The 67,538-nt window shown below is 52.8% G+C and overlaps 5 protein-coding genes across 5 annotated transcripts; 2 read left to right on the top strand and 3 right to left on the bottom strand.

Moving 5' to 3' along the window:
* Window positions 1-10,400: 10,400 nt before the first annotated feature.
* RHCG (Rh family C glycoprotein) lies at window positions 10,401-18,965 on the bottom strand. The gene is made up of 10 exons (XM_059824044.1): window positions 18,755-18,965; window positions 15,190-15,376; window positions 14,558-14,708; window positions 13,655-13,802; window positions 13,082-13,248; window positions 12,244-12,381; window positions 11,751-11,887; window positions 11,089-11,213; window positions 10,645-10,718; window positions 10,401-10,466 (listed from the first exon to the last, which is right to left on the bottom strand). The coding sequence occupies exons 1-10, from the start codon at window positions 18,963-18,965 to the stop codon at window positions 10,401-10,403; spliced, it is 1,404 nt and encodes a 467-aa protein (XP_059680027.1).
* A 6,483-nt stretch (window positions 18,966-25,448) lies between these two features.
* TICRR (TOPBP1 interacting checkpoint and replication regulator) lies at window positions 25,449-43,125 on the top strand. Its single transcript, XM_059823992.1, has 22 exons — window positions 25,449-26,105; window positions 26,661-26,946; window positions 27,538-27,779; window positions 28,026-28,269; window positions 28,793-28,928; window positions 29,678-29,820; window positions 30,544-30,756; window positions 31,349-31,497; window positions 32,256-32,350; window positions 32,709-32,802; window positions 32,973-33,052; window positions 33,377-33,619; window positions 34,214-34,310; window positions 34,564-34,636; window positions 35,346-35,486; window positions 36,004-36,094; window positions 36,617-36,678; window positions 37,515-37,670; window positions 38,412-38,569; window positions 38,768-41,063; window positions 42,324-42,437; window positions 42,787-43,125. The coding sequence occupies exons 1-22, from the start codon at window positions 25,449-25,451 to the stop codon at window positions 42,903-42,905; spliced, it is 5,889 nt and encodes a 1,962-aa protein (XP_059679975.1). The 3' UTR covers window positions 42,906-43,125.
* A 1,189-nt stretch (window positions 43,126-44,314) lies between these two features.
* KIF7 (kinesin family member 7) lies at window positions 44,315-54,939 on the bottom strand. Its single transcript, XM_059823841.1, has 18 exons — window positions 54,636-54,939; window positions 53,192-53,392; window positions 52,518-52,929; window positions 51,230-51,761; window positions 50,777-50,914; window positions 50,404-50,631; window positions 49,782-49,984; window positions 49,413-49,495; window positions 48,950-49,105; window positions 48,401-48,603; window positions 48,088-48,285; window positions 47,709-47,834; window positions 47,051-47,227; window positions 46,531-46,746; window positions 46,105-46,311; window positions 45,519-45,717; window positions 45,277-45,426; window positions 44,315-45,082 (listed from the first exon to the last, which is right to left on the bottom strand). Exons 1-18 carry the CDS (start codon window positions 54,937-54,939, stop codon window positions 44,697-44,699), a joined length of 4,119 nt encoding a protein of 1,372 aa, XP_059679824.1. The 3' UTR covers window positions 44,315-44,696.
* An 886-nt stretch (window positions 54,940-55,825) lies between these two features.
* On the top strand, window positions 55,826-58,869 carry LOC104260137 (ras-related and estrogen-regulated growth inhibitor-like protein). Its single transcript, XM_009815741.2, has 4 exons — window positions 55,826-55,979; window positions 56,413-56,466; window positions 56,915-56,991; window positions 57,562-58,869. Exons 1-4 carry the CDS (start codon window positions 55,841-55,843, stop codon window positions 57,985-57,987), a joined length of 696 nt encoding a protein of 231 aa, XP_009814043.2. The 5' UTR covers window positions 55,826-55,840; the 3' UTR covers window positions 57,988-58,869.
* A 1,050-nt stretch (window positions 58,870-59,919) lies between these two features.
* PLIN1 (perilipin 1) lies at window positions 59,920-65,300 on the bottom strand. The gene is made up of 8 exons (XM_059824072.1): window positions 65,241-65,300; window positions 63,659-63,857; window positions 63,428-63,510; window positions 62,815-63,067; window positions 62,424-62,623; window positions 61,724-61,876; window positions 60,791-61,024; window positions 59,920-60,291 (listed from the first exon to the last, which is right to left on the bottom strand). Exons 1-8 carry the CDS (start codon window positions 65,283-65,285, stop codon window positions 59,920-59,922), a joined length of 1,539 nt encoding a protein of 512 aa, XP_059680055.1. The 5' UTR covers window positions 65,286-65,300.
* Window positions 65,301-67,538: the final 2,238 nt, after the last annotated feature.

The following is a 67,538-nucleotide window of genomic DNA, read 5'->3' as shown; positions in this document are numbered from 1 at the left end:
ATTGGGCTGGCGCGGCGCTGAGCACTGGGGCAGAGCACAGGAAGGATGCTCCACGGGTTGAGGGAGCAAGGAATGAGCCTCCTCCATATTACAAGTAAGACACTGTTAGCCCTCAACACCAGCACTGTTTCCACTCTGATTTTCAGGCTTATTCCTATATTCTGGGTTGCAATGTCTAGCTGTGACATGGCTGTAGGATAGGACATGATTCTCCTCACCAGGTACTAACCTCAGCCTGCCAGAGCATCCCAGGATGTAAGGCAATATTGCTGATGAGGCCAAGGGGAGTTCCAGCCCTCCACCCTCATCCTCTTGACATGGATGTATCTGAGAGGGAAGAAGGTTCCTGGGTACCTTGTCGCTGCTGAAGAGTGCTTTGGTCTTCATGGTCACCAGGATGGCTTTTAATGGTGTGGACAACACTAACCTGGGACTTCATTCCCCCGCCCAGCTAGAGCTCAGAGGCCTTCTTCCCATGGCAAAAGGGAGACAATATCAACAAGCCACCTAACAAGTGATGGGGGACCACACAGAGCATGAGCTGCCCTCCTAAAGGGATGACTTATTGTAGTCCCCATGTTGCTCTGACACCCTCTCTTATATAGTATGGATTCTCCAAAACATCCAGTGATCCTCCAGGATTTTAAGGCATTAAATGCCCGGTTTAATGGTGTTTTGACTTTGGCCTTGCTGGGAAAACCTAAGCAATCAGGTGTGGAAAGGCCATGCTCCTGGCTCATACGGCTAGAAGCACTGCAAGGGTTAACCAGTGGGAAGTGGAGGTGAGTACAGAGGAGTCCTGATGGGTCCAGATTCCCAGAGCACCGGGAGGAAAGTCAGCAAATCCCACCAAGCTCTCTATTTATGGATCCCTGCTCCTCTGCATAGCCCCTTTCTTCCTCCTCTTTGCTTCCCTCTTTCTACTCCCCGCCCGGAGTTGCAAGGCACAGGATTCGGGCCTGTTCCCGAGCCCCCTCCATGCCGTCATTTGCATTTTCACCAGCCTTGATTAATGCCAGAGCCTGTTTATAGCGTTACAATCTCCAAATTAGGTTGCCGAAGGCATCCCGGGCCAGCCCTGGAAAAATCTCGGTGGCTGAAAGGAGCCATAACTAAGCCTCAAGCAGACGTCTTTATTCAGCTGTAATTGACGTTTAACAGACGTCTGTAACTTCGTCTGGACTTATAAAAAAACCCGAAAAAAAGTTCTCCCCTCTCTTTATGTTCCCCCCTTTTATCCAGCAGTCAAAAGTGTAAGAGCCCACCACACCGGCCCCACTCGGTCAGTGTGCAGCAGGGGCTGTGACAATAGTGGGGCTGAGACAAAGCCGCAGCCCACGCTGCACACACTGGCGCCTTGTATGTCTATTTACCTCCTAGAGTGGTTTATGCTAATTTATTGGCGAGCAGCGACAACTTCTGCATACTGATGTGCCGCCACTTCTTTCTGAGCGGGGGCCCTCGTCTGCAGGGAGGCCCATGGGGGGACCCCCTTCCCCGCCAGCAGCACCCCAGAAAAGGATGCTGCAATGTTCAAGGCTCCTCATGTGCCCCCCAACGCATCCAAGTTGCTGGTTTGATCGCATGATGCCTCTTTATTTTGGTCCCCTTTGGACACAGGGTGCTGATACCGTCCCTTTGCACAGGAATATTCCAGTCACTGGAACCAAACCAAAGAAACCAAACCCATAGCCATAGGATGGAGCTAAGGGCACAGAAAGAAACGCTATAGATAGCTTTGGAGACAGCCGGATTTTCATATAAATATATCTCTGCTGTGTTCTGCTGACATGTGTGAGTATGGGAGGGTGCTCACAAGTCAGGAAGACACTAGAAATCAGGATAAAATTATTTTCTTCTTTCCTGAGTGCTTACATTGTGTACTATTCTTTGCTGCACAATGGTTTATTTCAGCACTGGGACATGAATTCTCAGATCAGGTTTTACTGACTAGTCCTTGAAGGCAAATTTTCCTTTCTTCCCAAGAAGACATGGTGCCAACCAGCCCCTGACCAGGGAAGAGCCCCTGTGCTCTCCTGCAGATGATCAGACTATCAGGAGGACAGTCAGGTCTCTCTCTGCAGACCACATCCTTCCCAGAGGAGGGTTTTATAGAGCATTTTCAATGTAGAGACTACCCAGAGTTAAAGAGTAAAATGGTTTTAGTGGTTCAGGATTCTCCAGAGAAAAGTGAAGCCAAACGGGATGCTGCTGCTCTCACCCACAAAGCACCTTCCAGCACCTGCCAAGCACAAGCCAAGGTGAAGCCACGGCTTGGAAGCAAAGCCAGGAGAAACAACCAAGGCAAAAGGAATAAAGTCAGGAGCAATTTGTTTTGACGCTGTGGACTTGCTTTTTGTAGCACATGGAGCTCCTACAAACGTGGTCAGTGCCATGGTGATGTGAAGGTTGGGGACAGTCAAACATGGGTCTTCTTGCCCATCATATTGCAGATGAGAAAGTGAATGAGTTGGGCAGTTTATCCAAGAAGAACAGAGGACATTTGCAGGTTTAACCAAGCAGTGGGCCAGGAAGCTTTAAGATGTATGTCAAAAGCCCTTCAGCCTCCCCAGGAGAGGATGAAAGGTGTGCTCCAGCCCCCTAGGTCTCTCACTGCTCCTCTGCACAGGCCATTTCTGCCTGCAGAGCAGGGCAGGAGACCTGTCTGTGCAGTGGAGGATGTGCCTCATGGCTGGCAGAGCCACCCAAAGAGTAAGAAATCTGGACTGAAGTACCAGAGCAGTGGTGAGCTCCCAAAGCCCGGAGCTTGCCCCTACCGGGGTGGCCAACAGCCGGGGAAAAAAGGGCGACAGAGAGTTAGTTGGACAGGTGGGACAGTGAGAGATGTCTCAGAGGTCAGCAGACCTCACCTGTGCTTTGCTAGCTCAAGCCTAGAGAGACTTGAACGTGCCCTTGAGAAGCTGCTGGCTAGGAGGGGTTTATTTGGGGCGGGTGCCCACTGCCAAGCATGGCAAGCAGCCTGTGAAGTCGCTGCTATCCATGGCGAGCACAAACTGCTGCAGCACCTGCACCGTAACACCACCTTCCCCCAGGTGCCAGACGTAGGTACTTCTATTCGAGGGAAGACTGGAGAAAGACATCATGCCTCTGATGTGACTTAGGACAAGCTCGGGGCACTGGGAATCCTGTCCTGCTGCCCATGGCGCTGGAGATAGCTGTGACATTGGCACCAGTGCTGCCCCTTCAGCCACTGAGGGACCCCCCCTCCAAACTGGAGGAGAGCTCAGCTTGCCAGAGAAGCCAGTTTTTCAGCTGCTTTATGCTGCTAAAGCTACAGAAAGGGGCTGTATCACAGCTATGGATCCGGCCTTTTGTGTTTCAAACCCAAAGGCTCTGGGTTTCTTTCCTTTTTGTGCTGCTCAAAGCAGCAGTAACTTTTGCAGCCCTTCTGGCATCTTTCCCTGGGGCTTTTTGCACCAGCTGGGTGCGGGGCATCGCCGTGGGGAGGGAGCAGCTTGCGGTGCCGTGCTGGAGTGGTTCCCCCTTCCCATGGAAAGGGAAGGAGCCTCCCCGCAGGCCTCTTCCACAGTCCTCCTGCATGTCAGTGCAATGAGCCCTGGTTACCTCTGCCTGTCTTGAGATCAAGGGCTCGCAGGAGTCTGAGGTCAAGAAAGTCTTCTGAGGCCGAGGTAGGGACGAGGGGGTTTCTCCAGGCTTCCTACAGCCGTGGAGAGGGAGGATTTTCTACATAGGGCTGAGCACAAAGAGCCTGAGCTGCTGTGCATCGGCAATACCCAGGGGTGCTTTCGTTTGGACCAGCAAGGGAGGTTCAGCAGCAGCACTACAGAGTCACTGGAGGGTTACATGCACGAAGGAGAGCCTCCTTCCTCCCTCTGCAGCACCCTGCCTGCAAGGGAGGGCAGGCAGGGCAGGCAGGGCTCTGGGAAGGTGCCAGCCCGGGGCCTGGCAGCCTGCAGCCCTGCCTGCACCGCTGCCTTACAGGAGAGGAGGGAGATGTGAGCACCATGTCTTAGGCGAGGGCACCTCATGCTGGCAGCTCCAGAAATAGCCTGGAAAGCCTTTGTTTTAGTGATTTCCCTTCTTTCTCGCAGGGCGGTTGGCCCCAGCTGGGCCTGGTGGGGGGAGAGGGTGCTCCAGAGCAGTGTGAGGCTGTGGGCACAAAAAAGCTGGCCCAAGCCTGGAGATCATCCTCCCGTTTCCTCTGCCACATGTCCCCCTGCAAGCCCAAGCCCAGAGCCACCCCTGTATGAAGCCACGTCAGGCTTTTCTTTAGCTACCAGCACTGAGCATCCTCCAAGGCCATGTCCCCAAGGTCCCGCTGCATCCCAACTCCCTGGGACACTGGGGCTGAGGGTATGGGGGAGGGCTGCCGTTCTGCAGCCTGGCTGGGGGCACCCCCACATGTGGCATCAAACCCCAGACATTTAGGGCTGAGCCCCTGACCCCAACGCCCCAAGCCCCCCTCCTCCCTTCTGTATCTTCCCTTTCCTCCCAGGGTGAGCCGCCTCGGCAGGGGCATCCCTGGGCCTCGCCAGCGAGCTGTTATCTGCCAGTCAAAGGCGGGTGAGAAAAGAAACACCCCCCCTTAAAAACAAGATGTCTGGTGTGAATCTCCTGATCCTGGTAACCCAAGGGCTCCGCTGGAGTCGGCCGCGTGCAAGCGGTGGCCTTGGGTCTCACTTAGCAACAGGGCACGGAGCAGCCTGCGGCTGGCGGGAGAAAAAAGGGTCTTTTCTTGCTGGTGAAAGATTCATCGTTGGGCTGAAAGTGGCCCCTCCCCTCTTTCAAATACTTGTCAGCGGGGAGAATACAGCTTAGATACTGGGCTGATCAGATCATGGCTAATCTGTTATTCCTGGCCGCGAAAACTGCCGGAAGACTTTCAAACAACTTCACTGGGAGCGTGTGCGGCGGGAGGGAGCAGGCAGGGGACACCGAGCAACTGGCAGCCCCGTGCCGGCATCCCCAGGGAATCTCCTGCTCACGGGGTGTGTGAGGTGGGCAGCACCGGTCCTCCACCCCGTGCCAGCGTGAGCTGGCGGCATCCTCTGTGCCATGGGCAGGGGCGGCGGAGGGGAAGGGGTGGGTGCTGAGTGGTGGGAACAGAGGAGATGGGCTGGCCAGCATCCCCTGCGGTGAAAGCTGGGCCCTCCTGGTTGCACGGCTTTTTCTCCCAAACCAGGTGGTTTGGAGAAGTTTGTCACTGTGGAAGGATGCTTGCCAGCTGTGTCTGGGAGCCTCGGCGCTGCAGAGAGTACCAATGAAAAGGTGGCCAGCTCGGAGAAAGGTGCTTTACTGGCTACTCCCTCCCTCTGGGCTGAGTTGTTTGCAAAGGAAAAAATAGACCAGACAAATGAAACAATTCATACTCAATGGTTTGCAGGAATTTCACGTGGTGGCCCAGATTCTGCTCCTGTACATGGGGGTACATCAAAGAGATGCTGTTAGCAGAGGAGATAGGAGCACTTTCACAAATATCTCCTACACGTCCTGCTATGCCCAGCACTGGGGCCAGTGTGGGCAGACAGTCCAGGGGACAGTGGAAATGCACCCTTATGGCCAGGAGCCCACCTCCCCCTACAAAACCAGGGTAGATGGAGCTGCTTTAAACGTTGCCACTGCACACACAGGTAAGACCTGATCCCCAGGCCTGGCATACGCTGCTCTGCCTCTCCCCAAATGCTCTGCATGCCCATGCATCTTGCCCATACACCTTGCCCTGCTCCCTTGCTTTTACTGCCTCTGCCTTGTCCTGCTGTATACTGCTGCCAGCCTGGCTTTAGCCCTAAATCTACCTCTTCTGGGCTCAGCACTAATCATGGTTATTGCGCAGGACCTGCCATGGAGATAGACCCTTGGTGGGACAGCTCTGCCTGTGATGGAACGGAAAACTACCTGGAAGTGGCCCAAGCTGATGGGAGCCTGTGGGAGGGGGACGGATGCCCAGCGAGCCTGGGGACTGGCCCGCACCCCGGCAGGCTCCTCTTAGTCAGGAATAATTAATTACCTTCTCGAGGATCTTAGCTTCAGCCCTTCCCTGCTCATGCCCCAGCCCAAGAGAGGAGGGAGGGAGGACACGGCAGCGAAGAGGGTAGAGAATTAATTGGACATTGTGTTGGGAATCGCCTCCTGGTTGCTGTCAATCTTGGGAGTGAACAGCCTCTTGTCTCACTCAATAGGAACTTTATATGCTCCTTTAATCCTTCAGTCCGTATTGTCAGAGCTTCCCCCCTCCTCCTGTCTCTCCTTCCCACCGCAGGACTTTTGATGACCCCAGCTGTCTGAGGCAATACAAAGAAGCCCCTTAACTAACACCCTGTGATCTACACAGGCAATAAAGAGCTCCCCTTGACAAGGATTTGCAGGCAGAATCTATGCAAATGCTGGGAGGTGTGCGGGTGGGGAGGTGTGCCGAAAAAGCTGCCGCGCGCGCGCACGGCAGGGCATGGCTCCCAGTCCTGGGGACGCGTTGGCCCAAGCGGGGATACGGTGCAGGTGAGGGATGGCTGGAGAAAACCAGGGCTGGCCAGGGCTGACGGGCCATTGCACACCCCGCTACGGGCTAAAGCAAACAAGAGCACCCTGTTCATCTGGGCTGCACAGCCAAGGCATCCATGGGCACATAGACTGGGGGTTCCCGGCCCGTGCCCCCCTGTGCTTTGCTCCTCGCTGGCCACCTCCAGAAGTCAGGAGGCCATGCTCCTTCCCACATTAGCACATGAATGGGGTTAGGGGTGGGGGGAAGGTGGAAGGGGGGCAAGCCCCCACTGTCCACTCAAGCAAACAATTTGGCTAGCAAATTGACATAATTACAAGGGACAGAGAGAAAAGAAAGGCGAGCCCCCTCCCCTGCGCTCCAGAGGGCCCGACCCCTGCCGAGTTACTTAGATCCTTTGTGCGACTCAATGCTAGGTACTGATGAGGGGACGTATGCCCTTTTCAAGGGCCCTAAGCGACTGGCTGCCCTAATCTGATTACAATTTACAGCACTCCTTCAGAAGGGGCCGGAGCCGTGCTCACGCAGGCGTGGACACGCCGGGTCCGACACGCACTTACTTGCACCAGTGCAAAGGTAAACAGACGTGCACAGCAAAGGTAGATGGACGTGCATAGTGGTGCAGTGGCTGGCAGGCTGGCAGGTATGTGTGAGGGCATGCCGACACCACTGGCAACGTGGAGAACGGGGTTTTCAGCGTGCCATTTGCATGTGGTTATGAAGGCTGAAGGCATGTGCGTGGACACTCCACCAGTGGGAAACCTGCCATGGCTGGCACCTCACGACGCAACAAGCCCGTTTCAGCCTAAATTTGGGGCTTGCACCATGTACCTGCACTCACACCCATGCACACCAACAGAGGCATGGCACAGACATAAGCATGCAACCCCCTTTCTTCCAGGCAGGCCCGCAGATGGGGACCCTCTGCAGAGGCATGGGGGTCCCCGCCAGGAGTAGGGGACAGTGGGGGCAAGCAAAGGCCTTCCCCCGAAATCTCTGCAGCAGCTCACAGGAGCGGGTTTACAAGCAAAGCCCACCACCTGCCTATTAAAAGTGGGATTAAACGATGCTCTTCCCTGCCCCCCGGCTCCCTTCCCGCTCTCTCTAACATCATACGTTTGAGGAAACCCCCACCTTTACATGAGACTTTCCTTTTTTTTTTTTTTTAACCTCTTTTCTGCCCCATAGATCTCAGGGGATTAGCAGCCAGGCTGGGCCTTCCAGCCTCCTTGAAGGCGGGTTGCTTCAGCCAGCCCCCCCATGGGAACCTGCCCCAGGACAACTTTGGTCAATGCCTCCGGTGCTTCCCAGCCAATTTGTACCACCTAATCCCCGCGGGTATCAACAGCCCCTTTCTCACACGTCCTCCCGCCTGCCAGAGCAGCCCAATCCTCTGCTCTCCGTGCTCCCCCGTTGAGAAGCCCTCTGTCCACCGCTGGGGCCGCGACCGCACTTCAAACGCGCCAGCCCGACCCCGGCATTGTTTGCCAGGGAATTAAAACTGCAAGGCCAACCCCAGAGAGTGATTTAGGTACTGAGACCAGACTGAGCCCCGCAAGAGCATGGGCAATAAAACGCTTGGCTGCCCAGCAGCCTGGGCAATTTAGGTGTCTTCCCACGAGGAGGAGGCAGAGCCTGGAGGGACAGGGAGCAGGGTCGGGGCTCCTTCTGCCGGCACGTGCACACAGGGCAGGACCATCTCCCAGTGCTCACAGACCTGCCCCACCAGAGATGCGGGCTGGCCACCTTGCTAAAGCAAGGAGGGTTGCTCAGTCTTTGCAGTTACCGATCCCCGCGGCCCCTTGCAAGTCGCTGGGAGGAAAGACCAGAGGCCACTGGCGCTGGACACAGTATCCCCACTGTGGGACACTGCCTCTCCGGGGACTGGCACGGCTGGATGCTGGCTTGTCTGGGATGTGGCCAGCAGCTCAAATCAGCTGGGACAGAAGGGCACTGGTCTGCTGAGGCAGTAGGAAATGCAGTGCCCAAGAAGTCTGCTTCTGCTTTCAGGTGGTTTTGAAGACTTGGGGCAAAAAGTTTAGGACTCCACTTTTGAAATGAGATTGTCTACCGCGCCTGTCAGCAAACGTCCCCGTGATGGTTTCTGACGGGCTCTGTGGATGAAGCTGTGAACAGAAAATGGCTGTTACATCCTTTCCCCAGTGCCAAGAGGCTGGAAGGAGATTTCCTTCCTTCAGCAGATCCCAGCACAGGGAAATCAGGAACTGCCCCCCATTTTCCCATCCCTGCTCTGGGGAAAGGGTGCAGCTCAATGTACACTCAGCTCCTGCAGGGATAATTCTCTGGAGACCACTTCTAAGCCCTGTCAGACATTTCCTTTGCCATCATAAAAGAATATACAATATACCACTAGCTGGCCAGAGGGCTAGAGCTCCTGACAGCCCAGGTACGGTATTTCTGAATTTCCTCTTAGCCAACAACCCCTTTGCCTGCATCCCATGCTGCTGCCATGCTCAAGACCTTGCCTGTGGAGGATTTTAGGTCTTTTCTTATTTTGTTACTCTTCTTTTTTCAATGGTGAGGTTGTCTCAGGCCAAACTGAGGCAATGCCAGTTCAGAAGAGAGCATCTCCTGCGCCTGGCTGTCCCCGTCCCCATGCCATGGCGGGGGAAAACAGTGTTTCGGCGCCTCCTCCTCTGTCACAATGTTTTTCAGCTCCGCCAAGCAAAGTGTCCAATTAGAGCAGAGCCTCTTGCTTCCATCTTTGCCGACATTTAATTAACATGCTGCTGCTGGCAGCCGCTGACAAATTCCAGAAACATGTTGTAAAGGGTTTTTGTCTTTACCCAGCATGGAAAATGAGGGTGTCATATCCCAAGGGGATGTGAATAGCTACTTTTGACTCCCCGCCTCAGGTGTGAGAATTACAGCTAGACGCAGTGAAGAGACCTATCAGCCCTCCTACCTCCTTTCCCCCCCCTTTTCCTCTCCTGCTCCTCATATCATATCATCCTGGAAAACATGCAGCTTTTAGGCCTTATTTTTGTTCCTGTCTCCTCCAACTGTGGCTGAAGCCTGATGGTCCGGTTAAGAGCCGGGGGCTGTGCTCTGGCTTTGGGCTCTTCCCATCAGGATAGCACCGGTAAGTGGAAGGAGTAGTCTGATGACACTGGAAGAAATGGCTGAAACCAAAGAAGAGGAAAGGGTCTTTCCAGCCTGCATCATATATGCAAACAAGGCTCTCAAGGGGCTGATGGAGGCCTCAGTAGAGCAGCTGAGAAGGTGATGGTGGAGACGTATAGAAGTGTAGCCAGACTCAAAGCTGGCCCTTACCCAGGCCTTGGATGGCTGCCTGAGCACAGGGGCAGCCACTGCACCCCAGCACTATCCCCTGCAAAAAGCACCAGCCCGGCCTGAGCTTCCCACCCAGGCTCAGCCCCCGCCGTGGACAAGTCTGGCTGCTGCCTCCAGCCGCTGTATTTTAAGGTGCCAGGTCCTAAGCCGAGTGCCTCCACAGCCTGCGCTATCCCTGCATTGCCATCGCTCGTGCGTCCGCTTGGGCCGCCGGGCAGCGGGAGTGTCCCAGTGCCTTTGCTTTACCCCGGCAGCCAAGAGCTCTCCTAGCAGGTGCTCTGTGCCGCTGGCAGGAGACAGGGGCTGGGCGACATCCCATCCTGCGCCACTACTCACACAAGGGAGCACAGGCCTGGAAAGAAGAACACGTTTTTGTTTTATTCACAACAGCTCGTTACAAAAGCGGGAGAGAAGGGCCAGGCCGGGTGCCTCGTCGTCATGGGGAGAAAACGAGCTTCGCCCCCCCCAGGAGCGGGGCCCGGGGTCCTGCGGTGGGGGAAGAGGTGGTGGGGGCAGCCCCGCGGGTGGGAAGATGGCGGACGGCCCCGTCGCCCCCGCCCGATGAGGCAGCGCCCTCGGCGCGGGCGGCTGAGAGCTTGGGGACGGCTCAGGGCGAGGCGGGCTTGTCGGGGTTGTGCATGTGGTACACGTCGCTCTCCTCGTCCTCCGGCACCTGCGGCGCGGCAGAGCCCGCTCAGCGCCGCGCCACGGCGGCCCCTCAGGCCGCGGGGCGAGAGCGCCATCTTGTGCCTCCCGCCCCCTTCCGCCCGCTCCCGCCGCCGGCCTCGACCCCACATCCCGCCCCAGCGCCTCGGCCCGCGGCCGGGCCGGCCCGCCCGCCTCCGCCTCACCTCCCAGTAAATGTCGTCCTCAAAGCAGTTCTCGGCGGCGGCGTCGCCCCAGATGGGCAGCTTCAGGATGGCCCCTGGAAGCAGCCGGGCAGGGCGGTGGGCAGGGGGCCGTAACGCATGTGGGGTGCAGGCAGGGTGCGGATGGCCGGGGTCCACCCGTCACGGCAGCAAAGGGGGCACACGCAGCCCTGGCATGGTGCGCGGTGCTGATCCCCCCTTTTCTCCAAACCCCTTTGAGCTTGCTCCCCCCTTGTTTCCCCTGCTCCTGGAGGCTTTGGGGGGGTCCCGCCACAGGGCTTCCAAACGTGAGCAAGGCAGGGCCTGCACCCCTTGCAGTGCGAGTGGGAAGGACGCATCCAGCTACAGGCGGGAGTACGTGGACGCCTCCATTTCAGCCACGTGCTGGACTCAACCCTCCCCTCTCCACGCTCCCCTCCTGCTTACCCACAAGGGCCCCCCCGGCGAAAGCCATCAGCAGAGACACCACAATGCCGGCCGCCTGGAACCCTCCTTGGACACTGGGTGTCCGCGTCTGGTACGTGCCAGTGAAGTCAAACGCCTTGATAAACCTGCCGAGGGCAGAAACGGCAAGGATAGCCCCTGGCAGGAGATCTTCCCTTGCTCTGGAGGAGCCGTGTTGCCCTGCTCCCTCTGGGACTCCCCCCAACCCCATCCCTCTTCTGCAACGGACCAGGAGAGTGTCGCAATGATACAAAACACGGCACACTTCCTTCTCCTCTGGCCCCTGGCAAAGCTTTACCTGGGAGGAGCCCAAAATATAAACATTTCTATTTCAGACCTTCAGCCTTACCTGACTCCCTAAAACAATGCAGGGATGGAGGGAGGAGCACTTCCCCGCCTACCGTGCCCCAGAATAATGCCAAAGAGCGGGGTTATGGCTCACTCTTTGAGGCCACCAGAAGTCAGCTGCAAGAGATGAGTCTTTTACGCTTCAGTAAGCCTGACACAGTCAGTGCACCCCATGTTTTTGAGGGGGAAAGGCGCAACTCTGGACAATTAACAAGGGCTGTTAATTGCTCCTTGCTCCCAGCCCAAGGAGCCCCAGGTAAAATGTATTCTCCGAGAAGATTTTCAAGCTGTCTTACCCTTCCTTTCCATATACATCCTCTGTGGCTGCAGCTGCAGTGATGGCTCCCACAATGCCCCCAATAAGGCCTGGCATGGCGTGGAGGTTGTGGATGCCACATGTGTCCTGGATGTGCAACCTGGACTCCAAAAAAGGCTGAGGGGAAGGGAGGTAGAGAGAGATCACGGACATGAGCGCAGCCCTGGAAAGGATTAGTTCCTTCCATTGAGAACTGGGATAAGCAGAGAAGGAAGAGTCATATTGTGTCCCATTTAAGAACTAAGGGCTTGTAGACAAAGATGTAAGACAAGCTTAAGATAATATAACAACATATCCTCCAAACACTCTCCTGTTGGGAGATTGAACCTTCCTGAACATTTTTGGGCAGTAAATGGAGTCAGAAGTGCATCTGCGTAAGGGATGGTGGAAAGCAGGAACCCTCAAAGGGAAGTGAATCCATTCCTGGTCTCCTTAGCAGGATCAGGGCTGGTGACCCCTAGAGCAGCACTCACCGTGAGGTAGACATACCCCACTGTGGACACAATGCCACAGATGAACCCGACAATGAGGGAGCCATATGGAGTCAGCATCATCTCCGCGCTGGTGCCCACGGCCACGCCGCCTGCCAGTGTTGCGTTCTGGATGTGGACCTGCAGAAGTAACCGCCCTGTCTTGGCATCTCGGGGAGACTGTAATTGCTCAGGGATGGTGCAAATGGTGAAGCGGGAGAATCAGCTCTGAAAATGCTTCTAGAGTAAATATCAGGGCCCATTTTCCTGCTTGGTGGTGAAAAACAAGAAGAGAAGAACAGGCAGCCTCTGTCTGTAGCACAGGCACACATAGACTCCCACTCCCTGTACCACACACATTCTTTGCATCCACAAATCTGGGTTGGGAGTTGTGATGAGATGGAAATTGTCTCACCCATGTGTCACACAAGCTCTGCTGTCACAGAGACATGTCACCCACACACATAACACGTACAAGTCAGCCCCCCGATTGCTCATGAGCTGCCGCGCAGGCCCTGCTCGGCTTGCTGGAGAGTGCTGCCAAACGTGGCTCTGCAACATGCCCATCAGTAGCTCTCTGGGCAGAGCAAGTCCAGTCCCTGCTGTGACTTAGGTCCACCACGTGCAGGGCATCACCCTGCACCTCAAGAACTGCAGGACTCACTTTCTACCTGTTTATTCAATAAAGCCTCTGGGTTTCTGCCTGGATGCTGGTTGCACCATCACGCCCTGAAACCTAGTATCTGTTCAGCAAAGAACAAGTGCCAGTTGTTTCCTAGACCCTCGATCAACCTCGTTATAAGTCCCCTGGGCAGCGCAGGACTCTCCACTTCCATCTTACCATGTCAAGCTTGCCTTTCTTCTGCAGCATGCTGGAGAAGGCTACTGTGGTGAGGACACAAGCAGCCAGTGAGCAGTACGTGTTAATGGCAGCCCGGTGCTGGGCATCCCCGTGCTCAGAAATTGCCGAGTTAAAACTGGGCCAGTACATCCATAGGTACAGGGTACCTGGTGGCATGGGGAGGAGGGGACGAAGAAAAGAAAGGGAAAAGAGAGAATACAGGGATTGAAAAAAACCTGTAAAGAAGATCTTTCTGCACAAGGGGAAGTTAAATCCCGTAGTCCTGCTGCCCCCGAGCTGCACCCCCCATGATGGGACCAGCATCAGGAGGGGCACCCCCCATGCTGCAGAGAGGGGGAACCAAAATGCATCCTTGTCTTCCCAGGCACCATCTCAGCCCAGCCACTGATGAAGGGAGCTAAGTAGCTCTGAGAGGTGGAAGACTGGGATACAGAGCTTCTCGGCCCCAGATCCTGGTTTCGGTTTGGTTCTCCCAGAGACACAGGAGGGACCAGCCCTCCGTGACTGAGTGGTTGCCATGTACCAGTGCCCCTGAGGCAGGGACTGACTCACCGATCATAGCGAAGAGGTCCGAGTGGTACACAGAGCCCTGCTTGTCCTTACTCTGCTCCAGGTTGGGTCTGTACAGGATGCGTGTCACTGTGAGGCCAAAGTAAGCTCCAAAGGTGTGAATGGTCATGGAGCCACCCGCATCCTTAACCTGCAGCCATAGGAAAACAGAGGTTCGCTTCCGCAGTCGCCACTTGTTTTGGAGCTGAGGTCTGGTTTGCATCATGCCCAGCTTGTCTGCCCACCCACCCATCCAGCCTGCATTCAGTCATGGGAAAAGGGAGACAAAAATGTTCTGGTCCTGCTATCTATCCCACTCACTTGGTCCTGTGCATGGCCATGGCATTCCTCTTATATTCCCCTTGGAAGGCATTGAAGCAGAGGGGAGTTTCCCAATGGCAAGCAGGTTGCAGCAATAGCCACGCTGGCTCCCATGTGCACTCAGGTCTTCTGGGAGCTTATTTGCTTCCCAGCCCTCCAAGCCCTCTCTCGGAGGGCAGAAGCCCTGCCTCCATCAGCAGACATCTCGTCCTCTTTGTCACTTGATTTCCTTCTGCAATGCCCATATTCCAGCAGGAAAAACAGATGAGAGGGAAATCTCAGGCACAAAGAGAATGGCCGGCCCTTTGTGCTGAGACTCCCTGTCTGCCTCGGAAGCTGCAGTGAAGGGACACAGTGCTCTTGAATTGCCAGGCTTGTGTGTAAAACTCCAGGAGATCTCCCTTCTCAGGGAAGTACCACCCACTGACCCCCTCTTTTCTAATCTCTCTACTTTTTCTGCCTGAATTCTTGCATTTCAAATGCTTATGAAGGCAGTGGCTTGGTGGAGCCATAGCAAAGGGAGACAATTTGGAGAGATGCAGAGAGGAAGGAGCAGAACCAAGAGGGTGCTGCCTAAAGCCTTACATGAAGCAGGTTGAGGAGGATGTACTCGTTCACTGCGAAGAGCGTGACTTGAAACAAAGTCATGACGAGGAGTTGTATGGGGCTGGTTTTGCCCAGGATGGCCCCAAAGGCAATGCACACAGAGCCCACACAGAAATCAGCATTGATCAGGCTGGAAAAGGGGAAGGATAATTGTGGTTTAATGAGGAAATACTCTTCTGTAACTCACCCTCACCCACTCCCAGGTCTAGAGATCCCACCTGAAGGAAGACAAATAGGTGATTAGGAGCCAGCCCTGGATTTCCCACTGACCTTCCTCCCATTCTGACATACTGTCCAGGAAAGGTGCTTTCCCCAAAATTATTTAAATAATGTGGATTATGTATGTTCTTAGCACTGATGTGCATGGTGCTTGGCTTGGGACTAAGGAGTGATGCTCGTCTCACATTTCCCTTTGAGCAGTACCACCATAATGGCAAGTACCTTTAGGCGCAAAGGTGGAAAGCAAGTGGAGGTATGTGGAGGGAAGACAACATTTTAGAGACTTGTTTGCATGTAACAGAGGGACAGGCGCTGCTGGCTGCTTGGCTCCTGTCCCAGCTCTTCCACTGGTCAGTCAAGAGGTGGCATCCCAAAGCCCATCTCCTCCTTACTTCTCCACTCCAACGAGGATCTTCCCGCTCTTGAAAGAGTGGAACCAGCCTTGCATCAGGAGAGCCCACTGGATCCCAAAGGCAGCAAGGAGGAAATTGAAACCCACGGCGCCGAATCCATAACGCTTGAGGAATGTCATGAGGAAGCCAAAGCCCACAAAGATCATCACATGGACGTCCTGGAAAGCTGTGCAGAGGAAAGGGACCGTCAGCTCTGTAGGGAAGGCAGGGCTGCGAGTGCCATTTGAAGTTGGCAGTGAAAGGAAACTAACCACATCAGTGGCAGTAGGGAGGAAATTGAAGAGAAAATGTGTGTTTGTCCCATGTCCTCACATTTCTAAGTCTGAAAATGGCTCAGCTTTCGGAAACTGGCTTTTGGTTAAAAGGCTCAGTCTTGAAAGTACAAAATGTTTATTAAAAGCTGCATGCAAGAGAAGACCAGAGGCTAATGGAGCATACAAAGGAAAACATTTTTCTATTCAGATTGTTTTTTCCCCTTTTGTAAAAAACTCCGAAAATGTCATGTAAAATGAACAGTGAAGTTTTGTTAAAAGCACATGAATGGTCATTTTGGGTAGGTCCATCCAATGCAGGATACTGGTGATGGCTCAGAGCAAGAAGAGAACAAGAACAAGGGAAGTTTACAAATAAATTTTTAAATGCTGCTGAAATCAGTAGCAAAATACCCTTGAGCCCAGGATCCCATATTGTGAGATTCTGAGTGCTTAAACCAGAGAGACCCAGTTCTTCCCACAAGTGCTCAGACCTGCTAACTCAAGCCCCTCAGATGCCCTTCCCCGGGGGAAACCAAACCTGCATGAGCCTCTTGAAAGAACTTCTCGGTGCAGTAAAACTGCTGTACTTTTTAATGCTGTACATTTCTATCAGATAAGCATCGCTTTGCAATTAAGTGAGCTGAAATGCTGCATACTTACAAATTGAACCATGCAAACCCCCACACTGGAGGCCATTCTGCCCATGAAAAGAGCAGGAGACCCAGGGCTGGGTTCCCCTGGCAGAACACTCCCACCAGCAAACCCACACTGTAGAACAGGTAAACACAGCATCGATGGAGCTACACCAGCAAGTTCTTCATTATGCAGCACACAAACCATTATAGCCACTATAACCAGCAATGTCTGTGCACCTCAGAGAAGGCATGAGCTCAGGGCAAAGGAAATTCAGTGACTGAGAATCTGCTGTAGCCCGAACCTGTGCTGAAATCCAGCAGCCCCAGATCCACTCCTGCAGGGACAGTGGGGTTGTATCTGCTGCTTCCACTAAGGGCTGGGTGAGGATTTGGGTGAGGTGTAGCTCTGCAGAAGCCTTGGCTTTTGTACTTTGGTGCTTTACAAGATCTTGCAACTTGTATAAGGATGAGCATTTGAACAGGCTCCAGCAATGTAGTGCCATGTTGCAAAGACAGGTTAATCTGTTTGTTTTTTTTTTTTAAATGCCCCCCATGCCTATGAGATCACTCATAAAAAAAGGAAGGAGACAAGATCTGCCACTGGCACTGTTCAGTGGAGGTCACTTCAAATGCACTTATCTGCATGTCCTAAGAACCAGTCTTCCTAACTCTGGTTTTACCATGCAATCCCACAGACTTGCCCTCTGCAGCTGTATTTATTCTCCCCACCTCTCTTCTCCAGTGTAAGCAGCACAATACACAGCTAGAATTACCTGCTGCCATTTGCATTATATATTCCCACTTTCATCCTAAAAGCAGAAATACACAGGTCAGAGTTAAAGCTGCGGACTGTGCGCCCTTTGAAAACACATAGGATCCCCACCGTGTTGGGATCCTCTGTACAAACTCAGGAGGAAGAGCAGGTCTTTCTTCAGACTGCACTCAGTCTAAAGCCTTTTTCTAACCCTTGCGTTTGTTTTCCCTTGGGAAGAATAACGCTGGCATCACTCAGAGGCAGCCTGGGCGCTGCCATGCCCTAAAGGTTTTGTGACTGCTTTTGTGGAAGGACAATTGCTGTCACTATTGAGAGGAAGTGTTTGGGCTTTGGGAATGCTACCTGTGCTGAAGAATCTCATTTATTTTCCCTAGAGAGCAGAGAAGTCACCCATTAGGGAATATCCATGTGCGATTCAAAATGAGAAGGAATTGTCACACTGACTGGACCTGGCAATGGGCACCACTGACACAACTGTGCATAGGCTTCCCTCTGCCTGCCTTCCCAATCATCTCTGGGCTTGGAGGACCTGTCAGTTTGTCACTCCTATCCCAGTGCCATTGCAGACAGGTCCTATGGACAGCAGCGGTCACAGACATGTTAATACAAATGATCCTCGGGTGTTCAACCATCGCATTGTCTTCTGAGCAGCGCTGGATGGACACAGGGATCAAAATGCCAAGACTCTGTTGCCTTGCCATGTTTGTCCGTCTTTGCAGAGAGAGAATATTTCTGATTAGATAATGGAGGAAAATCATCTGTGCTTTTGGGCATGTGAGCCCGTCCTCAGGTCTGAAACAGAAATGTAATTCAAACCTAAACTGAACTAAGCAGTTGCTCTTAGATTGATTTAGTTGTCTGAATCCATGCAGTCATTTGAGGGGGAATATTTGGTGCTGCGGAGCAGGGGTGGGGTACGAGGACAGAAGAAATGTCACGTCCTTAGCTCCTACAAGCTCTTTCTTGGACCCCTGATATCATCCCAGCACACTGGTGACAAGAGCAGCCCTCCGGCACTGCTGCTGGTTCACGTCAACCTGTGTGGGGTTTGTCCGAAGGGCATGTCTCGACGGAGAGCCCAGGGCAGTCATGGCCGTAGACTAACCCAGAGGCCGGCTGAGCCGCGGGTTTCTGTAAGCAAATCCTTTTCTGAACTAGATAATCCTCAGCAGCTACAGGTTTCTATAGCTCCTTTGATTTAGCAGGTGTTTTTAATGGAAATGTTCTAAATAGATGCATGACTCAGGCCTGTTGCTTCCTTGGAAACAATTGCCTACAGAAGCAGCCTGTTCTGAATGGCTCACAAAGATGACCAGCCCTGGAGATCAAAGCCGGCCAAAGGCACCACTTGCCCAGAAGGGCTTTAACCACCTGAATAATCCTTGTGTCAGTACGATGCAGCAACCCAAGAGCCCTGAGAACCTGGCAGGTTAGGAGGACTCTGGCATGGAAATGCTAGTAGCTAAAGGGTAATTTACTAATGAGGGGGAGGACGTAGGAAGGGGAGGAAGATGTCACAGGATCTCGACAGCCATTCCTCCATATGCACAGAAAAGCTTGCTCTGATCCAGAGCCGAGGGAGGGGGCAGCAAGCCGAAACTTGCAGGGTGCTGGGAACACGTCAGCCCTATTCCTGGAAAAAAGACGTCATGTACTGGTGTCATGGCACCCTGCTGACAAAGCCCCAAGAGCACTGGAGGGCCGTGAGGCATTTCTCTTGCTCCTTGGTGTGCCCCAAACCAGCCTTAAGGCAGGAGCCCGACTTCCCAGCAATCGGTGGAGGCATTGCCTCTGACAGGCTCTACCATGGGATGGGATGCAATGGGTTGGGATGGGATGGGGACCAGCCAGCACCAGGACTAAGCTTCCCAAATACTCACACGGGTATCGGAAGTAGAAATCATTCTCTATGTCGCTGGTCAGGTTCATCTCTCGCTTCTCTTCCTCCCAGTGCGCATCAGCTTCAGGGCTGAAGCGTACGAAGACCCCGAAGAGGACGATCATGGCCACCTCCCAGAGGAGGCAGACGAGCGGGAGCCGCCAGCGCATGTACGTGTTCTTCGCCATCCCCTGGTGCCTCGGCCGATCCATCCACAGGGATCCCCGGGGGCCCGGCAGACCGTATGAGCCCGTGTCCCCTGCACCCAGCCAAGGCCGGCGACATATATAGGTTGGAGAGGGCGAGGTGGGGCCCAGGGAGGTGCCTGCGGCAGGATCACGTTTCAGAGCGCGGGAGCTTTAGCAGGTTTGCTCCTCTGGCCCTCCTTCCTCCCCGGGAGGAGGGACAGGTCTCGGCACCTTTTCTTCTAGCAGCTCGAGCACCTCTGAGCCCTGCCTCCCCAGGGACGAGTAGGTAGACGTGGAGGCCAGTGTGATGGGGGAGTGGAGTCTGGGCATCCTGCCCCCTGCTCTGCCCAGCCCCACACCCCCTCCCTTCCCCTTGCAGGAGCACCCTGACCACCACCGCCACCAGCGCCCTCCTTCCTTGCCCTGGGTGCTCCCCTCACCACCCCCCAGCCCCAGCTCCGCAAGCGCCCTTCCCCAGCTGACACTGAGGGTGAAGGCAGGGTGACCATCGCCCAGCTCTCAGCTGTTCCCCCCAGTCTCGCAGGGCACAGCAGCAGCCCCAGGAGACTCTTTGCCTCGGGGTGAGGCCGTCCTGCTCCTTGCTTTGTGGTGTGCATCTGAACAGTCCACACCGTGCAAGTCAGGGTGGAGGTGAGCAGGGACAGGCTTGCTATGCCATGGAGGGCAACTCCCAGAGCCTCTTGGGCAACACCAAACTGTCAGTGGGGCTCATTTCCTCCTGGGAGCCTCTGTCCTGGATGCAGAGATGGGGGGACACAGCCCTGCTGCAGTGGGGCTCTGTCTGGGGCTGCCCACCCCCTCTTCAGAGCAGCCAGCTCTCTTTGACCAGGAGCAAATGGGGCTGAGCCCAGGGGCCATGCTCCCTTCTGATGACCAGAAGATGAGCTGTGGGGCCTCCCCACATACCTGCCAAGGCAGCCTGAGTCACTGAGTGCAGGTCCCGCTGTGGAGCAGTCCCAGGAGGAAGAGGAAGATATATGCTTCAAACCAAATGCCAAGATCCTGCATGCATGCACAGACATGTGGCAGCCCTGCCAAGGCTGCCGTATATCTATAAGGATGTAGAAGTGACACATGTCCCATCATTTCCCGGAGTGATTTACCCAGCACATCCTCCCATCAAGACAAGCCGGCTGGGACTGCATGAACCAGGGCAGTAGCCTGAGATGGTGCTGGAGATGGGGCTGGAGACCTCAGAGCTGCAGCCTACATGTCCCCTCCTCTGGTATGGGGCTTCCTTTAATTAATGAACATAAACACAATGCTCCTTTCTTCCCACGGTTTTGAACCATGTGCTCTTTCCCCAAAGAGCCGTGCAAGACCTCCAAGTGGATCCCAGCTCCTTCCTCTGCCTGCAGATCCCAGAGTTGACTGTCAGTCTTCAAGAGATGAAAGACTGCAGCCCAGGCAAGCTGCCCAAATTTGCTGATGGCATCTAAACATGGCCCGCAGGCTGAGCAAGCAGCACTGATTTCTGTGTTGATTAGGCAATAATTTCAGTTTATTATTTTTTCTTGTTTGCTTTCTTCTCAAAATGACAGATGGCAGAAAAATGCTGTAGATGGTTTTGAAGAGACTGATGGCCACACAAAATCATTCTCCAACCTCATTTGGGCCCCATGCAGGCAGCAGGGCAAAGACAGCTTTGGAAAGAGGTGAGGAGGTGCAGCTCAGGAGCACTTCTGTATGGCAGAGGAACCAGCTAGCAATCCAGACACACCAGGGAGGGTCAGCTGTGAGTAAGACAGCATGTGAACACAGACAGCAAGTGAACACCGGACCATGGGAGAGCATCAGGGTGCAGGCTCCTTCCTGCAGCCCTGGGGGAGCACTGGGAGGTCAGGACTGCAAACCAGTGCTGTGCTTGGCAAGGGTCTGCACCAGCACCCCTCCCCTCCTGTCCATGCTGGGGCTGAGGAAAAGGGAACCCCATCTGCCTAGCCCTTTACCCTGCATGAGCAGAGCTTCAGCTGGCCTTGGCTGGACTGGGGTCACTTGGTGGGGACACCTAAAGCAAGTGGATGTTGTTGTCCTGAGGACGGGTGCTCCCTCGAGCGATGCTGCTCAGGGCCCACCCACTATGTTTTTGGGTCTCCCATTACGCATGGTTTCTGCAGGGCGGTCTCAGCTGTATGCACCAGGAAAGAAGAGATCTCCAGCTGCAAAGAAGCTGAAATCCCTAAACAATACCTGAGCCCTAATTGCTAGAAGCCCTGTTGATAGTTGCATGTTCTCCTGCCAGCTACGTGGTAGGACCAGTCTTCAGCCCTACCCTAGAGCAGCTCTTAGACACCTTGAGAAAGGCAACACAGAGGCACAGAGGCGCATTTTATAACACAAGGGAACTTGCTACGGCCCGCTAGCATAGCCACCAGCAATTATGCTCTGTGGTTACCCTTTAGCAGAAGAAACCAAATTGCAGAGCTTTTCTAATCCACGGTCTCACTGAAATGGTAGCATCCCTAGAAAAGCAGCTTGTGAAGCCCTTGCATAGCCCAGGACACTGCAGTTCTGTCCTACCCACTGTCCCCGGCCCCTCTCCCCTGCGTCTGGAGGCTGAGGACAAAGGCTAATGGCTTTTCTGCTGGCCCAATAGTCTCACCTTGCTGCACTGCCTCGCACTGCCCCTCCTTAGCGACCTGCAGATCAGCACTTAGCCACTGCAGTCCCATCAGAGCTGGTATGCTTTACTGGCTGCCCACGCTATGAGAGCCCATTAAAGGACCAGCTCCTCTTCAGGCTCTGTTGCAGGGCCAGGGTAACACTGGAAAGGCTGATGGGGCCGTGCCAGCGCAGGTGCCTGCAGTGATGCTGGCAGAGTGCTTCCTACGGTGGGTTTGACCAAGCTCTTTGTGTACATCCTACGCGGTACCTAGCGGCGTGGTAGGATGCATAGGGCAGATTTCACCATGCCCAGTCACAAATGTCAACCTGCTTAAAAGCTCAGTTGGAAATTCCATGCCAGTGTGAGCCAGCGCAGTGCCCGCTGGAAGCAGTGCTTGCCTGCTCCACCACCAAATTTGGTACATCATGTCCAGCACCCATAAGAGTGGCAAGGTTTCCCCAAAAAATCAGCGGGATGATGCTGGGGGAAGAGGGGCAGGTACATCTGCCCTTCTTTCTGGAGATGTGGGACTAAGGCTGGCAGCAGTCAGGTCTCAGTTGCCTTGGGAAGGGTCTGGGTGAGGGTTGTACTGTACTGGTCCCAGCTGGGTCTCTCCCAGTTTCTCATTTTTACAAGCACTAAAAATACTTGAGACATGTAAAAACAAAATCTAAAGTGCACAGAAATCCCTCCTTCTTGCGTGGAGGCCTCAGGGCAGCTTCACCCTGGAGAGGAGGGAATGGGGGCTCCTTGGGTCGCTGCGAACTGTCTCGGCAGATCTTATCGCAGCCAACGCTGGGGCCAAGGTGCTGTGCTGGCTCCGAGAGCTGACCGCAAAGCCGAACACCCCGGGGGTCTGGAGACACCCAGGGGAGGGCTGAGTTGGAAGCACCATCTCCACTGTCTGCAGCATTGTGGGCACTGATCTGACAGTCCCTGCCTGCTTACCCTCGCCTTTCCCCCCTTCATCTCCTGGCAGCTCCAAGGATTCACTGGAGTGAGGAGAACCAGGAAAAACCAGGCAATACCAGAACTTCTGCAGGGGAGGGACATGAGGTTGGGCTAGCCCACATGCAGCAGCAGCGATCCTTGCTCCTGGCTGGATCTACCCCAGAGCACATGCTGGCTTGCCTAGCTCGCTGGGAAGCAGAAGGGGAACAAATCAAAGTCTCTTCCATTAAGACAGAGAACTGGGGAAGCTGCCTCCCCAGGAGGCACCAATGACCTCCCATGTCATGCTACACCCAGGCCACAGCCACCTCTGAGGACTTTTAACACCCAAGAAGCACAGCCAACCCTCCCAGCCTGCCCCCTTCCCTTCCTGCAGCTCCCTCCCTTCCCGGATGACTGCCTGGAGATCCACCATGGAGCCCTTTGCCCAGCTTGACTTGCTCTTCCAGAATTAATGGGCAAAGCAGCAGCAGCCACTACCCGTAGCCTTTGGGCATGTGGGGTGGAGAGGGGACTGGAGGAGGATGATACGAGGAGTCTCAGAAGCCTTCACACAGCACAAGTGAGTCTCTGGGCTTTGCCCAGCATCAAAGGTGACTTGTTGCTTGTGCAAGTCCTTGAGGAGTGTCCTGAAAGAAAAGCATCTGAGTCAATCCAAAACAAAACCTTTTTTGGCTGGCTCAGCAGAATGGCAAACAAACTTCCACCGGGGTGGGACAGAGTGGTGGTATGGTAGGAGATCAAACAGTTCATTTAGGTCTGGGTTTTCTCAGCCCTTTATTCGGCCCTCGCTGTTAAACACCACGCAGAGAGAAATGTTGAAAAAAGGTCAAAATAAAGCAAGACTTTTTTTTAAGTTAAAAAACCCCTATCTGGATCAAAGTGCCAACCAAATGTGAGCCGAATTTACAAATGATTTTTCTTGTGCCCTCTCCTTCTTCCCAAGAAACCACATTTATTGGCAAGTAAATGATTGTCCAGAGAGAACCCAAGGGCTCTGTTTGAGAGAGAAGTCAGCGTCCTTGGGGAGCCGGCAGAGAGGGCGAACATCTCTGCGAGCAGCGCAAGCGCGGGACAGTGTGAGAAGCAGAGGTGTGAGCGACTGCGGCTGTCACGCTGGGAAACACGCAGGTCACCAGGGCTCAGCCAACATCACTCATGGCTTTTCCAAGAGCTGGATAGGCTTCAAGAGCAAATATGCTGGAGTGGGCAGGAAAGGAGCAGGGGCTTGAGCAGCCAGCAGCAATTCCCGCGTTGGGAGCTGCCAGGCTTTGCTGGGAAACTCCCCTGTGCCCCGAGTTTGTTTCTGGTTCCAGGTGGACCGTGATAAGGCAGGTTTTGGTCACACTCTGCTAAGTGTCCTCGGCAGGCTGCTGGGACAGACGCCAGCAGCCGGGCGATGGCAACGGGAGCATGACTGGGTTGGCTCTTCTTCAGGGCTCGTACAGGTGAGTGATTTATTGTCAAGCAGCATGAGATGTCTCACGGGGCCAAGAGCAACCACCAGCCAGGAGGAGGGACCCATGGCTCCCTGAGGAGCCCACGCCCCGAAGACCGCAGGCTGCCCGCCACCCTTTCAGCCAGGGAGACCTGGTGTCCTTCCCTTGCTCTTGGTGGCAGGTTTGTCCTGCGCACCCGAGTGGATCAGCCCCTTGTTCCAGCTCGTTAAACCCGCTTGCGTTGATAGTCACCAACAAAGCCGAATGGGTGGTTTATTGCCTGTCTTTGTTGCTTTATAAATACGACTGGCTGCTGGTGACACTGGTTTAGACTGGGGCATTCAAGCTCTGGAGAGAAGGGCGGTGTGGACATCTGGGCAGCTCTGGTCTGCAGTGCTTCCTCCTCCCTGTCACTCGGTGCCATCCATCCACACTTGGATCACACCCCGACTGACAACACCCGCATGGTAAGATGTGGTCCAGACTTGGGGGGAGATGATGCTCAGGGGCAAGGTGGTTGATGACAACCCACGGTCTTTGTCCTCCCTGTCCCTGGCCGTCAGTCCCTGCCCAGGCACCCCGACCCGAAAAGGCATAGGCCTTTTCACCCATACGGGCCCTGGGGTGTCCTTGCTGTCTTCCGGGGAGGCTCAAGGCGGAGGATGAGCCCCGCGGTGACATCTCCCCCAGGTCTGCAGGGCCTTCTGGGCAGGCGGCAGGGCCCCGGCCTGTCCCTGTCCCTCCCGCCCTGGGCCCGGCCTGCCCGCACACGCCCGCTCGCTAACGGGGGTGCAGAGGAGCCGCTCTGCGGGCAGGCGTTGACCTCTAGCGGCGAGCGGCAGCCTGCCCGGGCGCGGGGCGGGCCCGGGAACTGCTGCGGCTCTGCCCCGGCGCTGCCCGCCCGCCGCGCTCTGCCCCCGCCCCGCCCGCTCTCCTGGCCACGCCTCCCGCCCCAGAGACCCGGCCCGCCTCGGTGAGGTCATGACGGTGACATCATCCAAGCGTCACCGCCTTTACGCCCAATGAGGGGAGAGGAAGGCAACGACGTCACCGCCACGCGCGCCCTGCCGGCTTTAAATTTTAAATTGGCGGCGGCGGCCAATCGGCTCGCTCCGGGCGCTGGCCTCGCCCTTCTATTTTCCTCGCGGACCCTCGCCAATGGAATGCGGCGCTCCCCGCACGCACGCTGCGGCCGACCAATCAGCGGAGAGCGCTGCTCGAACGGCCGGCGCCACTCCTCTCTTCCGTCCCCCGCCCGCCGGCAGCGCGGGCGCCGCATTGCGCAGGCGCACCACGCCGCGGCCGCCGCCGCGGCCCAATGGGGAGCGAGAAATGGAGGGGGCGGGCGCTCGGCGGCAGCCAATGAGGGCGCGCGAGGCGAGGGCGCCAGCAGTTGTACCTGGCGATGGCGGCGGGCGCGCTCTGACGGGGGCTGTGGGCCGCGCGTGCGGCTGGGGCGGCCGTCGTGCAGGCGGCGGGCGGGTGGGCGCCATGGCGTGCTCCCACAGCGTCGTGTTCCTGCTGGACACGGCCAGCCCGGGGCGGCGGGCGCGGCTCCAGCGCGGCGCCCTGCGGCTCCTCAACCACCTGGGCTGCCGCTTCGGCCTGCCCCGCCTCCGCTGGGCCTTCAGGTTCTTCGACTCGCTCGGGGGGCGCGGCGGCGCCTCGCGGGGCGGCGGCTTCCGCCCGCCGGGGCCCCGCGCCTGGGCCCGCTTCGAGGAGGAGCTGGCGGAGCGGTTCGGGGCGCGGGGACCCGCCGCCGTCCTGCCCGGGCCGGCGCCCCGGGCCGCCCTCACCCACAACGGCCTCAAAGAGACGCTCCTCGACTTCCAGTGGGACCGCCCGGAGATCGCGTCCCCCGCCAAGCCGCTCCGCAGAAGCCGGAGGACGGGGCTGGCCGCCGGCGAGCCCCCGGAGAGCCAGGCGCCCCCCGAGGGCTTTGTGAACGCCGTCTTCCTCTTTTCCCCCTGCCCCCACTCGCGGAGGGAGCTGCGGCAGTTCGTGTCGGGGAGCGACGCCCCTTCCTCACCTCGTGAGCCGCCCACGGCTCGGGAGCTGGCCCAGAAACTCCTGCCCAAGAGTGTCCAGGAGTTGATTGTGGACCAGAAGATCACGCTGTTCTGGGTGGACACTGCCGAGTGGTCTCAGGTAATGAGATTATACCGCACAGCTTTCAGCTGTGAGTACTAGCGGGCCGTGTTCTACCCTGCCCTCCCGCATAAGAAGGGAGAGCAGTTTTATGCTGTAGTCTCTGAGTGGTAGGGAAAGGTCTTCAGTTACTGCCACGTAATCTTGTTCAGCAAAAGACTGAAAACTGTAATGGTAGTTCTTCCTGTGGAGATGGAGATATATCAGCAATTGAGCAACTGTACAGTGTTTCTTGTTGGGTTGTCTTGTGCTTTGAGTTAGGTGGGAGTTACAGCTATTCAGAATTGCAAATAAGCAGTCTGACAATTCAGGTGTCTAGATACATGCTTGAAAATACTGGCTACCTCTTAATTCATTGGGAATAGTGTTTTCTTTATTGGGTTCTAGATAAGGTTAATAAACTCCATAAAAAACACTTGGAAAGCACTGTGTTAAGGTGCTCTGTATATGTTTCTTAGGCCAGTTTTACTAAAAGTATGCAATCTCTTATTTGTTCGGATGGAGGATATCTCACTGCTAACATTAACTTGAGACCTCTCTGTTACTTTATTTCAGCTGATTGAATCCCCAGATCATGTTGGATACTGGACAATGTTTGAACTTATCCGTCAGGTGGGAGGCACCATTTTGCCGGCTGAAACCTTAGTGCAATGTTTGAGTCACCACAGGGCAGATCTTGCTCATGGCTTTCTTGGAGACTCAAGTTCTCCAGTGCGACAGGCTGTGCCTTGGACCATGCTTCTGCCGTTGGATGCAACTCTGAACTGCTTGTTCTCGAAGCCCTCTCTATTTCAAGCAGTATTCCCCCAGCAAGAAGCAACATTGTTTCTCAGCATGCCTGGTAATTAAAAAAAAAGTTAGGTGTGTGTAGTAGTGACTGTGATCTCTCATGCAGAGTCCTTGATGAGTTTCCCTTGTGAACAATGTGCGTAGAAGTAACTTCAGATGTTTAAGAGCCTAAGTTTAGAAAAGAAAAAAGTCCTGCACGTGCTCTAGTTCCTCTGATGTGAGAGCTATTAGCCCATATTCCTGATTTGGTCTCTTCAGTTTTCCATGCTTCCTGAAATTTGGATGTATGCAGAGTTTTTTGCTGGCTCCACCTTATATAGGTGTACACCCTTTTCTTCTACATGTTTTGCCTCAGCTTCAATTTGGCTAAACTAAGAACGCAAACATAAAGCCCCTTCAAAAGAAAGCAGATTAGCTTTAAAGCAACATGCAGTATGCGTTGGCTCTTTCTTTAGTGGTCCCTTTGTGAACTTAGCTCCTTCATGAGAGCTTGGGGAGATCAGTTCTGCAATGCACTTACTATAGAGCTATTCCCAATTTAATCTTGGAATTTATTTTTCTTGCATTGAAGTTGTCTCTTCATCAAGCTGAAAAACCCGTTTTACATGCTTTTGAACTTTGGCTTTATCTTATCCGTGCACAGGAGAAGAGAAGCAGGAAAGCTGTGCTGTGATCCTGGAACCGCTAGCCATGAGCCAAAGACAACTGCATTGTCCAGTCAGCATCTTCCTGAAAGGTAGCTTGACGAGTTGGAGCTTGACGCAGGCTGGCCACTTTCTCACAGAGAGCTGGATATTGCAGAGCTCACAGGCTGAGCAGGTAGAACGAAACAGGTCACTGTTTCATCAGCTGTTAAGGAGTCTAGTGACTGAAGAACTGCACATGGTAAATCTTTCTCCTTGCCTTAAACTAATGTCTAGTCTGAAATGACCTGTGACAAACGGGGTGACAGTGTATCAGGTTGTGAAGACAATAGTAGTGGTATTTGTTGCACTGCAAATAGCTCATTTGGAGCTAAATTTAGAACATTCTTTAGAAGATCCTGTAAGTCTATACCCTGTTTGTAAAGTATTTGTACTCCTTAGGTCTCTGTATTTCTAGATAACAAACTTTTCTCTTTTTCTAATGTAGGTTGCTGAGGTGTTTCTATCTAAAACTTGGTGCCCCTGCACTGCTGTTTTGTCACCACTTTCTGAGAGCACTGCAGTTCTGACTATACTTATTACTGAGAAGACTGCTGAAGTTGAGCGATGCAACCTTGAAGGAGCTGTAGTGGAGAACTCTTCCCAAGACCATGCTCTTCATCTTCCAGATGTTGTGAATAGTGTGTTGAGTAAAATTAACATATTGGTGGAAGATTCTCTGGGCAGTATGGGTAGGTGTCAGGAAATGCAAAACTTACCATCTTTTGGTCACCTCTAGATCTGATCTGGAGTTTAAAAATCTAAAGCTAATGATTTCCTCAGCAAGAAGTCTCTCATTTTTGGGACTTGTTAATTTTGTCTTGTCTTCTGTGGTTCAGGCCTTGTGATGTGATGCAGAAATCTGCACTGGTGTACCTTTGTTTTATAGACAGAGCATTAATTTCCATTAGCTTGTAGATAAAGCATGGCTACTTGTGCTTGGGGACATGTTTAGAATGAAATTCCCTAAAATGAGTCACATAAAGCATCTCTGGCCAGTAAAGCCTTTGGGCATGGCTGCAAGGAGGCTGCTTTTAGCTCACCTGTTTTGTGTTACAGTGAATCTTCTTATGAGTCTCCCTGCCTGATGTATTGGCTATTAAATTGCTCCTCCAGGAGCAAAGGTTTGGAAACCTCTGCTTTAGAGCCTCTGTGAAGGCTTCTGCCACTTCATTTAGTTACCATCTATTTTTTTTTTTCCATGTCTGCTCACAGGAGAAGAAACACCTATGCCGGAGTGGGTCCAACGGGAACTGTCTCATACAGGGGGCTGGCATCCTTCAGTGCTTGAATCGTGGTATCCTGCATCAAACGCTTGTGGAGCAAGCTCAGATTTGATGGAGTCATTCAGGTATTTTTCTGAAACATGTCTCTAATAATTGAGGATTTCTGCTTCCTGTTAAGGGAGTATGGCTATAGCGTTGCTCAGAGTTCTAGAATTAAATGCTCCTCTTAGTGCTTTTATTTTTGTACTTGGTTTACTGTGTGCTTTTGCTTCGTTATAACTTGGTGTATAAACAAAAGGAACTGGGAACAGGATGTTTTGGGTAGCAGTTTGCGTGGATTAAGGTCTTGACAGTTTCAGGAGTGATATAGGTGGCTTAATGACCTAAGCTACTTGGGTAAATGTCAGACTTCAGCTCTTCTTACGGTATGATAAGATCCACTGCAAGATACTGAAGATAGTGGTTGTGTTATCACAGTTGGTATTTAGTATGAACAAATAAGCCAGCTTTCTTCAAAGAGCTTGCTGAGTGGAACATAAAAAGCCTAGTGCAGGATAGCTTAGATAGCACAAAGCTGCTCATGTGGTTTTGTGGCACGGATCACTGACGTATCCATTGTACCTCAGGCAACTCTTACTATGTTTGTTTCCAACTTGGTGTGACCCTTTTAAGAGGGTGGTTTGGGGTTTTTTGTGTCTTTTAAGTAAGAGTTTTGAGGAGCAGGCATTGAAAGAGTACAGGCATGTGTTACTTGCACTATATTGCTGTGGACTGGCACCTAGAAAAGATCCTGTTTCCTGTCCACTGGGAACAAGGGATATGCCTCCCACTCCCATCTTTTTTGATTCCTGTATTGAATGCCTCTTTTATATAGGCTCCTGCAGGTTCCTTGTGCTAACAGAAAGGATGGTGCAGACCAATCTGAAGTGGAACTCTCAGAAAGTCTATCTGAGCTGTACCAGAGAAAATTCAGTGAAACATCTGCTGCAGCTGGACCAGGAAATAACAAAAAAAGACGTAGGTATACTTTGGGATTATATGCACACGTTGTCAATTGACAAAGATGATAAAGACTTCTCAGCAGGCCTTTTTAATGCATGAACCCTAGCGATCTGTACTCTCCTGAGTAGTGGCACGCTTTAGACTTTCTGTATTCAGAGGCAGCATCATTTACATATTAATACTAGGATTGTCCTTTTGTACAACCCAAATGACTCTTTAATTCAAGGCTGCACAGTGACTGACAAAACTGTTAAAAAGCATCATGCAGAGCTCTGCAGTTTCACTAGTTGTTGAAATAGGGACCACTCCAACTAGTAAATATTGCAACCTCTCAACTTTGGAGAAATAAACCACTTTCTTCTAAAGAGTTTAATCACTGCATTTCAGTACACTAACCACAGCTGCATATACCCTGACCTGATGTATCCCTAAGTCTTGCTGTCAGCTATTTCTGTGATATAGGATTGCTTCTTATATATGTAACCTGATTATACCTACATAAGGTCTTACGCGGAGCAACAGTTTTCACCTCCTTTTAACTTGGAGAAGTAGCTGCCTGCTATGCTGCCTGTACATTTATTTCATGGAGAAATACAAACCTTTTAGGCCATGTTTTCCACTAGAATGTTACTAATCTCACTTGACAGTAACACAGAATTCAGTATTATGCTCTACCTTGGGTGGAGTTCCTGTTCCCAGTGTGTCTGATGGTAGAACTCCCTTTTTGTGGCATTGCAGGTGGGGTTCCCCGAACTCCAGTCAGGCAGAAGATGAAAACCATGTCCAGGTCCCTGCAGATGCTCAACGTAGCAAGACTGAATGTAAAAGCTCAGAAGTTTCAACCTGATGGTGCGCCACCAACAGTGAATGAGAAGGTTCCACAGAAGCTTTTGGCAAAAAGATTGGACGAAAAGGTGGAAGAAAAGGAAAAAGCACTTAAAATATCAATAGGTATGTGTTATCAGTCCTGATATTTGTCGGAGGTCATGTGGGATTTTTATGGAAGGGAGAGAGAAGGATAATAATGGAGTATTATGTGCTAGGGAGCAGATCAATGTTTGGGTTTCTGTATCTTCAGCTTGGTACAGAGTGGTTATTTTTTTCCACCCTTCTCCTGGTTAGTTTCTATAAATGTTTACAACCTCATGTTACAACTACTTCTGGGGTTAGTTTCCTGCCTTGTCTCCTGAAAAAAACAATGAGGATCTATCTTTCTTTCTTTAACCAAAAGAAGTAGAGGAAAGCACCCATCAAGGTGTAACTGGAAATGTAGTCCTATTTACTAATTATGCAGAAATAAAGGACATTTCCTGACTGCCACAGTAGCCCAAAAGGTTGCTGATCTACTTGGAACTAAGCTAATCATTTGTCATGGGTCTGGACCTGGGACTGCTTCTGTTAGTGTTCTGTGGTCTGGATGCATCTTTGCTGGAGAAAATCTTTTTGATGACCTCCTCTGTTCCCCTCTTTAGCTGGAATGAGTATTTTATTGGAAAGGTGTGGTGAACAGGCATTTAATTAACTTAGACCATTTCCCTTGCAGACTTCAAAACTGGGGAGGAACTGCAGTCCCATTTAATTGCAAGCTACGAGAAGGCTGTTGCTGAGGGAGTTCTTTCATCTGCGTGTGCCCAGAATATGATCATGGCCATTAAAAGGTTCTTGAAAGTACAGGATGCCAAAGAGAAAGAGGTAGGCACGAGCATGTGGGCAGGGTTGTTACTGATCTGGAAACTTAATGTTTTTACTATTTCAGGCCACCTTTCCTTCATCTTACCTGAAGTTTTTATGCACAGTTGCACATAGTCAAAACCACAACCACTAACTACTTCTGTCTGTGCTGACTCAATAGTGAAAAACTGTAGGTAGTTGTAAAGAATATAGGAAAATCCAGTTCAGTTATCAGTTTACATCTTTGCTAAAGAATGCAACAGATGTCTTTCCTTTAGAATTCAGAACGAGGTCAATGTAATTTCACTTATTCAAAGACAGTATTTTAAAAAATACGTTCTTGCAAACCGTATTTTAAAAAGGTGCATCTTCTGGTTTTGCTTTACATGGCAAATCTAGGCTTACTACTTCTCCAGGGAAGAGAAATAGTTCAAGGTATTTCTAAGAATCTTTAACACTATTTATAGACTTAAAATGAAACCAAAATTGGTAAACTTGTGAATAATTGAAAAAATACTGTGAAAAACAAATCCATAGTTACTGAAGAAGGCCTGAAGCTGCAAGCAAGTGACCTTCTCTGTGATTTCAAGCTATAAGTTGTTCTATGTCTCATGTCATCGTGACTTTTCTACTGAAAGAAAAAGATAATTCCTTTCCTTGAAAGAGAAGAAAAAAATTGATCTATTCCCAAAAGAATGGGTCAAGAGAAGAGGCGGGAAAAACCAGTCCTGCAGACAGGGAACAGACTTGAAGTTTTTGCTGTAATTGTGTGTCTGCAGGTGGCCTGCGTGGAGAAAGTCAGAAACCATCTCCTGAAGACCAGCAAAATGCTCAGACAACAGCATGGCTCACAGAAGGAGACCAAAATCAGAGAGTATGAGACACTCTATTTACTTCAACTTCTGAGATACTGTGGAGTTGGTTAGCAATTTTTAATGGTGACTTTTTTGTACAAGTGGAAAAGTATTTACATGGGGTAAATATTCCAAGGAGAATCTTTGGTCACAGAGAAAACATTTAATTAAATGCAAATATACATACGCTATGTGACAAGCATTGCAGCCTATATTTGAAATGAGGCATCTCCCCGCCACCAAAATGAAATGTAACCAAATTATGCTGTCAAAAGGAGCCACTTCCCTTCCCATTGCTTTTTTTGAGCATACCTTTTGTAGTAAGTATGCTGTTTCCACCAGAAAAAAAAGGCAGTGAATGATTACTTGTTTTCTTAGGTGCCGACTTCAGGTTTTTTTGCGCCTTGAGTTATGTCTTCAATGCCCTTCACTGCAAAGCAACACTGATGAAATGGAGCAGCTGTTAGAAGAGGCAAGTAAATTATAGACCAGGTTGTGTTTCTGGATGGCACTGGAAATGCAGACCTGGAACCTGTAGTTTTCCCTTGATTTTACTGTAGCACTTTATTCTTTGCTAAAAAAAAATAATCTGTTGCAACTGTCACAACTTAACCTGTTTTCTCACCTGACTTTCTCTTCCAGATGACAGATATGCTGCGCATTTTATGTCTGACTGAAGACCCAGGGTATCTTACAAAGTTTCTAGAGGAAATATTAGAATTGTAAGTTCTTTAGCATGACTTAAGTGTTACTGGGGAACGTGGTTTTGGTTGGATATCTTCTTTGAGTAAACAGCAATCTACAGCTTTGATTTACTGCATCTTTGTAATTTTCAGAAGTTTAGACACATTCTGTTTTGTTATGCTTATATCTTGATTAAAGGAAAAAGTAGCTTATAAGCAAGTAAACTAATGAAAAAACCCAGTGGATTTTCAGTTGTTTTTTTAATTGACATTTAAGAACAAACATTTAGTTCAAACCTTGGGATTGAAACACTGACAGTTTTGTGGGGGATTGTATTTGATGTGGGTTCTCTGATACTCTAGGTATATGAACTCTATACCGAAGACCCTTGGAGATATTTACTACGGTCTCGGTACACAAATACCCCCGAAGCTAGCATCTGTTCTGCCTTCAGACTTCTTCAGTGATGACTCCGTGACACTGGATAGCAAATCTCCAGGCCTTCCACCATCTTTATCATCTGCCTTAACTCCCAGTGCTGTTTGCCTATGCACTGAGAGTGATCAGCTGGAGGAGCTGCGCACCAGATCTGCCAAAAAGAGAAGGTAATAATTCCAAATAGGAGGCAGCTTGTTGCAGCCTGGGCTGTGGCTGGCAAGTTAATCTAAACTACAGCTCAGCCATCTTTGTTTCTGTTGCTGGATAGCTAGTTGGGGCAAGCTGACACCTGCTGATAGCTCTGCAAGCCTGAGAGAAATACTAAGGGCACCTATTTTTCATTTTAACTTGCTATTGTTGACTATATGAAAGTGTAATCTTGATTCTGTATGTGTATCTTATGCACAAGTAGAGTTCATGAGCATCTTCCATGAGAGGAAGAGGATGTTCTACTGTGCAGTAGGTGACCCATATTGTTGAAGTTAAAACTGCGATTTACTGTAGACATCTGTGTTGGGAGCCTGGGTACATTTTAGCAAATTGTGAAATGAGTTTTAATACCAACCTTAAAGTTAGGTATCGCTATTTATATTGCAAATCCTCTTTCAGTGTTGTAACGTAAGTGAAGTACCAGTGCAATTTACAGTCTGAATTTAGGTTTGACCCTAGAGATAGGAACTCTTTACCTAAGTGAATTGTCATTAGGTTGATAACTATGCTTCTGATCTTACTTTAACTTAATCTTTGTGTACTTTCCAAAGGAATAATGCGTTAGCCAGACACAGGAGCATGACAGAAGCACCGCAGAACTTGCGTCAAATTGAGATTCCCAAGATAGCCAAAAATCCCATCAGAAAGGTAAAACTCTTCCAAAAGGATTGTGTGGGTTGCTTCTGCAGGGGTGCAGCAACGTTGTGAAGTGACACTTAAGTGCAAAAACTCTTGCTCTGTATTCGCTTAGTAAGTATGCCCTGTATCAGCTGTACAGAGATCAAAATTGTTTTGAAGGAGAAATTGAAATAACTTGTGGCTCAGAGCTTACAGTTAATATTCATAATAGTTAAACATAACATCAAACTGCCAGTGAGGCTAACTTTATTTTTTGTTTCAGGAGAACTTGCGTTCTTACCTTGCTACTGAGAAGTCTCAACAGATGCCTTTGTTGCAGAAAGAAGCAGTGCAAGGTATATTGACTTCTAACTTTTCCATGGAAAGGTGTGTCTTCAGCACATGTTCTCCCTGTAAATTTTAGTAAGCCATGATGAAATTATGCTGAAGCATGCTGGAAATCTGAAGGAAGTTTTGCTGAATTCTGCAAAAATTTTGAGGGGAAAAAAATAATCACTGTATTCTGTGTGTGCTCACATGCAGAAAACTTAAATCATGTATCCTGAAAAGAAAAACTTTCCATTCTTCCTTGAATCTTGCAATTACTTCAGTCTTCTCTGTCCTGAAAAGAAAATGAGGACAAGAGTGAACTCCTATATCTGGAAACAGGATATCTCTCTGCAAAATACTTAATAAAATTAAATCCCACATGAGTTCTCTGAACCAACATGTGCTTCAGTTGAGATTTTGTAGCTCAATTAATGTTGCTCCATTTGGGATGCTGACTGGCTGCTTTTTCTGCTATGGCATCTATGTGTAGCTTATTGCTGGAATTATGCAAATTTGTAAGAGAAGTCCAGGATGGATTTAGAGGAGGACATGTTCCAATAGCAGAAAAACAATTTTTCAATGCTTTGTGGCCTCTGAAAAGTTCTTTTTCTGTACTGGTATGTGGTGTTCCCATCTCTAGTGGCCTGACAAAATTATCTGCCTGTGATTTTCGTTTTCTTTTTTCCCCTTTTTTTTCTTTTAATCTGGTCATTTCTTGCTTTGCTTGCCTCACAGAGGTTACAAAGGTAAGGAGGAACCTCTTCAATGAAGAGATACTTTCACCATCGAAAAGGTCTATGAAGAAGATGCCTAGAAGCCAGTCAGTATCTGCTGTGGAAGGCTTAAGATACAAATGCACTGATGAAGGTACTAAAGGTAGGACATGACTTGCACATCTAGGATTGTTGTGGAAGAGCTTTTGCTAAAATTCCTATTCTTGTGGCCTCAGTTCTATGAAACAATTAATTACGATACGTTTTTAATGAAGGAGAAAGTATTTTAGATCATTGCTGTAGTGTTCGGAGGGTGAATAGGATGATATTGAAATTGAAACCTATTTCTTACTGAACTCTGTCTCATAAAGAAAACTAATGTTAAAAATGCTTGGTTAAAAATGAATCTGAAAGAAAGATGAACAATGAAAGTTATCTCAGTAGGTTAACTATGTGTGACACCAAGTCAGTACTATGAATAATATTGAGGGGCTGGGGAGGAAGTGTAGACACTAGACTTTGAAATGATGATAGCTTATGAGTGCTGGGATGATTGTGGTGGGATGCACAATGATTCTATATTGGCTGTCATTCTTAACCTGAAGCCTATATAAAACTGTATTTATTTGTCCTAACTGCTTTATAATTGTGTGATGTTACAGCTCTTGCTTGATTTTTAGATCATCGCAAGTTATTGACCAAGAGAGTTGCAGAAACACCATTACATAAGCAGGTCTCCAGGAGACTACTACATAAGCAGATCAAAGGCCGGTGAGTAAGGTTTTTCTGAATTTGTTCAATAAGTATTGGATGTCTAATTAATAGCTGTGAGTATAAGAACCAGGTATCTTCTTTGTGGTCAAAGTGACATCTTCACCTAAGGCAGTAAGAGAACCAGTGGGGAGACTAAGTTCTGTTGTCTCAGTGGGGGGGAAATACTGCTTGTTTCATTTTGTAAGTCAGGGTGCTTTAATTCCTGCAGCTAACTTCTGTTTAGGTTCAGTTGCTGTTTCGAGGGCTTCTGAAGAAAAGGCCTGTGCTGTATTTTGTGGACTCCAGACCGAAATTTAGCATTTGCTTCCATGTAGAACTGCTACCTATACAGCTAGACAGTTACCTATACTCAATCATATGTTAACAGGAGGCAAAGTGCTTACTAATTGCTCACTTAGAGTAGCCCACAAAGCAATATATTGTTGTAGGATAGAGTACTGCTTTTCAGTCTGTGTGGCAAGTTCTGTTTTTGTAAATGTGAACAGTATGCTAAGTCCAAAACGTCTGCTGTTTCTCAAGGTCTTCTGATCCAGGTTGTGACACCGGCATTGTGGAAGAATCTCCAGAGAAGGCCATAAATGGTAAGCACTGATTTTTGATTAAACGTGGTTTTGTGTTGTAGCTTGTAAGAGAAGCATGGTAATTCAATTTTAAATGAGCAATTTAAGTAATTCATGAATAGTCAGTACAAAAGTATTGTACTATTCTGTTGGTGGAGCACAGCCTCCTCGGATAGAACCGCTTGCCGCTCACTGCTTTGCCAACCCTGTATAGTAGAAGTTAAGAAAGAAATGTAGATAGTAACTCTTTTAAATGAAAATACATGAAGGACTTTGAGGGTGAACAAGATTCTGAGCTGCTATAATTACTGTCAAACCAGCACATGCAGGGTTTTTTAATGTAACTTCAACATGTTGTGCTGTGACCCTAATGCTGCTCCGATTTCTACTGTAACAGATAGCCACCTGGCTCTGTGGAGTGTCTCTGTTATGTTGGCTACTATTGTTTCTTAGTCCCAGGAAGAGAAAAGAAAAGAGCATGGTTGGGCAAGCAGGAAGATGAAATCTTTTTAGTAAAAAGAGACTGGAGAATTAACTAATCATTTAACCTGGATGTGACTTGAATTGAACATGGCTTTTATAGCATTCCTTTCCATATAATTGCTAGAGAGGGATGAGAGTAATCATGACTAAGAGGGGGCATCATGATTTGGAAGGAGATTTGTATGTGTTAATATTCCAAATCCCCCAAGAGTTGAAGCTTTCTTCTTGATAAGCTTGCCTCCCTACATGAGATAGTTAGCTGTATGGAAGTTTCTTCTTAGAGTGTGTTCTTTTCAGTTACGAACTGTTCCTGAAGATGTCCCCATTGTTGAGGGAGAAAGAAGGCTCCATCTCTAACATCCTTACCTTTTCAGAAGCAGGTTTGAGAAGAAGCCCACGCATCAAACAGCTGTCTTTGAATAGGACCTGCTCTGGTGTTTTCTATTCCACTACACAGCCCAGCTCACAAAATTCACAGCGAGTCCATCAGGGACAAGAAGAGGAGAGCTGTACACTGCAGGATGTAGAAGGTACTGAATGGGATTTGAGCTGGCTGATACCGCTGACCTGAAAAGCTGGCATGGATAGCTCTGAGTTTGATCTGATTTGGCTCTACAAGAGACTGTAAGAAGCTAAGAGCTATCATGTAATATCTTCTGTAGACAGAAATTCATCCCCAGTAATTATTTTTGAATGGGGAATCTGAATTTGGAGGACAGTAAGGCAGCTATTTCTATGATGAATGAACTGCCAACTTAAGAAACCAGTCAGGCCCATCTAACAGAATACCACTGATTGTCAGTCTGCATTGCTTAAATGCAGTGAAATCCCTGTAAAATATGGGACAGAAATCCTAAAGCTTACTTTCAGTCTACTTTGTGTCAGCATAAAGCAATGACTGATGGGATCTTCTTTGCTGGCTTTCTCAGTAGGATTATCAGCTATAAATGGTGACATTTAGTTCTTTATATTGTACTTACTAGCATCCTTAGTCACGAACCAGAACTTTCTTAAGCTACAAGCTATAAATAGAATAGGAGTCTGAGATATTTTGTACTTTTTTTCTGCTAGAGCACTTTTTCTACAGATTGATACTAGTTTCATATTGGGAAATAACAATAGTACTGGTGAAGCTTTAACATTTGGCTAGAAAAGAACACGCCAGGGATATAGGCTTTGTATACTACTTGTCCATACATTTGAAGTGATTCAGGCAATTGTTCACGGCAGGTTACTTGGTGTTAGTTGAATTGTACTGTTCCACTTTACAGGCATTAAGCGGCATTCAGAGCGCCCCACTGCCCAGACTCCCAAGAGGTTTTTCTTTGGTGCAGTCATTGACACATGTAGTCCTGCAGTGAAGCCTTCACCTGGAAGGAGAAGAACAAGAAAAGATTCCTTACACTTAAAGGACCTGACTGCCTGTCAGGTAGAAACACTTAGTGTGCTCTCTTTCTTCCCATCCCCTTTCCCTGTTCATGTTTAGTGAGACCTACACATCTTAAGTTTAGTGTTTCTGTTAAGTCTAATCAAATCTTTTTGTGTTCTAAATCTTGAAGTAAATATCAAGAGGGGTAGATGGAATAGAACAAGCATGGTTCTTTAACTTACTTTTTTTCCCCTGCAGACTCCTAGAAAAACACCTCATAAATTTGCCCAGAAGCCACTGAATTCTGCCAGTAAGCTACCAAGGAGATCACCTCGCATTCTCCACAGGACACCACAGAAGCTGGAGAAGACTCCTGGCAAAAGTCCAGCTGCTAAGCAGACTGTAGCTAAGTGTTTGGGAAAGTACTTTTCTCATCCTGTACAAAGGGTCAAGTCACCATCTGTGTTATCTGAAAGTAAAAGGGTTCACTTACTGCAAGTAACTTCTAAAGATTGTTCTCCAGCAGAAAGACTTTCCCCTCCTTGCAAAGAGGCTGGCTTACAAATACCAGAACATGAAGGGTTGGCAGTGCTCAGTGCCTCATTATTACCTCTGACAGATTTAACTCTAGCTGCTTCTTCCCCCTCTGCCGTCCAGGAAAGGTGTTTTACAGAACTACAAACTCCAAGACGTTCTTTGAGGTACCTCTCAAAATTAGCATCTCCAGTTGGCACTCGGAGGCAAATCCTCCCAAAGGAAATTCAGGTGCAGTCAGATCCGTTATCTCAAGCAACTAAAAGTACTTCCAGGAAGCCTGAAGATCCAGGTTCAAAAGTATGTACCAGCCCACTGAGTGCAGAAATATCACAGCTTGCTGTGAGGCTAGAGCATCCCTTCAGTTCTCCTCCCTGTGAAAGTTCCATGAACACTGTGGCAATCTGCTCTCCTTCCCACATGCAGGCTAGAGAGTCTGACTGGGAACTTAATGCATCTAAACCATCTTTTCGAAAATCTCCAGGTATTACTGGCACTTCACTGAGGTCCCTGCTTCGCACATCCAAGCAGGCCAAATGTGAACCAAATTCTGGAGGAGAGAACCTCACTCTTGCATGTGCAACACCTTCTGAAAATAAGGACAATCATCATGATAGTGGTGGTAACTCTTCTGTAAAAAGCCTTCAGCTTTGTCAGTCCCAAGTTACTGAAAATAGCCCCGTATCAGAGAAAAATAAACAGATGGATGTAGCATCTCAAAAGTCTTCTCCAAGAGAGGACTTGGAAAACTTGGAAAAGCGTTTGTCTCCAAGGCTTTCTGCTGGAGGGCAGGTACATGCACAGAATGCTGAGAGAGAGTATAAGCAATTGGTTAAGGAGGGGAGCTCCAGTGCAAACACCTGTGAGTCCTTCCTCAGTGGTTCTCAAACAGTTAGTGATGACTTGGAACCAAGAACCCTGCTGAGAGAAGAATATACAGGGCTGAAGGCTCCAGGTCTTAAGCAGCACTCCAGATTTGCTCTGAGTGCTTCTCCTATGCCAAAGTCTGCTCCTGCCTATTCTTTACGCTGTACTGCAGACAGGAGGCAGCGGGAGGCTGCAGCACGGATGGGAAATCCTCAACTACTAACCAAGTTATCTACTCCTAAAAGTCGTTGCAAACTGCTTTCTGCTAGCCCACCGACTTACGAAGTTGAACTTGAAATGCAAGCTTCAGGCCTACCCAAACTTCGCATTAAGAAAATTGGCTCTTGCTCATCATTGGAAGTTCAACCTGAAGCAAGTGCCAGCAAACCTAAAGGAGGAGAAAGCCCCTTTGGTGATCTTGCTATGACCTGGTGTAGCAAACACCCAGGAAAACTAGCAGCTGCCTGTGTTTCACCATCCTGCTTTCGCTCTTTCCACAGTACGCCTGGGAAAGGCGGAGGACAGACCTACATATGCCAGTCATACACCCCAACAAGCTGTGCCTCTAATGCCACCTCCCCATCCCCCTTAAAAGCAGGAGCTCCCCGGACGCCTTCTCCAAAGCAGAAGGGGAAGACTACCCCTGATGCTATCAATGATTGGCCTCGGAGAAAGAGAGCAGCAGGCAGCACTGCTAATGCTAGCTGTGGTCAAAGTGAGAAGAATGCTGATGAACAGAAGAGAATGTCAACAGGCAGAGAAGGAGAGATGAGGATCTCGGAGCATTGCAGCAGCAAAGTAACAAATACTCTTGGGGAATTTGAACTGGAAGGGATTTACAGGCTCCAGGATCAGGCATCTCCTAGTGACTCTGAACCTAGGGCTGATGAGGACTCTGCCATGGGAACTTTTGGCTTGAAATCTCGGAAGCGGGTCTTTACGTATCTATCGCCAGAAAAGGAGGAGAATCGTGATGCCAAGAGATCTTGCACTGATAGGTGCAACTTGGATCTCACTGGCTTTTCCACAGATGAAGGCAACAGAAGCAAATCAAGGATGGACTCTATACTTCCTGAGAAACCAGGAGCATGTGCGCTCGTAACTCCTGAGCAGCACAGCTGTGTAGGGGATGACGAAGTCTTCCTTTTGTCAGGTAATTAAGTGGCATGAGTGACACTCCACTGAAATTCAGAGATGGTTAAAAATGTGGCATAGACAAAAGCAAGAATGCAATTGTTTTCTGTCTGACTATCTGAGGGAGAATGAGGGGGAGAGTGGGTTGTAAAAGACATGGAGCTTAATTATGTGGAGAGGCAGGCGATGTGAGGAGTTCATCAATGGAGTATTAATGATGGGGAAGAGATTGGTGAAATATGAAAGAGCAGGAGGCTGGAGGAATTAAAAGGAAAGTTTGAGAACTTGTGGAGGGAGGATCCCAATTGCATCCAACTGGCAATTTATTTGGGTTTGTGTTAATGCTGCTAGCTGTTTCTGCCCAGCATCCAGCACTGAAGCCAACTGTCTTAAGTCTAAAGCTTGGCTGCTTCAGTATAGACTGGAGCCTTGGTGGGGTTAGTCCTGTCGATGTTGGTATTTATTGGTTCTCCAGTTCTTCTATCCGCTTGTGGTGGTGGGCCCGTTGAAAGTGGGTATCAGAAATGATTGCCTTGCTAGCAGTAACGTTGTATTGGTAAGTATTTAGGTTTAAACTACCTCTTCGCTTTTGCTGTGAGTACAGATGATTCAGCTGACCGTGGTGAAATGGTCTGTCTCAGCTCTGTAAGCAAGGCTTTGTGCATTTCAAATACTTAATCCAGTATTGTTCTAGAAATGACAGGTTACAGGGGACTGTGGCAGATGTTGTTCTATAGTTGCTGCATGCCCTGAAGCATTAACCTTCAGTGTCTGTTTCCTCTTGCAAGGAAAGGTTTGTATACAGAAGCAGTGTCTTACTCATTCAACAGGCATCACTGAGAGAAATGGACAAACTTTAAAGCAACATTAGTCCATATTCAGGACATGAAATAACAGCAGCATTTAGCCTTAAGCTGGTCCTATAAGAGACTTTCTGTAGCTACAGACCTTGGTTTTGTATTTACAGACCATCATGGTTATAACAGTTTTCTTCCAGCACACATGAGTTAACTGAAGAGTAACAGTTTAATATGAGTGAAGTGCTTTTCTACTAAACCACCTAAGAAAAATAAATGTGCTAAGAGCTAATTCCAGACTGCCGTTTACCTTTCTTGATGCCAGAAACCCCCGAAGCCAGCCTAGATTTTGTTTCAGGTAAACTCCAAGTATCGCTTGTATGGATGGAACTTTTGAGGTAGAACAAAGGTCATGTATGAGACTCACCTGAAAGCATTCTTGAGTTGTCAGTTTGCTGCAGCATCTTACTGTGTGTCTCCAGGCTCAACTCCACCAGTGAAGAGCGTGCTCTCCGCTAGCAGCCTTCGAGCGCTGACCCAGTCTCCACTGCTGTGCTCGGGACAGACACCGCCATCTCGGAGAAAGTGTGTTCAAGGTAACCACCTGTGCTGTAAGGAAGGGCTGGGCTCGAGTAGACTAGGTGTGCTCTTCGCTTGCCTGCAACTAGATGAGAGTAAAAGCATACTGTGCTAGGGACTGATCTTTGTGCAGAAAGCCTGTGGCTGTATCTGTCACTTCTGTATTCAGTGTCTCCATCTTGCCTGCTTCCAAGAAACTCAGCATGAACTGGGAAGTTTGGAAGGGAGGGGAGGTAGCAATAAAGAAAGTGTAGCTTAGTAGGGAGTACAACTTACTGTTCTTGTTTCCAGTTGGTATTTGGCTTCTTGGAGTCACCAATAAACTTTAGCAAACTGTGGCTTTAATTTATTCTTTCTATTTTGTAGAAGAGGAATCCAATGCCTTCCAAATTACTGCCAACCAGGAGCTGTCTCCATTCCACATCATGACTTCCAGGAAGCGTCCCCTTAGCCGGACTTACTCACGGAAAAAGCTGCTCAGCTGAAGTTTGGAGCCAGAACAGTATGGGAAACTTAGCATTATCCCAGCTGTACAACATGCTTTTTAACAAGGACCTTATATTTGGTGCTGGACTGGAGCTGCCTTGTGGTTAGTAGGAGACTGGATGCAAACATAGGACAGTGGAAATAAGGACCCCTTTAAAAGTTTGGGTTTTTTTAACCTCAATTGCAGCATCTCTCCATCCATTCAAAGTCTAGCTTGGTCTTTCTGGCACTTCTCCTGCATGTGGTAGCCGAATTCTGCAGTGAATGTCCAGTTCTGCTAGGTAAAGAGGGAGAATTGTCACTCTTCTACAGCTTTCTTGTAAAATAAACTGATGTGAATTTTCACTGTGTCACTTAATCAGAAATCTGTCTTTAGCCCAAGTGATGGGTGAGGGATTGGGGCTGCAGGAAGAAGGAGGCTGGAGGTGAATGGGTACAAAACAAGCTATAAGCTCCTGCTGTGTATCTTGTCCTGATACTAACTGGATCCCTCTGTTAGTTGCATCCAGTTTGCCACAGCTTAGTGGGAAAGTAACAAGCAGATTAACTCTTGATGGATTAATGAGTAAATTACTCAGAAATACTTGACAAATGCCAAAAGAGTACAGAGGAGGGGAAAGATAACTTATCTGGGAACAGGAAAGGAGAGGAGTTTGATTCTCCCTCTTTTGTAGATCACAAATGGTTTGGTGTATCTGCTCCTGGCCACTGCTGGGTAAGCGGGTGCTGATGGGAGTAACTATGAGTCCTTTTTTGCAAACTTGCAGTGAGACAGAGAAGACTGGCTGAGGAAGCTTCCTTGAGAGGTAAAACTTGATGTAATAACTGGAGATGACAGCTCAAAGACTACTCTTTACCAAACTGAGTCCCTGATTAAGCAGTGACTTAATTGCCTGTGAAATACGTGCTTGCATTCTAATCCCATGAAGACAGCAAAAGCTGTGATTCGGTGCCCGAGACAGCCTACAAAGGGCTAAAATGGTACATTGTATTTAATCTCCCTTACATCCAAACTAGAAGTTTTCCCGAGTAAGAAAATGCTGCTTAAAGCAGCTTATAGGCTGGAGCAGAAATTGCACTGAATCAGGGTTGCTTTTATCCTGGATGCTTCAGATGATTCTGCTGCCTGGAGATGCTTTTCCTGCAGCAACTCAATGTAGGAATCCTACTAGCTCTGACTGAGCACTTACAAAGCAGGTACTTAAACATTAAGGCAACACTGTGACAGCAGCTGAGTTCCCATGTAGTGAGGTTTAAACAGAACTCCTTTCCTATATACCCAGAGAAAGTGATGACTGGAGCCTCTGACAAGTGACTGTTTCATAAAACTCACTCTGCTTTATTAGAAAAGTTACAGTAGAAATGTAAAAAAACAGTTACTACAAAAATCTATGTACAAGTTCTGCAGGACTGCAGAGCATCTCTTTCCAAGGCTGCTAGGGCTGAGCACACCCTGCAGCAGAGGTGTCCAAACTGTAAACAAGTTTTTTAGTGTGAAAGGCCAAGGTAGAAGGTATCTCCCACTTCAAAATGTTTAAGCTGCTGAGGGTGCAGGAGGAAAGGCGTCCAGTCAGCACTCTCTAGACTGGCAGCAATGTGGAGAACGTAGGTTGGTGGTCCCACACCTTACATACTTACTTCCCTTATGATTAAAAGTCAGGTCTTCCTCAGGTCTCTGAAATGTAACAGGTTTGCAGCCAGGCTGGCTTGAGGGGCAGGAAGGCTCTTGAGCCCATGTCAGCAATATCTGCTCCTCCCTGCCCTGTGCCAGGTAAGTGTTAAGCCTGTGTCTAGAGTGGGTTTTTCCTCACGTCTATCATTGCTGGGTGGTAAGGCACGGAGGTCATGTTCAGGCTGGCTCTGCGCAGCTCCCGCCGGGGCTTGGGCGCAGGAGCAAGGCTCCGTGGCGGGTGCACATCATGGGGCTGCCCCGCTCTCAGCAAGTGCTCAGCCTCCTTTTGCCGAAGGTCCCCGGGGCTGTCGTTGGACAGGGAGGAACGCCTCCATGTTGATGGCAAAGGGGCATGCACCAGGTCCCTGCTCTCATCCCTGACCCGATGGCTTTCTTCAGTGACAGCCAGAAGCACAGGCTGTTCCCCAAGGCTGGATTCCTCGCAGGTCCCAAGCACAGGGGGAGCTCTGTCCCCAGCCCCATGAATGCTTCTCTCCATCCCTGCTGGGAAAGATACAGTGAGATGAGTATCAGGGTCTCTACTTTTCTCATCAAAATCAGTGCCTGTAGAGCACTTGCTCAAGGCCAACGATGACCTGTACCTACTCTGCTCTAAGCTCTTGCTGCCAGGGAAAGGAATTTAAACTACCTTTTAACTTGGTAGGAACAGCAAAGCCCCAGCCTGGGTTTCCTCTCACCTTTGGTCTGTCCAGGATGGAGGTTCATGTTACTCAGCCTCTGGCTCAGCTCCTGGTTTGCCCACATATAATGGCTCAGCTCCTTTTCCAGCACCTGAATCCTTGCCTCGTACTGCAGCTTGCTGCTGGCCAGCCCCTCATCCATGTGCTCTACAAGGAAAAACAAGGCCATTTCAAGCTGCAAGCCCTGTAAAAGATGAAAGCCGTGCCACTGCTGCCTGTTTCAGGAGCTGGGTGGTTACCGCGGCTCTGCTGGAGCAGTAACTGCATGTTCTGCTCGTGCTCCTTCTGCTGCAGGGTGAGCTGGCGGTCCATTTCCAGGCGCTGGCGCTCCACGGCTGCCTCCAGCCAGTACACCAGCTGCTGCTGCTCCTCCAGCTGCATCTCCAGCTCCGAGAAGGCAATGTGCTGCCTGTGCTGATCCTCACGCAGTGTCACCACCTGGCCAGGGCCCAAGAGCAAGAAACATCTCAGCTCCTTCAGAGCCTGGAAGCTTTCCTGCACCGCTGAGCCTGATGAAGTTAGTTTTTTGGTACAGTGTACAAAGGTTAGTAGTTCTGGGATGTCACAGCTGCCTCGCAGAGGGAAGAGCAATGTGTGGCTGTACTGATATGGCAGAGCCACTGCAGGGATCCATGCATCCTATGACTAGTTAAGCCTCTCTCCCAGGTGTTGGGGCAGGTGGGGATCATGATGGTGTGGCTTTGTGGCCTGACTTCACAGGGCAAAAGTACAGTAGGAGGCAGGTAGAAGGCTTGAGGCTGAGGAAAACAAGAGTTTGGTCAGATACTACAGTTCCCATCAGCACAGAGGGTAGCTGTCTCTCACCTTGTCAAAGTACTTGCAGAGCAGAGCTCGGGTCTCAGAGGAGGAGAGGTAGCTGAGCTTGGCCATGAGGTTCATCTCACACTGGGACAGCAGGCTGGCTGAAGCCCGCAGGACTCGTTGCCTGCACGTGATAGACTCATTCTTGTACTCGATGGCTGCATCCAGAGCCTCAATTGCCTCATCCAGTTGGAACAAGATCCGTTCTTCCTGCCAGGGTAGAGCTGCAGTTACTAGGGAGCAAAGAGCTCACTGTCTCATGCTGCCCTAACCTCCCTTGTCATCTCAACAGTGCTGGCAAGAAGCTGGGATACGCGCAGTTTGGGGATGTGGGGGAGCATCTGCTAATGACCCCACGTTCAGGCCTTTATTTCTCTCTTACTACCTCATGCTCTTGCAAGCACAGCAGCCCAGCCCAAGAAGAGGTACCTCTGGGGACAGCAGGGTGCCCTGACGCAGCTTGTTGTCGAGCTCCAACCTCTGTTTGAGCAGCTGGTCCTTCTCCTGGCGTAGGTTGTTGATCTCCTGGCGGATCTGCTGCTGGTCGTGTGCGCTGCCGTGACGCAGCTGCCCGTTCTTCTCAGTCAGCTCCTTTTCCAGGTGCTCCAGGCGGCTGGACACGCGCACTATGTCATCTGTCAGGGCCTGCAGCAGAAGACGCTCAAGGAGATCTGCTCTAAAGGTAAGTCAGACCCTCAGCCCCTTTCTACCCCCTCCATAGGTCAAGTGACCCCCCCACGCACACCTAAGCCAAGGGCTATCAAACCAGCTAGCTCAGAGGGACAGCACAAGCAGGCTCCTGTAGAGGCAGATTTGCTACCCACTTCCCAACACCACCTCATCCTGATCTGCAGCCCTCTGCCAGACCCAGGATGACACCCAGGTCTTCCAGCCTCCCACCTCTGCTGGAAATCAAGCAGTAGACTGAGGTGTCTCACTTCTGTCCTACCTGGCTGGAGCGCAGTCGTTTGCTCTCCAGGCCGTTCTTCTCCTGTAGCAGGGCTTCCTTTTTGGCCACAATAGCTTCCCGCTTCTGCAGCTCATCTTCCAGCTCACCTAGGGCCCGGCGCTGCTCGAGAACTTTATCCATCTCCATATCCAGCCACTTCTTCTGTTCCTCAATTTTCTGATGGAAGGAGAGGCAAAGGGCATGTGCATGTGTGCAGACAGCAGCAGCGATGCCCAGGACTGCTAGACTAAAGAGCAATGGCGTTGAGATCAGAGAGTCTTGAGTCTATCTCTGCTAACCCCTATAGCCCAGACTTCAGTTTTTAACCTTCCAGCTGCTCTGAGAGGCAGAGCTTGGCTGCCAAGGAGTCCTTGGGGACCGCATCTCCTACCACTCTTCTGCTAACAGACAAGATCTCACAGCTGCTTTATCAATGCTAAGATTTAGAAAAGTATCCTGGTCCTGGGGGTAAGACAAGATCCAAGTCCTCTGCTACTAGATACAAGTGACATTATGGACTGTCCTCCTCATGGGCAGGATGGGTTATGTCCCGTCTCAAGCTGAAGCCCCTGCTTCCATGCCTCCCCTAACAACCAGCGGTCTGCCACAGCAGTCCCCTTCGAACAGGGAGGAGGTGGCAGACTCGCTCTGCCTGTACCTGCTGCTGCTCCAGGCTGATCACGGAGCCATTGCTGCCGCTCCGCCGCTTCCTCTGGAAAGCTGCTATTTCCTCTGTTTTGATGCGCAGGATTTTCTGGTGCTGCTCGTGCTTCAGTTCCAGTTCCTGTATGAGAAGCAGCAGCTGTGAGCCTCAAGAGGCTATTTGCTGTTTGCCCTAGAGCCAGGGGCTGAGGGACAGGTTATATCCTCTACCAGCTCTTTGGAAACTCTTAAAAAAAAAAAAAATCCTCTCTCCATCTCTAAGACAATCACAGAGCCCATCAGAGCTACCCTTGCCTGCCCAACAGCTTGCAGAGCCCACCCATCGTTGTCCTCACAAATACCGCAGTAGCACAACTGCTCCTGCCCGTTCCTACCTTGACTTGGTGCTGCCGCTTATTCACCTCTGTCTCCAGCCGCCGTTTCTGCTCGCTCTCCTCCCGCAGCCGGCGCTGCAGCTGCCCCTGCTGCCGCCGCATCAGCTGAATGTTCCTCTCCAGCTCCTGCACTCGCTTCTCGCTCTGGGCCGAGAGCGACACCAGCCTCTCCGTCGCCTGCTTCTTCTTGCACAGAACCTGCCGGAGGGCGAAAGCTGCCCTTGGGCTCGGTGTCTCTCCCCTGCCCTTTGCAGAGATGCCCCCAGCTCTTCCCCGACCATCTCCCCGGGCGAGCCGAGCCCTTCCCACTCACCCGTGCCTTGCTCTGTGCGGCTGCCACACGCGTGCGGTACTCCTGCAGCTTGCGCTTCTCCCCGGGGTCCCATGGCTCTTTGCTTTCCAGCTCCTGGAGCTGCTTCTGGCTGTCGCTCAGCTCTGCCCGCACCTGCTCTGCTTCCTGCTCCAGCTCACTGATCTTCCGGCAGTACTGCCTGTTCAGAGCCTGGGCGTCCTTGCCTGCAACACACCCCCCCTCTGCCGTGACCTCCAGGCCCCCTTCCCTCGCAGCCACGATCCTGCCAAGGGACGGACCTTTCCTCTCTCTTCCTCGAGTATTTTTGACTACAGGGACTGAATGCTCCCTTGCCCTCGGCTACTCTGGGGAAGGGATTTGGGGAGAAACCAACAGGAAGGGTCTCATTCAGCTGGAGGGATGGAGAAACTGCTCTGCTGCCTACAGGGGAAGGGACTGGGCACAGACAACACAGGGAGGGAAGGTGAGGAGGGGAGTAGAGACCAAGCATCTCAACTAGGAGGAGACTTCATATGGAATGGGTGCATGTTCCCACCAGCAGCTCTGCACCTGTCTTAATGAGCTCCGTGATCAGCTCCTCCTTCATGCGGATGTTGATCGCCAGCTCTCGGATCTTCTGCTGTGCTTGCACCAGCCTCCACTCGGAGTCCTTCCCTGGCAGGCGCTCCCAGAGACCGAGCAGTGGCTTCTGTCTCCTGCAGACCTCTGCAACACAGATTCCCGGGTAAGGAAGGTCCCGTCTTAACAGCCCGGTGACAGAAGGACAATCCAACCTCTGATCTGTGGCCAAGAACTGGCACAGCATCACCCAGAGTCACCCGCAACTTCCACCAAAACACACAGATCTAGCCAGACCCAGCAGTTCAAGTTTCTCCTTAACAGAAGCAGTCATCTGCTCCATTTTTGTCCTCTGGGGTCATCCGGATGGGACACGCTGCCTCCCTATCAACAGCACCCGTGAAACACCACCAGCACTAGGAAGGCTGTCCAACAACCTATGGTTGCCACTTGCCTTTTGACAGCTCCAGCTGCTCCTCCTGAATCGAGTAGGCATTGCCTCCGCTCGGCTCCTTGCTCCAGCTTTGGATCCCGTTTCTAGAAGGAGCAGCAAATTAATCAGTTGGGTCTGGGCACTGCTAGAGCTGTTCCTAGTAAGGACCCTCATGATCTACAGGCTTCAGAAGGAGACAGAAACAGTAGCTGTGGTCAGGAAAGATGGTAATTAGCTCCCCAGCAAGCAGACAGCTGTCTCAGCAGAATCACTGACCCCACAGGCAGCGTTTGCTTCTACATCCTACATGAGAGCTGAGATGCAGAGGTGGGAAAGCCAGGTCATGCAGCTGCCAGGGCACTGCACAGTGTTGGGACAGCCTCAACTCACCGGCGCTGGGACAGGGACCGTTTCTGTTCCCACTCCTCTTCCTCCTCTCCCGAGGAGAGCTCTGCCAGCTTCCCCGAGTCCTGGCTGAGCTCCCTCCTCAGCACCGCAGCTTTGATCTCTGGGTTGCTGGTCAGGCACTGCATGTGGTTCAGGTGCCAACCTGCCAGGTCCTCCTCCTGGAAGGAGGGGCTGCTGTCGAGCTGCTGGGGCAGAGAATCAGAAAGAGAGGAAACATGCTGTGTGAGAGCCGGTGTTAGAAAAAGCAGCTCTCAGCTGGGCATCACTGCTAGACACAAAGAAAAGCAACAAAATGGAGTCGAGCATGTTTTCAGAAGTGGCATGTTGCTAGACCCAGGTGCCTGCCCTCCTGCCTTCTGCTGCTCAGAAGCTGAGCAAATCTGAGACCTGCCCGTAATATTGAAGTAAAAGCCTCGGTTTTGAAGCTGGGCTGGTTTTGCTGGAGTTGTGAATCTCTCTGGAGGTGAACACCGAGCACAGTCCTCTGGACAACACCTCTGACAAGGTTCATGTTCAACGGTGGGGAAAAAAAGCAGTTTACTCAGTGGAGAGCATCCGAGTGAAAAGGCAGCAGCTCCTCAACGGCACAGACTTGCACCCTCACCTTCCTGCAAGGGGCTCTTCCACTCTGCTCGGTGGGAAGGAGCCCCGAGGGAACCCCACTGAGGCCATGGGACGGGGCAGCATCCAGCGGGGCCGTGTGAGGTCTCTGGCTGGTGGTCACCAGGTGAAGGTTTTCCAGCAGTTCTGGCACACACAGGTTTGGCATTGCCATCTCCAAGCGCACGTGCAGTTCTGAGATCTTATCCTGCTGCTCCTGCAGCTTGTCGCTCTAGGGAGCAACAAGAAAAATGTGGTTACACACGTGTGGATCCCAGACCTGCTGCCGAGGAGTGCGAAGGCCGGGCTGCGCTCTCCTGGGAAGGAAGGGGAGGAGTGGGGCAGGTCTCTACGAAGAGAGCAGAGCCCAGAAATACCTGCAGCTTATACTGCTCCATGGCATCCTCCAGGGCAGCCAGGAAATCACGGTTCTCCTCCTCCAGGCGCTCCACTTGCCTCTGCAGTTTGGTCACCTGCTCGTCTTTGATGGACTCACACCCCTTCTCGGTGTTCACCTGCCCCCCGAAATACAAGAGAGGCAGCATCAGCATCCACCTTTCTCCTTCCCTTCCCGTGCTGGACTCTGCAAGGGCACAGCAGCTCTGCAGACCCAGATTTTTCCTGCAAAATAAATCTCTCGGTCGCAGCTGAATCCAGCTTCTCCCTCACTGCTGGGAGGACCACGTCCTTCTGCCTCCCTATGGCCTCTCGGCCAGGTTGCTTCTCCTCCTCTCCCTCTCCCAACCCTTTCACCGTGCCATGCTGAGGCTGCTGCACCGAGTGGCCAGCAGACGAACCCAACCTCAGATCTGCAACATCCCAACCGTTACCTGGGCTTTTGCCAGCTTTGAGCCTTGTGCCTCGTGGCTCTGGTCTTCTGCGGAGGTGCTCTCGATGCCGCTATCCAGCCCAGCTGAGGTCAGCTCGCTCCTCTCGCTCTCCACCGAGCACAGCCACTCCTTAACCCGCAGGATCTGCTCCACCGTCAGGTTACTGTCCTCCTGCAGCTCCATCAGCAGCCGGTACGCAGCGTCGGTGCAGGTCCGGTAATGCGCGCACTCCGCCAGCAGCCGAGCTGTGCGGTCCGGCACGCATCGTTTGGCGGTGGCTGAGCGATTGATGATACGGGTCTCAGAGCGGTGCCGCTGTTCCAGTGCCTTCTGCAGGTTTTTTATCTGCAGGTGAAGCTCTTCGACGTGCTCCGTCTCCTTGCGGCAGTTCACCACGGCCTTGTTCTGGATGTTTTGAGCCCGGCTAGCGTAGTTCAGCGTATTGAGGCTCTCATCGAAGTCAGAGGAGGATGGGCTGACACAGGCTATCATCACGGTCTGGGCATTCCCCCCTAGAGAATCTTTCAGGATCCTAGGGAAGAGTACAGCAATTAAAATAGCTGAAATTCAAAATAATACAGGATACAGGAGGCTTCCAACCCTTTTCAGAGGTTAAGCCCAATGAAAATTATTTTCTCGCTCAGGGGCCAGTTCAGCACTAGTGAAGTAAGCAAGATCATTAAGCAGAGGAATAGCAGCTCGCATCGTGGCAAGTTTCCATCTGAATAATTCCCAGTGCTGGGAGCTCCCCGACTCCATGATCACTGCTAGGTGCGTGCTGCATAGGAACCTGCTGGAGACTGCAAAGGCCACCTACTCCAGCTAAGAACTAACTGTAGACCATCAAACAAGCCTACTGAAAGTGGTTTTTGTTCGCTGCCAGGCAGGAAGGGGCAGGATAATCCATGCTGACACCCCACCTCGGCTTTGGCAGCATGACTTAATCAAGGCTTGTCTTTGGCAGCACTGCGATGGGCTAGTCCGTCATTTCTATCCTGGCCTCATTGCTCCTCAAGCTTCCCTATGTGAAAACCCCCATAGAGGGTAGACCTGTTAAACTGCCATAAGGCACAGTGGGTCATCCGTCCCTGTCCCATCAAGCGGTCAGTCTGAGAGCCCCTGTGTGACAGCAGAAGGGACAACTGGCCCTGCAAGCTCCTCTTGGCGAGGCTGGGGACCCTGCCACCCAACCTGGCAGGCTGGGCATGGGAAAGGCAGGGAGAAGCATCACCTCCCTCCTGCTGGGACAAGAGCCTGTGAGACGTGGGGGTCCCGGTCCCAGCTGTACCTGGTGATTTTGGAGTCCCTGTAGGGGATGTGGCTGCTCTTCCTCCGAGGGTCTCCCAAGGCACTGATGACGTTGCCCAAGGCCAGGAGGCCACTGTTGATTTGGATACTCTCCTTCAGCCTCTCCCCCGTGTTTCCCGTCTTCACAATTCGCTCCGAGCCCGCCAGGTCCACAAAGTGAAACTTGGAAACCAGGACCTGGCCCGAGGCAGGGACGGAGGGGGGGTGGTGGTGGAGGGGGAGGCGGCCGGCCCCGCGCCGCTGTTCCATGGTCACTGTGAAGATGGTGTGCGAGCGACTCGACTGCCTGTTGACATGGGTAGCTCCCGTGTGCTTGGCTGTGTTCCCCATCTCCAGCAGGCTCAGCACCTCGTCCAGCCCTTCCACTTCCGACTCCTTCACACCGCAGAGCACTGCAACAGCAAACGGAGCTGTGGCTGGGAGGGACGGGCTGCCCGAGGCTGCAGCTCCTCTGCACAGCCTGGTGCCATTGCCCTGCTCGTACCATGCCACGCACAGACCAGCTTTGCACACCGAACAGGACTAAGCACAGCAATCTGCTGCAGGAGAGGGACGGAGGGATGGAGGAAGAAGATCTGGCTCTGCCTTCAGGGACAGAACACCCAATCCCAGCCTTGGGCACGGGGACAAAAGCCCATGCACAGCCACACATACCAACGTTCCCCTTGTCATCCTCCCGGATCTGGATGTCTTTGCTGGCTGTATCCACCTGCAGCAAGTCCCGAAACTCCTCCTTGTACACCTCCAGGTAGGACACTCGGACCGTGTAGTCGATCAGATCATTCTCATCGATGAGCCTGAAGGTCTCGGCCATGGCTCGCGGGATGATGCCCTGCTCGTCTTCATTGATGGAAGCTGGTGGAGAGATGCACACGGTCACGGGGAGCAGCAAATGCCCGGGGATCCCGTGCTGGCCAGGGACAGAGCCGCGGGCAGGAGCCTGCCTGCAGCTCACGTGTCAGCTGGGAAGGAGCAGCCTCACAAGCCTCCCGCAGCTCAGCCCTTGCAGCCTGCATTAAACATCCCTCCTAGAGTTTTTAAGCCACAGGACCTTGGGGCAAACCCTATCCCACTGCTCCCTCAGACAGCATGGTGGCTTCTAGCAATGCTGCTTGTTTCCAGTCCTTCCTCGAGAAGAAAAAGGGGCATTAGCATCTCAGCAGGTAGCAAACACCATGCCTGCAGCTACAGCATGCTGTCCCTTGAAGCCAGAACAAGTCCACAACCTTGCCCAGCAACAAAGTTTTTTACATGCTTGCAGCCTGCTTGTATCTGGCCACAGCACTCCGCTGTCTGGATTTTAAATGGTTTTGCTTTTGTCTCCAACAGCCGTGTAAAAAGGCAATCCCCAAATCTGGTGCAATGATAGGCTGAACGGGGAAACTTGAAAGTAGAGGTAGATTGAAAGTATGGAAACAATTTAGTGTTTATAAATGATGCAGTTAACTAGGGCTGACCAAAACGTGTACAGTACATCCTCTGTAAGATATCAATAATACCATTAAAGCAGCACTTACAGGAGGGAAAGGTTTCCTCTTTCCTCCTCTCCCTCACATAAACAAACTGACAGGACTACCCCCCGCACCCCCCCTCCCTAGGGCTAATAGGGCTGATAGGTTCAGGCCAGGGGAAGGTAGCGGTGCCCGAGGAAGATCACCACCGCTTCCAGACCAGACGTGGTCCTCTCGCTTGTCCTGCAGTGGTAACGGAGAAAACCTTCGTGCTGTGGTCGGAAAGAAGGTGTTGCCCGTGGGTGTGCGGCTACCGCACGTGGGTGGTGGGGAGGAAAGGCCGCTGGAGCGGGCAGGGGATGGGTGGTGGCTGGGCGGTGGGGCTGGGCTGGGAGGGCAGGGTGGAAGGACTGGTTGGGGTGGCGGTGGGTTTGGGTGGAAGGTGTGAAGTTGACGAGACGGGTGGGGGCGGCAGCAGGCTGGCGGGCTGGGGGGCGGCTGGGGCGGCGGCGCTGGTGGCTTGGCTTGGGATGGAGGGAGGCGGCGGTGCAGCACTGGCGGGCTCGCTGGGGAGAGCGGAGGAGGGCGGAGATGCCGGCGGGACAGCCATGCCGGCGGGATGCGCTGCCGGCCGTGCCGCGACTCACCGACGCTGGCCTCCCCGATGGTGTAGGTCTTGCCGGAGCCGGTCTGCCCGTAGGCGAAGACGGTGGCGTTGAAGCCGCGGAAGAAGGCCCGCAGCAGCGGCTGGACGCAGGCCCGGTAGACGGCCGCCTGCCCCGCCGCCTCGGGCAGCACGGCGGCGAAGCGGAAGCGGCGGCGGCGGCCCAGCGCCACCTCGCCGGTGGCGGCGTCGCCGCGCAGGCAGGGCCGGTGCCCGCGCAGCGCCTCCCGGGGCAGCAGCGGCCGCACCCGCACCGCCACCCGCACCGCCGCCCCCTCCGCCGCCATGGCGGGGCCGCCGCGGGGAGCGGGATGGGCCCGGCCCGGCGCGCCGCGATGGCGTCAGGCGGCTCCGCCCGGCGCGGCGGAGGGGGAGCGGCCAGCGCGGCCCCGCCAGCCCCGGGGTTGTTGGCGGCGGCGGGCGGGGGGGAGCAGCGGGCTCGCCCGGCTGGTCCTCACCGCCCCTTGGGCAGAAAGGCCACAGCCCGGGAGGGAGCGGCCGGGGCGGGCGGTGGGGCTGGGGTGGCGTGGGGAGGGGGCGCGGAACACGGGTGGGCTGCGGTGCGGCAGGTGGGGGGAACGAGGTGGGGTGCTCCCGGGGCGCTCCATCACTCGTGAGGCGCCGCACCCCTCGTGAGACGCTCCATCGCTTCGTGAGAGGCCGCACCGCTTGTGAAACAACGCTCCACCACGCGTGAGATGCTCCGTCAGTCACCAGACGCCCCATCGCTTGTGAGTCGCTGCACCACTTGCGGGACAACGCTCCGTCACCCACGAGACGCTCCGCCACGCGTGAGACGCCCTGCCGCTCCTCGCAGGCGTTCCCACGGTCACGGCGGGGACGGGGCAAGGGGCTGCGTGGGGCCGCCAAGGGCCAGCGTGCCCGAGGTACAGGCGTGGGCAGCCTCCGGGGATGCAGTTTGCGGAGCAGCGGGTGCAGACAGCCCGTGCTTCCCGGCCGCCTGCCGCGCCGGCTTCGGGCGGCGATGTGTGTGCCGGACGACGTGAGCGGTAAGAAAGTTCTTCATCTGTCCGCCTGCAGCCCCCGCTGCACCGCCCCTGCGGCTGCGGGGAGGGGTATGGCCCGCGCGGGTCCCCTGGGTGCCGTGGGAAGCGCTGGCTCCTGGGCTGCGCGGAGCGGAGCGGCAGACGCCGCTGGGACCGCCGGTGGGGCACGGCCGCGCTCGGCATGGGGCTGCGGCTGCCGCTGCGCCGGAGCGCCAGCTTCACCCCCGAGCACCCTGCCCTCCTGGAGGGGCCCGGCCCCGCCGCCCTGAAGGTGGAAGCAAACGTCCTCGTTATGGGAGCGGAAAACGTGGGGAAATCGGGTAAGAACTGACCGTGAGCTGGGAGCAGGCGGTTCCCAGGCGGGGAGACCCGTTTCTCCCCCCCCAAAAAGGGTGAAAACTGCAGCAGCGTTGGGAGAACAAACTGCAGAGACCAGCTCTGCGGAGCAAGCTGGAGAGATGGGGCTGAGCTTTCAGGTGTGGTTGTGATCCGAGGTGGGGAAGCTGAGCACAACCTTGCAGGTGGTGGGCGAGCGATGGGGGAAGGTATTTTCCGCTGAGCTGTGGTTTGCTGATGCTCTGGTTTGTGCTGTGCCTCTGCTCTGCTCGCAGACCTGCTGAGGACTGGAAAACTGGAGGTTGTTCCTGCTAGTGGGAGTTTACGGGGGGATGGTGCCTGGCTCTGCTCTGAATTTAAAAGGGAAATCCGTCAGGTTTAGGGTTATTCTCATGATTCTTATTTTCCCCTCTGCAGCTCTGACTGTGCGTTTCCTCACCCGGCGCTTTATCGGGGAGTACGGAGACATGGGTGAGTGCCAGGCCAGGGCCAGGCCAGTTCCCGTTAGGGACTGGGGTCAGGAGGTGAGCCTGCTTCTGCCTGCAGGATTTTGTTGCTTCCCATCCTCTCCTGCCTTTCTCCAGAGCCTTCACCTCCTCCCAGGGGTCTCGATGGTTGTACTTGTTCAGTGACCTATCTCTTTGCTCCAGAAGTGATTCTCTGGGTGCAAAAGGTCCTGGGTGGCACCAGTGTGCCTGGACTGAATGCTGGGGTGGAGGCAGGTTGGGGCAGTCACAGCTGTGAAGGCCACCGTGCTCCATGTGGTTGTTGCTGTATGAAGAGAGCCCCTGGACCTTGCCCTGTGGAGCATGGTCTCCTGGGGTGGATGTGACAGGCTTGTCCCCAGGAGGAGAAGACCTGGGTTGAGGGAGCTATCTCTTGGGTCTGTGAAGATGATGATTTTTTTTTTTTTTTGCAGAATTCATCTACAGCCACAACCTGACCGTGGATGGCCGAGAGATTCTCTTCCACATCTGGGACGTCCCCAATTCCCAGGTGAGAGGGCTCTGCTCCTGTCACCCATTCTCACCCCAGGGACAAAAAAACCTTTACTAAAAGTTACCTATGGGGAACCACAGGCTACTGGGGAACCTCCAGCTGAGCAAAGCTCTGGCATCAGATGGTTTGTAGGCGACCAAACCCTTCTTGCTTGCAGAGCGCAAGGCAGCAGCATTGCTGGCAGGGTAGCAATAGTCACCGTAGCTCATGGTCCTCTGGCTGAGGACATTAGAACTGAAGCTCTACCAGCGCAGATTGAGCACAGGACTGTGCTCACGAAGTGGAAGTGCCGCTCTGAGGTCCTCATGCTGTTGTCACCTACAGCCTGTAGTGCTTGGCAGCTGGGTGATAAGGTGAGCACAGTGATGCTGAAGCCCGAATTGTGTCCCCTTGGTGAAGTATGCCAGGTGCTGCTCTACCTTCCTTAGTGCTCTTTCCCTTTGCCCTTTTGCTACTTGCTAGCCATCCCTGTCCTGACGGGCTCAGGATTGCTGCACCCTGTGCTAGCAGGCAGGTGTGGAGGGAGGGAGCTAGACTAAAAAAACCCGTCCTTTTCTCTTTTCCCAGGAGCAGGCAGAGGAGGGCTCCTCGGAGGAGAAGCGAATCCAGTGGGCAGACAGCTTTGTCCTGGTCTACAGCATCTGTGACCGCGCCAGCTTCAATATCCTGCCCCTCAAAATCCAGTTCATTAAGGCGGCCAAGGAAGGGCAGAGCCAGGAGAAGGTGCCCATCGTCATTGTGGGCAACAAACGGGACTTGCACCACCAACGGGTGGTGTCCAGCGAGGAGGGTCGGCTCCTGGCCCTCTCTTTAGACTGTGGTTTCTATGAGGTCTCTGCAGCCGAGGCTTATCACGGGGCCCTCATGGTCTTCCACGGACTGGCCGAACGCATCCCTGATACCAAACTGGCACTGAAAAAGGGTACGGGCATCCGTGGCATCGTCAAGACCATGTCGGCTGTGTTTGCCCGTAAGCGAACGGACTCCCTCTGAGCTACGGCATGGGTGTTGCTTGTCTCTGTGCTGCCTGGCTGGACCAAGCCTCTGCCTTGGGTGCCCGTGGAGATGGTGTGTGTGTTTCCATAAGTATGATGAGTTCCTTGCTGTCCTTCTAATGTTGGGGTCTGGGTGTCCTGCCATGCACAGCCAGTGCAGCTGAGGACTGTAGTGTCTTCCTCTCGGCTCCATGATGGGGCAGAGTCTCTACTCTTTGCCGTACCAGCTTTTTAGGTGCTTCCTGCTTTCTCCTTCCATCCTCCAACACTGGAAACCACCAGGTGATTTTGCCACAGCTCCAGGCAGCATCATCCCCAGCTCCTTCAGTGGGAGCTGCCCAGGCTGTTGGTGAGCAGGGAAGACACGCCGCTTCTGCACGGCTGCCCAGCTCCCTGTCCCCCCGCTCCTACCCTGGGATCCTTATTCCTGTTTAACGCTTATCAGGGTCCTCTGCGGTAACCCTGGAGCACCCATGAGCTGGCGAGGTGGGAGTTTCTCCGCTGGGGAGCCACTGGCAGTTCCCACGTGTGCATCACCGTGTCAGAGTGTCCCAGAGTCGGCGGCACCAGCTGACCCTGGAGGACCTCGGTGAGGGCTGATGCCTCCCATCCCACCCGCCTTGCTTTTGAACCGTCCTGCTTATGGTCCTCTCTCCCACAGCCTTTCAGCGGTCACAGCAGTTTCCTTTCTGCAAGCGCTGTACAGGCCCTGCCTGGGAAAAAACAGGCGCGTGGCTCATTCCCAGGATGGGGATCACACCGTGCGCCTTCCCAAGCCACTCCTTCTGTAAGGGTGCCTGTCCCCGGGGAGGAAGGGAGGTGGGGAAAGGGGTCGCCGGGCTCATCGCTGAACCCTTCTGCTGCCAGGAGGTTTTTTCCCTGCCTCTCCCCAAACCCTTCCCCTGGTGCGCCTGGGAAAGCAGTGTGTTGGAAGACGGTTCGTGTGTGCGGTACGGATGCTGATTTCTCAGCTGTGTTCTTCTGGAAATGCAATAAATTGTCTTTGGCAGGAAGCCCCTGGCTCCTTGGGGCTGTGAATTTGTACTTGGGGAAGAGACACGTACTGTGCTGGGCATGAGCACCCGCCATCCCTGCGGCAGCGACCCGAGGATGAGTTTCCTGTACCCGCTCCCTCGGCCCTGTGTTGGGTGTCTCGACCCACTCTGTTCCCTTGTTTTGGTGGCTTGCTCTCGTAAAGCAGCCGAGCAGATGGGGCGAGTGGCAGGTCGGGAAGGTTTATTATTGCAGTGGATACAACAAGGTGTTGCGGGAAGCCAGGTGGTCCTGTGGGAGAGAGGGGCTCCAGGAGCTCCACCCGTTGTCACCGGTCTTCTTCCTGACACCACCATCCGTCCCACCATCAGCAGGGGGTGAGTGCCTATGGCTTTCTGACTTGTGAGTCCTGATGGTCGGTGGGGACCTTCAGCTCCTCCACGGAGGAGCAATCTGTGGCCAGGGATGGGCCCTGTGAGGGAGGATGAAGGGAGGAAGGATGGGCAACCAGGCTTGCTATGGTGATGTTTGATGGCTTTGCTGTCCTCCCTGCTCTCAGCACTGTTCTCAACATGTAGCCCATCTAAGTTCACTGCTGTCTGCTTAACAGGGACCAGTGTGGCCCACTGCCAGGCCTGGCTGGTCCCGTCTTCTCTTTTCTGGTCTCCCTGCTCTTCCTGCATCCTCTTTGCCTCTCTGGTCCCCTCTGGACCCACCTCACCCTACCTTCTCCTTCCACCAACAGAGCTTTTGGCTGCCTTTATTCCCCAGCCTGGTGCTGACACACTCCAGACGGAGAAGACATCCCATGGCATGCCTACCCCTTTGAGCTCCTGTCCCGGTACAGGGGTGTGTGCGGGAGGCTGGCGGGGGCCTGGGCAAAGCGTGCTGGGGGGGATTAGAGGGGGGACAGGATGCGCTTGTCCGCCCCGCCGGCTCAGTCCTTCTTGAAGGCAGGGCTGTAGAGGTTGCCATAGTAAGCCCGGCTGTACATGGCCTCAGGGCTGAAGCGGTAGGAGCCCTCGCTCACCCGCCTGTTATAGGGGGTGAAGGCGGATTTCCGCGGGAGGGGGCACTCGGGCTCGAAGGCAGGGCTGCGGTAGAGGTTGTGCCTCAGGAAGAGGGGGTCCTCGAGCCCCAGGAAGGAGAGGGGGTGATGGCCGCGGTACAGCCGCCAGTCACCCCTCAGCTGGGATTTCTCCTCGGCGGAGGGAGCGGTAGGCTTGGCATCCTCCTCCTTCTGCTCCGTCTCCGGGCTGGGCTTGCTGCCCCCGGCTGCCTCCTCTTCCTTCACTGACTGCCTGCGGAGCTGAGGGCTGGGGTGAGCGCCCACCCGGGCTGCACCCACCTGCACCCACCTGCCGGCTCCCCCCCGCCTAAAACTGGGGGGACTGCAGGACAAGCCAGTTTGGTCTGCAGAGGTGTCCCCAGTGGAGGGACTCCCAGGCTGCTGCAGTGGAGAAATGTTCCCGGGGGAGCAGTGGAGTTGGGGAAGGAAAGTTCAGGGAAGGAAGGTCTCAGCCCGAATTTTTGCTTTCCCAGGAATTTGTGGTTGCACCCCAGCTTGGGCATGAACCATGTGAAGGTGCCACCACCAGCCGACCTGCTGGCTCTGTGCGGGGGGGACTTGCTGACAAGTCTATCATGGCTTGAGGGGTGCTCAGGAGGAGGATGGAACTGAGGTGTCCCAACAGCACCACATCTCTGTGCTCTGGTACCTCCCGGCACTGCCTGGTGCTATGGGGTGCTCATGGGAGGAGGTTGGGCTTTGCTGGAGATGGAGGGGACCGGGCTGGGGACAAACTCACCGGCACGTAGCTGTACAGGGTGCCCAGCAGATGCTTGGGGGCACTGACGAGGGTCCCCCCGAGAGCATCCACCGTCTCCATGGCCTTGGACAGCCTGCGGGGGGTGAAGAGGATCAACCCCTCCGCTGCATCCCAGGCCACAGCCGGGACCTTCTTCACGCTGGAGATGCCGGAGGCGCAGGCGGTTTGCAGGTTGTGTGCCACGCTGCCCACCAGCCCAGGGCCGTCTCCTGCCTGCCGAGAGAAACCAGCTCAGCCGCTGGCCCCGGCCCCGCCAGCCCCTTTCGGGAAGGACAGGGGTGGCCCTGGGCTCCCCATCCCCTCTGCAGCTCAAAGCATGAGCGCTTTCGGCTCACTGCTTTGCAAAAGCCACCGCAGTGACCCTTTGCAGCAGGGTCGCTCCCTGTGCCCCCCAGCTCCCCCCACTCCCAGGCCCTTGGGGACCCTCTTGTTCCGGGCTGCGCTTCCGCTGCAGGCGGAGGCGAAGGGCAGCGACCCCGAACTGCCGCTTCCCCTCCCCATGTCCCAGCGGAGCTGCAGCTGGGGACTGTTCCCAGCCCTGCCGTCTCACACAGCCCCTTGCTGCTGGGACTATAGTGAGGGGACTTTTTGGGGCTGTTCAGGGGCTCAGTGGGGTGCTCAGTGCTGACACCCCACAGCAGCAAAGGAGTCTTGAATATACAAGCCAGGGTGGTCCTGCCCGGCACTGGGGCTACGCACAGCCCCCAGCTTTGGGGAGTCAGGGAAGGGGGCTTCTGGGGCTGCCCCACTGCCAACCCCCCTTTCCTTCCTCCAAGCTGCAGTTCAGGGTTCAGCAGCGATGGGAGCCTGGTCCCCAAGAGTAGGGGGAGAACATCCCCCATGCCGGCATGGTCCATGGGCAGGAGGATGCTTTGGGATTCTCCTGGCTCACCGCCCCCCTTTTCTCCATACCTCCTTGGTGTGGTGGTTGTCTTTCTTCCCTGCCTTTTCCTGCTTCTGCTCTGGCACCTTGCTCTGCCGCCGGCTCAGCCAGCCAGCTGGGGTGCTCTGCCCATCACCATGGACCCGTGGCGCCTCGGGTGTGTTCGGCTTGGCCAGGCTGCCCTGGAATGGGACCAGAAAGCCACCACTCAGCGGGGGCTGGCAGGTCCCATCCGCCCCATCCTGCTTAGTCTGAGGATTTCATGGGGGCCCTGGGGTGTGCAAGGAGCAAAGGGGTTCATTTATGCACATGGGAAGAAATCCCAAGGGCAGCTGGGAGCTCCAGGATTTCGGCACAGGCCAGGGAAGGGTTCCCACTGCAGTGCTGGGTGGGAGAGGAGAGGCGCCTCCTTCTCCCCATCCTCTCCAGGCCCCTGGTGGGGGGGGGGTTGCTTTAGCAAGGATGTTATGGCAAGCCCATAAATCAACAATATACATTGGGAGCCATGTAAAAATAACTCTTCCAGCTAACATAGTACAAGGTTGTGTGTGAACGTGCCATAGGAACCGCTGGCCCCAGCTCGTCCTGCCGAGCAGGGCAACCAGCAGTGCCCACCACTCTGCTCTCGGATGTGCTCCAAGGAGCCTGAAATGTCTCATGCAAAAGCAGAATCAGCCCAAAAGAGGATACGGGGGATCAGGAACGTGGTGGGTGGGTTTTGGCACTCACCAGGATGGGAATCCAGGTGGCCAGCTCCTGCCCTTTGGCTTTGGCACGCTGGAGGCTTTGGGTGGTTTGTTGGTAAGCGCGGTGGGAGACGGTGCTAACCAAGGCACCAATCCGGCCCAGGGTGCTGGGAGCACTGGGAGCGCTGGGCTGCTGCTGGGAGACCTTTACTGCTGACCCATGCGTCTCTTTGGGCTTCTGATCTACAGGCAGAAGAGCACAGGCAGAAGAACGGTGAGGGGGTTACGCCCTGGTGGGACAGCCCTCCTAAGCAGCCCTGCACCAAAATCCAGGGGCTTCCTCCTGCCATGTGCACCCCTTGATCGAGGTGCTACTCCACATGCAGCCAGCCCTCCCCAGACACCCTCAGAGGGGATTTGGGCATCAGGACTACCTGCTTCTTCATCCTCCTCTGGCAGCAGGTACTCCATCAGCTTCTCCAGTCCTCCCAGGGCCGTGTCGACGCCCGCGGCTGCCATCTGGCTCACCGAGTTCCTCCTCGTGTACCTTGCCGTTGTTTCCACTGTGCTCTTGGTGGCCTCGTAGCCCTCTGCCGCCAGCTCCATGATCTTATCCACGGAGTTGCCAATGGTGCTTTTGGCACTTTGGAGCGGGGAGGAGATGGTGCCCTTCAGTTCGGATGCGAGCTGCAGGCGGAGAGATGGAGAACAGCCCTGCTGGTGTGCTCGGGGTGGCATGGGACAGCCAGAGGGATCACGGGGCCATGGCCATGCCAGTAGATAGCCCTGGGAGGGACATAACAGCTCTCTCCAGCCTGGGCTGGAGTTAGCCGGCAGGGATGGGACATACGACGCTGCTGACCTGTATTTGGAGAGCCCCAACCATCCCCTGGGCTGCAGGAGCCCCTGGAGGGGTCCTTGCTTGGAGGTGCTGCCCTGTTCCCCCCTGAGCAGTCCATCACCGTCCAGAAACAAGACCAGAGGAGATGTGCTGTGGGGTCTGCAGAGGGGTTGGGGGGGTCCCAGACTGTCCTACCTGTGACTTACCTTGTCAACGGGGTACTGGAGGGCAGGGATCTTCTCCTCCAGGTGATCCAAGCCCCGGCAAGCCAGGTTGTTAGCCACAGCGACTGCCTTGGGCAAAAGCACGGGGGTGGGTTAGAAAGAAAAGCTCCCAGGCTGTGCTAGGGGGTCTCACATGCTCATGCCAGCGCTGTCCCACCAAGGGAGGCTCTGGTGCCTCCCCGCTGCCACGTCCCCCCCAGCAGATGTACTCACACTGAGGCTCCAGCCTGCGCACCACGGGCTCCACGCTCCACATGGCCAAGGCGCCGGCACCCTGCACACCCCGCTCGTAGACCTCACACACGGAGGCCATGAGCGGGTGGGCCTCCTTGGTGCTGGCGTAGGTCCGCTGAAGGCTTTCGCAGGTCGAGCTCACCACGGGCAGCTGCAGGACCCTCTGCAGCACGTTCTCCTGCGCATGGCAGATGGGCATTGGTTAGCCATAGCCATTCCCCTAGGAACGCCGCATCACCTGCACACCGGTGGCTTTTGGTGTGTTGCAGTGACCACAGAGGACCTCAGCTCATGCGGGAGGAGAAGGGCATTTCTCAAACCCCACTGAGGGTCTCCCAGCTACGCTGTGTATGGCGCAGCCATGGACAAGCAGGCTGGCTGCTGCTGCTGCTGAAGGAGCAGGGACACCACAGGCAGTGTTGGAGGGGTGGTGGTCCTCACTCCCGCCGTGTCCCAAGTCTGACTGTCCAGGCACTCCCTCTGGCTTGCCACCCTGCTCTGCTGTGCTTCTTCCATCTGACCCAGCCCTTGCTCCTGTCCTTGGACCAGCAAAGTCCATTTTGCCTATGTGGCACCTCTGTCCTGTCTGTCCTATCACCACTGTGACAAGTAAGGGATACGGACCTCAAAAAGGAGAAGGGGAGAGGAACGGGTCTGTCCTTGATGGCACAAAGGGCTTTGGTAGGAGCCATTGAAGAAGAGGGCACCAGAGCTCTCTGAGGCAGCAAGGCACTGTGTCCCCACACCCTGCTAGCATGGGTGACGTGGGACGCCAGTATAAACCAGCACAGCCGACGCCTGTCTGTGCTGCCAGTGCCAGAGCATGGCTGGAGGTAGGTCCCTCAAAGCTGGTGAGCGGGATAAACCTGCAGCTCCAACCCGGCGCCCGCCTGGCAAGGTGAGACAACCGAGCAAGGCGCTGCAGTCCCAAGGAAGGAACGGGGCAAACGTTGGCTCATCATAGCAGCCATGAGGCAAGTGCTCTTTGGGTTGCACAGGACAGAGCAGAAGGAAAAGCTGAGCTTTCCCCTAATTACCAGTGGGTCAGAGGCTGAGTTTGGCTTCACATCCCACTTGTGACCATGACTGGACCATCAATCTGCATGTTTGATAAAAACTATATTGTTTTTGCTGTATTGTGCTAATTTTGACTTGACATGGAGCCAGCCCTCTCACAAATCCCGCAGTTCAGCAGTCCCGGGGGCTCTAGCTGTTCAGAGCAGCGCTGAATCCACAGCAGCATGACTGCTGGAGGTTTGGGGTCCACAGTGGGGACATAGACAAAGGACAGGCACTGCCAGCAGCTATCACTGAGGGCCCACATTGCCCAGGGTTAACTTTCTTGATTCTGAACTATTTAATTTCAAGCATACAAAAGGTTTTATCCTTTCCCTTTGATGATGCCCTATATTATTGCAGGTAAAGGTCCATATAAAGATAACAGGGCGACACATGGGACAGCATCAGATGTGACTCATGTTCATCCGGCAGAGCCGGTATGAGCTACCTGGTGCCCTTGGCACACCTCTACCCTCCCCTCTCTCCCTCTTCCCACACCCACCTTGGCGCTTCCATTCTGCAGAGGCTGATTCTTCTTTGCTGTCATCGCAACGCGTCCACCTGCAAAGCAAAGTTGGGAGCTGCAGAACCCCGCTGCGAAGGCAGGGCTGGGCTGGGGCTCCCCTCACTCACTCCTGCACCCCCTGAGTATGGTGGGGCTAGGAGCTGGGCTGGGACACACACCTCCCATGGGTGCAATGGATGCAGCATTGCTTAACTCTTGACTTTTTACCAGTTAAGCTGTAAAACCAATGACTTCACACAGCTCTCCCCTGCTAGTGTTTCTTAACACCCAAAGATGCAAAAAATTAGTTGAGAGGCATCTAGTTTGGAGGAGCTACAGTATAAGGCAGGGTAAAGGGCATTGGCAGAGCTTACAGCAAACTCAGAGCAACCAGCATACTAATAGATGGGCATGGGGGCCAGCGTGAGAGATGCAGGCTGAGAAAGGGTAAGAAGGCAAGACAGGAGCAGAGAGAGGAGCTGCATGCGGTAGGCATGTGGCGACCTGCCCAGCTGTGTTCAGCATCTCCCTCCCACACATCTGCCCTGCAGCTCTGCCACTCATGATGCCAGCGCCCATCCCCGCGCAGCCCCGGTTTGATGCAGGGGTCAAAAGCACTGCAAAACACGCGTCTCCACTGCTCCCGGCTGAGTGACACCCAAAAGCCCACTTCCAGCTCCCACCCCTGGCACAGACCCCCTTTTCTCAGCAGGAGACGAAATTCAGGAGGTTTAGGGATGGTGGGTGATCCCTGCTCTCACCCCCCCCGGTCCTGCTGAAGCTGTCCCCAGAGCACCCAGTGGGCACAGGCTACTCACCAAGGGGCAGCCTGTCCCGGGCAGAGCAGGAGCAGAAGGTTGTGGCTACGCTGTCCCTTTGCCCGGGTCCTCTGACAGCGGTGCACGGTGCCCCAGCCACTACCACCACGAGGCCCCACCTCCCAGTTGCGCGGGCTTGGGAGCTGGCGGGTTGTGGTGGAAACTGGCCAAGGAGCTCCCTGAAGCCACCGTAATTTGAAACAGATGGCGGCAGAAAATCCCCTTTGTTGACTTCCCTGCAGAGCCCAGAAGCTGCATCACAGCTGGGGTTTAATGCCACTCCCCCAAGAGAAGATGAAAAGAAGTCACCCTTGGACCTCACCACCTCAAAAGCAACAGAACATGAGCATCCAGGGAAAAGGTGAAGAGTCAGGCAGGGTTTGCTATGGACAATGGGGTGATGATGAGTGTGGAAGAGATTAAAACCTGCCTGTATTTCCGTAGCCCCTGTTATCCCCCGTGGTGGACCAGGAATCCTATCCTGTTATAAAACACAACACAGACCAAGAACATAGTTTCTCCCCAGGAGAGCTTACTAAGCACGGGGAGCAGAAGGCAGACGTGGGGGACACATCCTGCACAAAACAATCTATTTTGGCCAGGTCTGCAATTTCTAAAAGAATCCACCGAGGATTTTGGTGAGGAGGCTTTTAACTGAGGGTCAGAGCAGACATTGCATTAGGAAAGCTCTAGACATTTAGAGTAGACAGAAATGGAGGAAAAAATTAAGTTGGAAGTGATCTCTGGAAGTCACCTCACCCAACTCTTGCTCAACGCAGAGCAACCCTCAAAGCTGGATCAGGCTGCTCAAGGTCTCATCCAGTCACGTCTCAAAAATCTCCAAGGATAATATTCCCATCTCTCTGGGGCGCAGCTCCAGTACTAACCACACTCATGATAAACCATTTTTTCCTTATGTCCAACTGGATTTTCCTCTATTGCAATTTCTGCCTGACACCTCTTACCCTTGCTCTGTGCACCTCTGAGCACAGTCTGCTCTGGTACGCCATGTGCTCCGTGTCACTAAATATCTTACCCTCCTAATGATCCTCTGCTAGGCTCTCTCCAGATCGTCAAGATCTCTCCTGCGCTGGTGGGGACAAACAGGACACGGTTCCCCAAATGTAGCCTCACAAGTACTGCACGGAGAGGAACAACTGCTCCCCTTGACCCACCAGTGATGCTCTTGCTACAGCTGCTCTTTGGCGGCCAGCCCGCCTTGCCATTTGGGAGGCACCCTGCCACCTCACATCATAATTAATAAATCCATTTGCGGTATTGATTGAAAAGAAAGATGACACCACCTGTATGAAGCTGTGGTGGATTTTGGTTATTGACTATGGCGATCAAGGACAAGCCACACTGAAGAGATGAGGACAGCATGGCGGAGAGAGGACAAATGCCGGAGGACAAAGCAATAACCCAAGGGGATCAGTGCAGATGGGAGATCCAGCAGCCTGCTGACACAAGGCTGCTG

This window comes from Gavia stellata, chromosome 13, assembly GCF_030936135.1.
Source record: "Gavia stellata isolate bGavSte3 chromosome 13, bGavSte3.hap2, whole genome shotgun sequence".
Taxonomy (NCBI): domain Eukaryota; kingdom Metazoa; phylum Chordata; class Aves; order Gaviiformes; family Gaviidae; genus Gavia; species Gavia stellata.
The sequence above is the reverse complement of the archived record's forward strand: the minus strand, read 5'-3'. Positions and strand labels throughout refer to the sequence as shown.

Coding starts and splice junctions, on each gene's coding strand:
- RHCG (XM_059824044.1), bottom strand. CDS start 18,965: ATGGATCGGCCGAGGCACCAGGGGATGGCGAAGAACACGTACATGCGC. Junction 12,382..13,081: donor AGAAAGGCAAGCTTGACATG/GTAAGATGGAAG, acceptor TTACTTCTGCAG/GTCCACATCCAGAACGCAAC. Junction 11,888..12,243: donor TGGGGTATGTCTACCTCACG/GTGAGTGCTGCT, acceptor CCTTCCCCTCAG/CCTTTTTTGGAGTCCAGGTT.
- TICRR (XM_059823992.1), top strand. CDS start 25,449: ATGGCGTGCTCCCACAGCGTCGTGTTCCTGCTGGACACGGCCAGCCCG. Junction 29,821..30,543: donor AGGAAATAACAAAAAAAGAC/GTAGGTATACTT, acceptor GTGGCATTGCAG/GTGGGGTTCCCCGAACTCCA. Junction 34,311..34,563: donor CCAAAAATCCCATCAGAAAG/GTAAAACTCTTC, acceptor TTTTTGTTTCAG/GAGAACTTGCGTTCTTACCT.
- PLIN1 (XM_059824072.1), bottom strand. CDS start 65,285: ATGACAGCAAAGAAGAATCAGCCTCTGCAGAATGGAAGCGCCAAG. Junction 63,511..63,658: donor GCGCAGGCTGGAGCCTCAGT/GTGAGTACATCT, acceptor TGCCCAAGGCAG/TCGCTGTGGCTAACAACCTG. Junction 60,292..60,790: donor CCCTGTACAGCTACGTGCCG/GTGAGTTTGTCC, acceptor CCCAGCCCTCAG/CTCCGCAGGCAGTCAGTGAA.
- LOC104260137 (XM_009815741.2), top strand. CDS start 55,841: ATGGGGCTGCGGCTGCCGCTGCGCCGGAGCGCCAGCTTCACCCCCGAG. Junction 55,980..56,412: donor GGAAAACGTGGGGAAATCGG/GTAAGAACTGAC, acceptor TCCCCTCTGCAG/CTCTGACTGTGCGTTTCCTC. Junction 56,467..56,914: donor CGGGGAGTACGGAGACATGG/GTGAGTGCCAGG, acceptor TTTTTTTTGCAG/AATTCATCTACAGCCACAAC.
- KIF7 (XM_059823841.1), bottom strand. CDS start 54,939: ATGGCGGCGGAGGGGGCGGCGGTGCGGGTGGCGGTGCGGGTGCGGCCG. Junction 49,496..49,781: donor CGGTCCCTGTCCCAGCGCCG/GTGAGTTGAGGC, acceptor TGCTCCTTCTAG/AAACGGGATCCAAAGCTGGA. Junction 48,604..48,949: donor CACGGAGCTCATTAAGACAG/GTGCAGAGCTGC, acceptor GGTGTGTTGCAG/GCAAGGACGCCCAGGCTCTG.